The sequence below is a fragment of the Amaranthus tricolor genome, chromosome 7, assembly GCF_026212465.1.
Source record: "Amaranthus tricolor cultivar Red isolate AtriRed21 chromosome 7, ASM2621246v1, whole genome shotgun sequence".
Taxonomy (NCBI): Eukaryota; Viridiplantae; Streptophyta; class Magnoliopsida; order Caryophyllales; family Amaranthaceae; genus Amaranthus; species Amaranthus tricolor.
This window is the reverse complement of record NC_080053.1, coordinates 977087-1049175: the sequence shown is the minus strand read 5'-3', so window position 1 is coordinate 1049175 and position 72089 is coordinate 977087.

Genomic DNA, 72089 nt, shown 5'->3' with positions numbered 1-72089 from the left:
TCATTTGGATGGGTCTAGCTTTTGTAGGAATATTTTTTTCAGAGAAATCTTTTTCATATGGCAATGTGACAATATGCCTTTTTCTATCCCAAAAGGCATTTGGAATATCAGCACAAACTTTTGATTTAAAAATATTTTCTAAATTAAAAATTTTTTGTTGCAATTTTGATTGTTGTAATTGTTCTTCAATCCTTTGAAAAGAAATTTCTTCTTTTAAAGAAGAAATTTGAAATTCTTTTTGTTTTATTAAATTTATACTTTGTATTACTGAAGAATTTTGTAATAAATTAATATCTTTTTGTAACATGGGACTTAAAAAAGGAAATGATAATTGTTTCCCTAAAATTTTTGTATGAACACCTTTGTCATCAACCCAAAAAGGATAAATTTGTGTTAAAAAGGGAGTGCCTAATATTATTTCTTCCTTAATATCATTAATAATAATGAAAGTATTAGTAAAACTATAATTTTCATTTATGATCTTTCCTTTTGAAATTTTATATTTAATATCCATGGGTGAACTATTTGCACTATATAACCGAGTTTTTGTTTTTTCATAAAATTTAGTTGGGACTAATCCTTCCCTTAAGCAATTTTGATCCGCTCCACTATCAATTAAAGCAATATAGGTTTTTTGAAAATCTCCAATTTGAAAAGTAACTGGTGCATACCATTTTTGAAAATTAATTTTATTAATAACAGTGATAAAATCATCATCATCCCCATTAACTTTCTCTTTTCCCAAAGAAAGATTTTCTTTATAGATGGGGTTTTCTAAAATAGATAATTTTGTTTCAAGTTCGAAATCTTTGATTTCTAAATGCTTTAAACTATTTTTGATAGAAATGATGTCTTCTTTGATTTTATTTATTTCAAGTTGAAGATCTTTGACCGAAAGAGTTTGATTCTTAATAGGAATTAATTTAGAAGTCATTTCTTTGGAAGAGTATTTTTCTAATAATTTTGAAATATTGAAAGGTTCAATTTGAGGAATTGGAATACTTTCTTTGTTTTTAGAGGTAGAGGTTTCACCCAAAACCATAGTTTTGAGTTTCAAAAGGGTTTCTCTTTTGATCTCTTTATCTTGGATTTTGTCAACGAGATCAAAAAGAAATTCCACATTTTTCTCTTTATCTGTTAAAACATTAATGCATTTGATAGGAGAGGAAGAAATCGAAGATTCAGAATCAGAAGTTTGATCATTAATTTGTAAAATTTCGTCATCTTCCTTTTCTGAAGAAGAAGAAGAAGTAGACTCAGGGGTTTGTAATAATATTTTGGATATTTTATCTCCTAGCTCAGAGTCGTTAATAAATAATTCTTGAATCTTTTTCTTTGTGGTACAAGCATTTGCTTTATGTCCAGGTTTTCCACACGAATAACAAAAGATTTTGAAAGCTTTGTTTGATTTTCGGAAATTTCCGAAATTTTTCTTTCCTCGTTTCTTTCGATAATAAGAAGGATAAGAATTTTTATTTTTATCTTTTGAAAATTTAGAAAATTGTTTTTTAATTTTCTTTTTTGTAGAGGGAGCTCTAATAGCTTCCATACCAAATGCTTCACAGAAACATCCAATTTCTTTCCTAGATTGTTTCTTTTCAGAGGTATATTTGGCTTGGAGTTTGAGTTCTTCACATAAAGAAAGACCTTCCTTTTTAATGAAAGCGAAAAGTCCTCCATAAGTAGTATTATTAAGAGCTTGTTCTTTATCTGTATCATGTTCAGCTATTTTTCTAAAAATTCTTTGAGCAAATAATTTTGGTAGTCCTGATATAAATTTTTCTTTCCAAAAACTTTGATTGCAATCTTGTCTTTGTAAAACATAACTAAAGAAGGTATCTTTATACCATCTATAGTCACTTAATGTTGGGCAACGTAAATTTTGTAAAATCGTTTCTCCAGAAGAAAGAGTTTGAGTAGGGTTACCGACAAAATGAAAGGCAATAACTATGATTAAGAAATCACAGCAGTCAGATTTTTGAAATACATTTCCTTGATCATCCATGATGTCAGTAACGTGATTCAAAATTTCTAATCTGTCTTGTAAAGTGAGAAGATTATCCCACCAGTTTTTTAATTGCCCAGTAAAACCTGATATAATAAAACCAAAAATTATTTGTTCATCCAAAGGTTTTGCCTTGTAAGCTACAATAGCCATTCCCATATTTTGAAGAGTATTAAGAATTTCATAATCAGATTTTCCATCTATGTTCCATTCATGGATCATATCTGGGGAAAAGGATTTGGAGGTAAATGTAGACCTTTCTTCATATTGAAGATCAACAGGAGTAGGCCTAGGATAATAGTTTTTTGTAGGGATATTCTTCCAAGATGATCGTATTTTATTAATTTGATGAGGATCATTATCAGATTCTTGAAATTGCTTTGCAACTTTTGAAATGATTAAAGACTCAGAATTTTCTTCATCAGAAGATATCTCTGAACTTTGATATTTACTCAAAACCTTAATATGACTTGGACTATCTGCTAATTTTTGTAAAGATTTTTGAATTTTATCTAACACTGCAGAATTAGAGTTAGAAGAAGTAAAACCATTTTTTGGAAACATTTGAGTCATAGGTATAGTTAATCCTGGTGGTTTGAAATGCGGTGCAGAAACCTTATTAGATCCTAATGATGCAATCGTATTAGGGGCTATGGATCTAGAGGTTTCTTTTTGTAAATTATCAACCTTATTTGAAAGTTGATCTACTTGTGTAGCAACGGTATGAAGGATTTGATTTGTAAAATTATTTTGATGATAAATTTTAATGATGTCTTCTACATTTGGAGTTTTATCTGTTTGATCTACTCTTCCTTCTTTAAAAGGACTAGCCTTTATTTCACGGTCATAATAGGGAAAAGTAATATTTTGTAATGGTGGATGAACTGAACTAATTGTTTGTCCATCCTTCAAAACCCAATTTTTTTGAAGTTTGGTTTGTACAAATATGTGATTTTGAGAATATGGATTAGCAATACCTTGTTTTTCACAAAACAATAAAAACCATGTAAAAAACGGGATATTAATTTGAATAGTATTCATATCTTTATACCATACATCTCTTATTGAGTCTTTAAAGGAGCGAGAAAAAGATCTAAACCAATCTCGATGCTCAGCATTGTGAGAGGAATTAAATTCATCTCTTAGATAGTTTTTATCTATTTCAAAATCTTTAGTAATTGTATTGATAGAGTCAAAATTTTGCATATCAGACATTGTGGGAGATGCAGGTCTAGATGAAGAGATTTGAGAAGTTTGAGAAGCATTTGCTTCATATTCAGGAATAGGAGATTTATATCTGACTTTGATTGGTTCAGAAATGACTGAAGTTGTTTTTTGAGGAAAAGAAAAAGATCTTCGTGGATAGTTGGAAGAAGAAGTACAAGGAGAACTAGATAATTCTCTCATAGACCCAAACCTTATAAGAACTTTATTTTCGTCTTCCTCAATGCATTCTATTTCTTGTCTTATGTTTCTAGGAGGCATTGGATTTGAGAATTGAAATGTCTCAGGAATAGAAATTTGATCCCATCTCAAGGTTTTTGCTGTAGAAACTATTGATTTAGTATTCTCAGCATGAACCTCTATAAAAATAGTTTCTTCTTTTGAAGAAGCCTCATGTATGAATTTTGGATTAACTGTGGAATTCATTAATCTAAAATAAACACGGAAAACAATTGCAAAATTTCTAGCAAACTCTTTAAATTTATTATTTAAAATTTGAATATCTAAAATTAATGAAGATAAGATTAATGGGTCTTGAAGATCTACTGTAAAGTTTGGAAAACAATTGAAATATATTGGGCCATTACAGATATTAGTTTGAATCATAGCCAAAACAGAATCTTTATAATTATTAAGTCGATCGTCTCTGAGAGCTAGGAAAATTGGACAATCAACTCCTTTATGAACTAATGGTTTTATTCCTATTTGAACAAGGCCAAAATGAATGAATCTAAATCTGTGTTTGAGATAAGCTTTAATGCTGGATTCTGAAAGTAAATGCATAGTTTCAGATTCTTTTTGAATGCTTCTAGTCTCTTCATGAGTTTTGATGCTAAATGCAGTCTTAAAATCAGTAATGCCTATATGATAAATTTTTGTAAGATTTTCTTTTGGAATTTCCCAATTTGAAAAGTTCTTTTCTATATGAACTTCACTACTTTGAATTATATTATTAGGTGATCCTAAACTAATAGCTTTCCTTAACCAGTTTGCCATTAATAAATTAAATGTTGCATAAACTAAATATGACTGAATTGAATGGGAACAGTGGGACCACCTAACCGAGAACACCAAGACTAAAAATGGCTTACCAACAACTTAATTAGGCTGACCAAGCACTTTACCAACACTCAATACAAATGCAATTTAATAAATGCACAATTAATCAATTTAATAACTTACTGGCTCTGATACCAATAGGGAGTACAGGATCGATAGAGAAAATAATTTAATAATTTTGTGGATATAAATCTTATTATATAATTGATAATAATAATAAGATAAGTAAAGAAAGTTAGATTTATTTGAGATAAGACTTAAACAAAAGAAAATTACAGGATGCTCTCATCTTAGAGCTAGACACTTTATTTATACACAAAGGAAGAGATAAGGTGCAATCTGCTCTTCCAATAAGAAATTAAAGAGAAATAGTACAAACATAATTATTAAAGTTACACTATAATACTGTAGAAGATGCTTTGAATTACTATTGAAGATGCTTTACTGTTGAAGATGCTTTGAATCACTGTTGGAGATGCTTTACTGTTGAAGATGCTTTGAATTACTGTTGGAGATGCTTTTGATTTCGTCATTGCTTACGTTTGTGCTTCCGGATGAATTAATTTGAGTTGTTGAACATTTGAATGATACTTTTGATTTCGTCATTGCTTACGTTTGTGCTTCCGGATGAATTAATTTGAGTTGTTGAACATTTGAATTGAACTTTTGTGAACTCAATATTAAAAGTCGTATGGATCTTGAGCAAATGGGCCACCAAATGTTGGATCATAAGACTCATTTGAAAACTCCGATAAAATCTCATCAGAGGATTCTTCTGATAATATTTTCTTTGCATATTGTGGATCTTCAAGAATCTTTTTGAGAATAGCTTTCTGGACTTTAGATAATGATTCTGAATTTGGACTTTCTACTTTGGGATTTTTATTGTGTTGAGGAGAGTTTGAATTTGATGTTGCTTTTGAGGGTGAAGGTTTGTTGGTGGTTGATGGAGATTGGTATTCCATTTTTATACCGGTTTGAAAAAAGGAGATAACATTTTTTGTTGAACAAATTTCTAAGGTAAATTTGTCCCACCATTTAATTTTGAATTCTCTTATTAATGAATATGGATATGGACGTGGAAGGTGTTGTTTGAGACAGTAACTCCAACATAGAATCCATGGAATTTTAAATTCTGCATGAAACATGACTGGAGTTTCATAAGCTTGATAATTTGAATTGGCAACAAAAGTTGTGAAACCCTCACTGCATTCTTTTGGATAAATTTGAGGAGTTGGTCCAAATAAATACCACCAATGATAAAACCACATAGGATATTTCTTTGGACAATATTTGTCAAATATAAAAAACCATGAATGATCAAATGGTCTGAATAAAAATGCTCTATACCAGGCCATTTTGTAATCATAGTATGAGTAATTTTGAGGGAAAAATCTTTTTGAAAAAATTCGTTCTGCATAAGGGTCTCCCCATTCTACAGACGAAATAATTTTCTTAAAAATACATTTTGAATAAATTATTTTTTCTGAAGAATCCTTGATATGTTGGATTTCAACAGAGTTTGAATCTACTAAAATAAATTCATAAAACCTTTGAGTTTTAAAACGATTTTCTGGTATCCATTCGCAACCTTTTGGAAAAGTTTTTTGATTGATTGAATTAATAATTTGTGGGCTTTGAGGAATTGTAAAATTAGTGAGATATACATTTTCTATTTCGGTTTTTGTAATGTATGCAGATTTGGTAAAGCTTTGTGTTGGTATTTTTGTAGTTGGTTCTTTTTGTTTTGAATTTGAAATAATATTTTGTGAAGTAGGCTCTTGAACAATTTGTGAATATGGAAGTGGGGGAAAATCATTTAGTTGAGTAAATTTGTTTGAAATGGATAGGGTAGTTTGAAGATTTTTGGAGGATGAAAATTTATTTTGTTCTGTTTTGTTTGGTTTTGGATCTGGTTCCATTTCGTAATCATCTGAACTCTGGAACCCTTTGAGTTTTTCTTGCTGATTCTTCTTCCTTGGCATTATGATGTCCCTGTAGAAATTCTCTGGTTAAGAAATCAGGGAGAGAGTTACTTTCGCCTCTTATATGCTCTATTTGAAAATCAAATACTGATAAAATTGCTTGCCATCTTGCAAAAATTTGTTTAGAAACAATGTTTTTGACATCCTTTTCTAGAACCTCTTTTGCAGATTTGCAGTCGATCCTTATCAAAAATTTTTTGTTGTAAAGATCATCTTGAAATTTTGAAACGCATAGTACTATAGATAAAATTTCCTTTTTAATGGTAGAATAATTTTTTTGAGGTCCGAGCCAGAGACCTGAATGAAATCTAACTAATTGTTCTTTTGTATCTATTCTTTGTTTTAATATGCCACCATATCCTATTTCTGATGCATCTGTTTCTACTATCATGAATGCAGATGGATCTGGAATGCCTAGACATGGAAGTGATTTGATTTTTTGTTTTAATTCAATAATAGTCTTAGTATGAATTTCTGACCAGGGAGGCGGATTTTTTTGAAGTCTTTGAAAGAGGGGCATGCAAATTTGTCTGAGCTTTGGGAAAAAATCTGATATATAATTTAGACATCCCAAAAATCTTTGTAGCTGGGTTTTGTCTTTAATTTCGTTAGGGAATTTTTCTGCAAATTCTAAAGACCTTGTAATTGGCTTGATTGTTCCTTTATAAATGTCATGTCCCAAAAATCTAATTTTTGTTTGAAATAATTTCATTTTAGTGGCAGAAACTACTAAACCATTTTTTTCAACAGTGTTTAGAAATATATGTAAATGTTTGAAATGTTGATCAATATCATGAGAAAAAATTAAAACATCATCTATATAAACAATTATGAATGAAGAAAATTGATTGAAAATATCATTCATTATATGTTGAAATTCAGAAGGAGCATTTTTAAGTCCAAAAGGCATTACATTCCACTCATAATGTCCAAATGGTACCGTGAATGCAGTTTTATACCTATCTTCTTTAGCAATTTGTATTTGCCAGAAACCAGATTTCATATCAAATTTTGAAAATATTTTGGCTTTATATAAGCGATTAATTAAATCTCTTTTATTTGGGATTGGATATCTTATCCATTGAAGAACTTTGTTTAAAGGTTTGTAATTAATAACTAATCTAGGAACTCCTCTTTCTTTTTCTGCTGCATTCATAACATAAAATGCTGCACAGCTCCAAGGAGATTTGGATGGAGTTATTAATTTTTTATCTAAAAGAGTTTGAATTTCTTTCTTGCAGAATTCAAGATGCTCAGAATTCATTTGGATGGGTCTAGCTTTTGTAGGAATATTTTTTTCAGAGAAATCTTTTTCATATGGCAATGTGACAATATGCCTTTTTCTATCCCAAAAGGCATTTGGAATATCAGCACAAACTTTTGATTTAAAAATATTTTCTAAATTAAAAATTTTTTGTTGCAATTTTGATTGTTGTAATTGTTCTTCAATCCTTTGAAAAGAAATTTCTTCTTTTAAAGAAGAAATTTGAAATTCTTTTTGTTTTATTAAATTTATACTTTGTATTACTGAAGAATTTTGTAATAAATTAATATCTTTTTGTAACATGGGACCTAAAAAAGGAAATGATAATTGTTTCCCTAAAATTTTTGTATGAACACCTTTGTCATCAACCCAAAAAGGATAAATTTGTGTTAAAAAGGGAGTGCCTAATATTATTTCTTCCTTAATATCATTAATAATAATGAAAGTATTAGTAAAACTATAATTTTCATTTATGATCTTTCCTTTTGAAATTTTATATTTAATATCCATGGGTGAACTATTTGCACTATATAACCGAGTTTTTGTTTTTTCATAAAATTTAGTTGGGACTAATCCTTCCCTTAAGCAATTTTGATCCGCTCCACTATCAATTAAAGCAATATAGGTTTTTTGAAAATCTCCAATTTGAAAAGTAACTGGTGCATACCATTTTTGAAAATTAATTTTATTAATAACAGTGATAAAATCATCATCATCCCCATTAACTTTCTCTTTTCCCAAAGAAAGATTTTCTTTATAGATGGGGTTTTCTAAAATAGATAATTTTGTTTCAAGTTCGAAATCTTTGATTTCTAAATGCTTTAAACTATTTTTGATAGAAATGATGTCTTCTTTGATTTTATTTATTTCAAGTTGAAGATCTTTGACCGAAAGAGTTTGATTCTTAATAGGAATTAATTTAGAAGTCATTTCTTTGGAAGAGTATTTTTCTAATAATTTTGAAATATTGAAAGGTTCAATTTGAGGAATTGGAATACTTTCTTTGTTTTTAGAGGTAGAGGTTTCACCCAAAACCATAGTTTTGAGTTTCAAAAGGGTTTCTCTTTTGATCTCTTTATCTTGGATTTTGTCAACGAGATCAAAAAGAAATTCCACATTTTTCTCTTTATCTGTTAAAACATTAATGCATTTGATAGGAGAGGAAGAAATCGAAGATTCAGAATCAGAAGTTTGATCATTAATTTGTAAAATTTCGTCATCTTCCTTTTCTGAAGAAGAAGAAGAAGTAGACTCAGGGGTTTGTAATAATATTTTGGATATTTTATCTCCTAGCTCAGAGTCGTTAATAAATAATTCTTGAATCTTTTTCTTTGTGGTACAAGCATTTGCTTTATGTCCAGGTTTTCCACACGAATAACAAAAGATTTTGAAAGCTTTGTTTGATTTTCGGAAATTTCCGAAATTTTTCTTTCCTCGTTTCTTTCGATAATAAGAAGGATAAGAATTTTTATTTTTATCTTTTGAAAATTTAGAAAATTGTTTTTTAATTTTCTTTTTTGTAGAGGGAGCTCTAATAGCTTCCATACCAAATGCTTCACAGAAACATCCAATTTCTTTCCTAGATTGTTTCTTTTCAGAGGTATATTTGGCTTGGAGTTTGAGTTCTTCACATAAAGAAAGACCTTCCTTTTTAATGAAAGCGAAAAGTCCTCCATAAGTAGTATTATTAAGAGCTTGTTCTTTATCTGTATCATGTTCAGCTATTTTTCTAAAAATTCTTTGAGCAAATAATTTTGGTAGTCCTGATATAAATTTTTCTTTCCAAAAACTTTGATTGCAATCTTGTCTTTGTAAAACATAACTAAAGAAGGTATCTTTATACCATCTATAGTCACTTAATGTTGGGCAACGTAAATTTTGTAAAATCGTTTCTCCAGAAGAAAGAGTTTGAGTAGGGTTACCGACAAAATGAAAGGCAATAACTATGATTAAGAAATCACAGCAGTCAGATTTTTGAAATACATTTCCTTGATCATCCATGATGTCAGTAACGTGATTCAAAATTTCTAATCTGTCTTGTAAAGTGAGAAGATTATCCCACCAGTTTTTTAATAGCCCAGTAAAACCTGATATAATAAAACCAAAAATTATTTGTTCATCCAAAGGTTTTGCCTTGTAAGCTACAATAGCCATTCCCATATTTTGAAGAGTATTAAGAATTTCATAATCAGATTTTCCATCTATGTTCCATTCATGGATCATATCTGGGGAAAAGGATTTGGAGGTAAATGTAGACCTTTCTTCATATTGAAGATCAACAGGAGTAGGCCTAGGATAATAGTTTTTTGTAGGGATATTCTTCCAAGATGATCGTATTTTATTAATTTGATGAGGATCATTATCAGATTCTTGAAATTGCTTTGCAACTTTTGAAATGATTAAAGACTCAGAATTTTCTTCATTAGAAGATATCTCTGAACTTTGATATTTACTCAAAACCTTAATATGACTTGGACTATCTGCTAATTTTTGTAAAGATTTTTGAATTTTATCTAACACTGCAGAATTAGAGTTAGAAGAAGTAAAACCATTTTTTGGAAACATTTGAGTCATAGGTATAGTTAATCCTGGTGGTTTGAAATGCGGTGCAGAAACCTTATTAGATCCTAATGATGCAATCGTATTAGGGGCTATGGATCTAGAGGTTTCTTTTTGTAAATTATCAACCTTATTTGAAAGTTGATCTACTTGTGTAGCAACGGTATGAAGGATTTGATTTGTAAAATTATTTTGATGATAAATTTTAATGATGTCTTCTACATTTGGAGTTTTATCTGTTTGATCTACTCTTCCTTCTTTAAAAGGACTAGCCTTTATTTCACAATCATAATAGGGAAAAGTAATATTTTGTAATGGTGGATGAACTGAACTAATTGTTTGTCCATCCTTCAAAACCCAATTTTTTTGAAGTTTGGTTTGTACAAATATGTGATTTTGAGAATATGGATTAGCAATACCTTGTTTTTCACAAAACAATAAAAACCATGTAAAAAACGGGATATTAATTTGAATAGTATTCATATCTTTATACCATACATCTCTTATTGAGTCTTTAAAGGAGCGAGAAAAAGATCTAAACCAATCTCGATGCTCAGCATTGTGAGAGGAATTAAATTCATCTCTTAGATAGTTTTTATCTATTTCAAAATCTTTAGTAATTGTATTGATAGAGTCAAAATTTTGCATATCAGACATTGTGGGAGATGCAGGTCTAGATGAAGAGATTTGAGAAGTTTGAGAAGCATTTGCTTCATATTCAGGAATAGGAGATTTATATCTGACTTTGATTGGTTCAGAAATGACTGAAGTTGTTTTTTGAGGAAAAGAAAAAGATCTTCGTGGATAGTTGGAAGAAGAAGTACAAGGAGAACTAGATAATTCTCTCATAGACCCAAACCTTATAAGAACTTTATTTTCGTCTTCCTCAATGCATTCTATTTCTTGTCTTATGTTTCTAGGAGGCATTGGATTTGAGAATTGAAATGTCTCAGGAATAGAAATTTGATCCCATCTCAAGGTTTTTGCTGTAGAAACTATTGATTTAGTATTCTCAGCATGAACCTCTATAAAAATAGTTTCTTCTTTTGAAGAAGCCTCATGTATGAATTTTGGATTAACTGTGGAATTCATTAATCTAAAATAAACACGGAAAACAATTGCAAAATTTCTAGCAAACTCTTTAAATTTATTATTTAAAATTTGAATATCTAAAATTAATGAAGATAAGATTAATGGGTCTTGAAGATCTACTGTAAAGTTTGGAAAACAATTGAAATATATTGGGCCATTACAGATATTAGTTTGAATCATAGCCAAAACAGAATCTTTATAATTATTAAGTCGATCGTCTCTGAGAGCTAGGAAAATTGGACAATCAACTCCTTTATGAACTAATGGTTTTATTCCTATTTGAACAAGGCCAAAATGAATGAATCTAAATCTGTGTTTGAGATAAGCTTTAATGCTGGATTCTGAAAGTAAATGCATAGTTTCAGATTCTTTTTGAATGCTTCTAGTCTCTTCATGAGTTTTGATGCTAAATGCAGTCTTAAAATCAGTAATGCCTATATGATAAATTTTTGTAAGATTTTCTTTTGGAATTTCCCAATTTGAAAAGTTCTTTTCTATATGAACTTCACTACTTTGAATTATATTATTAGGTGATCCTAAACTAATAGCTTTCCTTAACCAGTTTGCCATTAATAAATTAAATGTTGCATAAACTAAATATGACTGAATTGAATGGGAACAGTGGGACCACCTAACCGAGAACACCAAGACTTAAAATGGCTTACCAACAACTTAATTAGGCTGACCAAGCACTTTACCAACACTCAATACAAATGCAATTTAATAAATGCACAATTAATCAATTTAATAACTTACTGGCTCTGATACCAATAGGGAGTACAGGATCGATAGAGAAAATAATTTAATAATTTTGTGGATATAAATCTTATTATATAATTGATAATAATAAGATAAGTAAAGAAAGTTAGATTTATTTGAGATAAGACTTAAACAAAAGAAAATTACAGGATGCTCTCATCTTAGAGCTAGACACTTTATTTTTACACAAAGGAAGAGATAAGGTGCAATCTGCTCTTCCAATAAGAAATTAAAGAGAAATAGTACAAACATAATTATTAAAGTTACACTATAATACTGTAGAAGATGCTTTGAATTACTATTGAAGATGCTTTACTGTTGAAGATGCTTTGAATCACTGTTGGAGATGCTTTACTGTTGAAGATGCTTTGAATTACTGTTGGAGATGCTTTTGATTTCGTCATTGCTTACGTTTGTGCTTCCGGATGAATTAATTTGAGTTGTTGAACATTTGAATGATACTTTTGATTTCGTCATTGCTTACGTTTGTGCTTCCGGATGAATTAATTTGAGTTGTTGAACATTTGAATTGAACTTTTGTGAACTCAATATTAAAAGTCGTATGGATCTTGAGCAAATGGGCCACCAAATGTTGGATCATAAGACTCATTTGAAAACTCCGATAAAATCTCATCAGAGGATTCTTCTGATAATATTTTCTTTGCATATTGTGGATCTTCAAGAATCTTTTTGAGAATAGCTTTCTGGACTTTAGATAATGATTCTGAATTTGGACTTTCTACTTTGGGATTTTTATTGTGTTGAGGAGAGTTTGAATTTGATGTTGCTTTTGAGGGTGAAGGTTTGTTGGTGGTTGATGGAGATTGGTATTCCATTTTTATACCGGTTTGAAAAAAGGAGATAACATTTTTTGTTGAACAAATTTCTAAGGTAAATTTGTCCCACCATTTAATTTTGAATTCTCTTATTAATGAATATGGATATGGACGTGGAAGGTGTTGTTTGAGACAGTAACTCCAACATAGAATCCATGGAATTTTAAATTCTGCATGAAACATGACTGGAGTTTCATAAGCTTGATAATTTGAATTGGCAACAAAAGTTGTGAAACCCTCACTGCATTCTTTTGGATAAATTTGAGGAGTTGGTCCAAATAAATACCACCAATGATAAAACCACATAGGATATTTCTTTGGACAATATTTGTCAAATATAAAAAACCATGAATGATCAAATGGTCTGAATAAAAATGCTCTATACCAGGCCATTTTGTAATCATAGTATGAGTAATTTTGAGGGAAAAATCTTTTTGAAAAAATTCGTTCTGCATAAGGGTCTCCCCATTCTACAGACGAAATAATTTTCTTAAAAATACATTTTGAATAAATTATTTTTTCTGAAGAATCCTTGATATGTTGGATTTCAACAGAGTTTGAATCTACTAAAATAAATTCATAAAACCTTTGAGTTTTAAAACGATTTTCTGGTATCCATTCGCAACCTTTTGGAAAAGTTTTTTGATTGATTGAATTAATAATTTGTGGGCTTTGAGGAATTGTAAAATTAGTGAGATATACATTTTCTATTTCGGTTTTTGTAATGTATGCAGATTTGGTAAAGCTTTGTGTTGGTATTTTTGTAGTTGGTTCTTTTTGTTTTGAATTTGAAATAATATTTTGTGAAGTAGGCTCTTGAAAAATTTGTGAATATGGAAGTGGGGGAAAATCATTTAGTTGAGTAAATTTGTTTGAAATGGATAGGGTAGTTTGAAGATTTTTGGAGGATGAAAATTTATTTTGTTCTGTTTTGTTTGGTTTTGGATCTGGTTCCATTTCGTAATCATCTGAACTCTGGAACCCTTTGAGTTTTTCTTGCTGATTCTTCTTCCTTGGCATTATGATGTCCCTGTAGAAATTCTCTGGTTAAGAAATCAGGGAGAGAGTTACTTTCGCCTCTTATATGCTCTATTTGAAAATCAAATACTGATAAAATTGCTTGCCATCTTGCAAAAATTTGTTTAGAAACAATGTTTTTGACATCCTTTTCTAGAACCTCTTTTGCAGATTTGCAGTCGATCCTTATCAAAAATTTTTTGTTGTAAAGATCATCTTGAAATTTTGAAACGCATAGTACTATAGATAAAATTTCCTTTTTAATGGTAGAATAATTTTTTTGAGGTCCGAGCCAGAGACCTGAATGAAATCTAACTAATTGTTCTTTTGTATCTATTCTTTGTTTTAATATGCCACCATATCCTATTTCTGATGCATCTGTTTCTACTATCATGAATGCAGATGGATCTGGAATGCCTAGACATGGAAGTGATTTGATTTTTTGTTTTAATTCAATAATAGTCTTAGTATGAATTTCTGACCAGGGAGGCGGATTTTTTTGAAGTCTTTGAAAGAGGGGCATGCAAATTTGTCTGAGCTTTGGGAAAAAATCTGATATATAATTTAGACATCCCAAAAATCTTTGTAACTGGGTTTTGTCTTTAATTTCGTTAGGGAATTTTTCTGCAAATTCTAAAGACCTTGTAATTGGCTTGATTGTTCCTTTATAAATGTCATGTCCCAAAAATCTAATTTTTGTTTGAAATAATTTCATTTTAGTGGCAGAAACTACTAAACCATTTTTTTCAACAGTGTTTAGAAATATATGTAAATGTTTGAAATGTTGATCAATATCATGAGAAAAAATTAAAACATCATCTATATAAACAATTATGAATGAAGAAAATTGATTGAAAATATCATTCATTATATGTTGAAATTCAGAAGGAGCATTTTTAAGTCCAAAAGGCATTACATTCCACTCATAATGTCCAAATGGTACCGTGAATGCAGTTTTATACCTATCTTCTTTAGCAATTTGTATTTGCCAGAAACCAGATTTCATATCAAATTTTGAAAATATTTTGGCTTTATATAAGCGATTAATTAAATCTCTTTTATTTGGGATTGGATATCTTATCCATTGAAGAACTTTGTTTAAAGGTTTGTAATTAATAACTAATCTAGGAACTCCTCTTTCTTTTTCTGCTGCATTCATAACATAAAATGCTGCACAGCTCCAAGGAGATTTGGATGGAGTTATTAATTTTTTATCTAAAAGAGTTTGAATTTCTTTCTTGCAGAATTCAAGATGCTCAGAATTCATTTGGATGGGTCTAGCTTTTGTAGGAATATTTTTTTCAGAGAAATCTTTTTCATATGGCAATGTGACAATATGCCTTTTTCTATCCCAAAAGGCATTTGGAATATCAGCACAAACTTTTGATTTAAAAATATTTTCTAAATTAAAAATTTTTTGTTGCAATTTTGATTGTTGTAATTGTTCTTCAATCCTTTGAAAAGAAATTTCTTCTTTTAAAGAAGAAATTTGAAATTCTTTTTGTTTTATTAAATTTATACTTTGTATTACTGAAGAATTTTGTAATAAATTAATATCTTTTTGTAACATGGGACCTAAAAAAGGAAATGATAATTGTTTCCCTAAAATTTTTGTATGAACACCTTTGTCATCAACCCAAAAAGGATAAATTTGTGTTAAAAAGGGAGTGCCTAATATTATTTCTTCCTTAATATCATTAATAATAATGAAAGTATTAGTAAAACTATAATTTTCATTTATGATCTTTCCTTTTGAAATTTTATATTTAATATCCATGGGTGAACTATTTGCACTATATAACCGAGTTTTTGTTTTTTCATAAAATTTAGTTGGGACTAATCCTTCCCTTAAGCAATTTTGATCCGCTCCACTATCAATTAAAGCAATATAGGTTTTTTGAAAATCTCCAATTTGAAAAGTAACTGGTGCATACCATTTTTGAAAATTAATTTTATTAATAACAGTGATAAAATCATCATCATCCCCATTAACTTTCTCTTTTCCCAAAGAAAGATTTTCTTTATAGATGGGGTTTTCTAAAATAGATAATTTTGTTTCAAGTTCGAAATCTTTGATTTCTAAATGCTTTAAACTATTTTTGATAGAAATGATGTCTTCTTTGATTTTATTTATTTCAAGTTGAAGATCTTTGACCGAAAGAGTTTGATTCTTAATAGGAATTAATTTAGAAGTCATTTCTTTGGAAGAGTATTTTTCTAATAATTTTGAAATATTGAAAGGTTCAATTTGAGGAATTGGAATACTTTCTTTGTTTTTAGAGGTAGAGGTTTCACCCAAAACCATAGTTTTGAGTTTCAAAAGGGTTTCTCTTTTGATCTCTTTATCTTGGATTTTGTCAACGAGATCAAAAAGAAATTCCACATTTTTCTCTTTATCTGTTAAAACATTAATGCATTTGATAGGAGAGGAAGAAATCGAAGATTCAGAATCAGAAGTTTGATCATTAATTTGTAAAATTTCGTCATCTTCCTTTTCTGAAGAAGAAGAAGAAGTAGACTCAGGGGTTTGTAATAATATTTTGGATATTTTATCTCCTAGCTCAGAGTCGTTAATAAATAATTCTTGAATCTTTTTCTTTGTGGTACAAGCATTTGCTTTATGTCCAGGTTTTCCACACGAATAACAAAAGATTTTGAAAGCTTTGTTTGATTTTCGGAAATTTCCGAAATTTTTCTTTCCTCGTTTCTTTCGATAATAAGAAGGATAAGAATTTTTATTTTTATCTTTTGAAAATTTAGAAAATTGTTTTTTAATTTTCTTTTTTGTAGAGGGAGCTCTAATAGCTTCCATACCAAATGCTTCACAGAAACATCCAATTTCTTTCCTAGATTGTTTCTTTTCAGAGGTATATTTGGCTTGGAGTTTGAGTTCTTCACATAAAGAAAGACCTTCCTTTTTAATGAAAGCGAAAAGTCCTCCATAAGTAGTATTATTAAGAGCTTGTTCTTTATCTGTATCATGTTCAGCTATTTTTCTAAAAATTCTTTGAGCAAATAATTTTGGTAGTCCTGATATAAATTTTTCTTTCCAAAAACTTTGATTGCAATCTTGTCTTTGTAAAACATAACTAAAGAAGGTATCTTTATACCATCTATAGTCACTTAATGTTGGGCAACGTAAATTTTGTAAAATCGTTTCTCCAGAAGAAAGAGTTTGAGTAGGGTTACCGACAAAATGAAAGGCAATAACTATGATTAAGAAATCACAGCAGTCAGATTTTTGAAATACATTTCCTTGATCATCCATGATGTCAGTAACGTGATTCAAAATTTCTAATCTGTCTTGTAAAGTGAGAAGATTATCCCACCAGTTTTTTAATTGCCCAGTAAAACCTGATATAATAAAACCAAAAATTATTTGTTCATCCAAAGGTTTTGCCTTGTAAGCTACAATAGCCATTCCCATATTTTGAAGAGTATTAAGAATTTCATAATCAGATTTTCCATCTATGTTCCATTCATGGATCATATCTGGGGAAAAGGATTTGGAGGTAAATGTAGACCTTTCTTCATATTGAAGATCAACAGGAGTAGGCCTAGGATAATAGTTTTTTGTAGGGATATTCTTCCAAGATGATCGTATTTTATTAATTTGATGAGGATCATTATCAGATTCTTGAAATTGCTTTGCAACTTTTGAAATGATTAAAGACTCAGAATTTTCTTCATCAGAAGATATCTCTGAACTTTGATATTTACTCAAAACCTTAATATGACTTGGACTATCTGCTAATTTTTGTAAAGATTTTTGAATTTTATCTAACACTGCAGAATTAGAGTTAGAAGAAGTAAAACCATTTTTTGGAAACATTTGAGTCATAGGTATAGTTAATCCTGGTGGTTTGAAATGCGGTGCAGAAACCTTATTAGATCCTAATGATGCAATCGTATTAGGGGCTATGGATCTAGAGGTTTCTTTTTGTAAATTATCAACCTTATTTGAAAGTTGATCTACTTGTGTAGCAACGGTATGAAGGATTTGATTTGTAAAATTATTTTGATGATAAATTTTAATGATGTCTTCTACATTTGGAGTTTTATCTGTTTGATCTACTCTTCCTTCTTTAAAAGGACTAGCCTTTATTTCACGGTCATAATAGGGAAAAGTAATATTTTGTAATGGTGGATGAACTGAACTAATTGTTTGTCCATCCTTCAAAACCCAATTTTTTTGAAGTTTGGTTTGTACAAATATGTGATTTTGAGAATATGGATTAGCAATACCTTGTTTTTCACAAAACAATAAAAACCATGTAAAAAACGGGATATTAATTTGAATAGTATTCATATCTTTATACCATACATCTCTTATTGAGTCTTTAAAGGAGCGAGAAAAAGATCTAAACCAATCTCGATGCTCAGCATTGTGAGAGGAATTAAATTCATCTCTTAGATAGTTTTTATCTATTTCAAAATCTTTAGTAATTGTATTGATAGAGTCAAAATTTTGCATATCAGACATTGTGGGAGATGCAGGTCTAGATGAAGAGATTTGAGAAGTTTGAGAAGCATTTGCTTCATATTCAGGAATAGGAGATTTATATCTGACTTTGATTGGTTCAGAAATGACTGAAGTTGTTTTTTGAGGAAAAGAAAAAGATCTTCGTGGATAGTTGGAAGAAGAAGTACAAGGAGAACTAGATAATTCTCTCATAGACCCAAACCTTATAAGAACTTTATTTTCGTCTTCCTCAATGCATTCTATTTCTTGTCTTATGTTTCTAGGAGGCATTGGATTTGAGAATTGAAATGTCTCAGGAATAGAAATTTGATCCCATCTCAAGGTTTTTGCTGTAGAAACTATTGATTTAGTATTCTCAGCATGAACCTCTATAAAAATAGTTTCTTCTTTTGAAGAAGCCTCATGTATGAATTTTGGATTAACTGTGGAATTCATTAATCTAAAATAAACACGGAAAACAATTGCAAAATTTCTAGCAAACTCTTTAAATTTATTATTTAAAATTTGAATATCTAAAATTAATGAAGATAAGATTAATGGGTCTTGAAGATCTACTGTAAAGTTTGGAAAACAATTGAAATATATTGGGCCATTACAGATATTAGTTTGAATCATAGCCAAAACAGAATCTTTATAATTATTAAGTCGATCGTCTCTGAGAGCTAGGAAAATTGGACAATCAACTCCTTTATGAACTAATGGTTTTATTCCTATTTGAACAAGGCCAAAATGAATGAATCTAAATCTGTGTTTGAGATAAGCTTTAATGCTGGATTCTGAAAGTAAATGCATAGTTTCAGATTCTTTTTGAATGCTTCTAGTCTCTTCATGAGTTTTGATGCTAAATGCAGTCTTAAAATCAGTAATGCCTATATGATAAATTTTTGTAAGATTTTCTTTTGGAATTTCCCAATTTGAAAAGTTCTTTTCTATATGAACTTCACTACTTTGAATTATATTATTAGGTGATCCTAAACTAATAGCTTTCCTTAACCAGTTTGCCATTAATAAATTAAATGTTGCATAAACTAAATATGACTGAATTGAATGGGAACAGTGGGACCACCTAACCGAGAACACCAAGACTTAAAATGGCTTACCAACAACTTAATTAGGCTGACCAAGCACTTTACCAACACTCAATACAAATGCAATTTAATAAATGCACAATTAATCAATTTAATAACTTACTGGCTCTGATACCAATAGGGAGTACAGGATCGATAGAGAAAATAATTTAATAATTTTGTGGATATAAATCTTATTATATAATTGATAATAATAAGATAAGTAAAGAAAGTTAGATTTATTTGAGATAAGACTTAAACAAAAGAAAATTACAGGATGCTCTCATCTTAGAGCTAGACACTTTATTTATACACAAAGGAAGAGATAAGGTGCAATCTGCTCTTCCAATAAGAAATTAAAGAGAAATAGTACAAACATAATTATTAAAGTTACACTATAATACTGTAGAAGATGCTTTGAATTACTATTGAAGATGCTTTACTGTTGAAGATGCTTTGAATCACTGTTGGAGATGCTTTACTGTTGAAGATGCTTTGAATTACTGTTGGAGATGCTTTTGATTTCGTCATTGCTTACGTTTGTGCTTCCGGATGAATTAATTTGAGTTGTTGAACATTTGAATGATACTTTTGATTTCGTCATTGCTTACGTTTGTGCTTCCGGATGAATTAATTTGAGTTGTTGAACATTTGAATTGAACTTTTGTGAACTCAATATTAAAAGTCGTATGGATCTTGAGCAAATGGGCCACCAAATGTTGGATCATAAGACTCATTTGAAAACTCCGATAAAATCTCATCAGAGGATTCTTCTGATAATATTTTCTTTGCATATTGTGGATCTTCAAGAATCTTTTTGAGAATAGCTTTCTGGACTTTAGATAATGATTCTGAATTTGGACTTTCTACTTTGGGATTTTTATTGTGTTGAGGAGAGTTTGAATTTGATGTTGCTTTTGAGGGTGAAGGTTTGTTGGTGGTTGATGGAGATTGGTATTCCATTTTTATACCGGTTTGAAAAAAGGAGATAACATTTTTTGTTGAACAAATTTCTAAGGTAAATTTGTCCCACCATTTAATTTTGAATTCTCTTATTAATGAATATGGATATGGACGTGGAAGGTGTTGTTTGAGACAGTAACTCCAACATAGAATCCATGGAATTTTAAATTCTGCATGAAACATGACTGGAGTTTCATAAGCTTGATAATTTGAATTGGCAACAAAAGTTGTGAAACCCTCACTGCATTCTTTTGGATAAATTTGAGGAGTTGGTCCAAATAAATACCACCAATGATAAAACCACATAGGATATTTCTTTGGACAATATTTGTCAAATATAAAAAACCATGAATGATCAAATGGTCTGAATAAAAATGCTCTATACCAGGCCATTTTGTAATCATAGTATGAGTAATTTTGAGGGAAAAATCTTTTTGAAAAAATTCGTTCTGCATAAGGGTCTCCCCATTCTACAGACGAAATAATTTTCTTAAAAATATATTTTGAATAAATTATTTTTTCTGAAGAATCCTTGATATGTTGGATTTCAACAGAGTTTGAATCTACTAAAATAAATTCATAAAACCTTTGAGTTTTAAAACGATTTTCTGGTATCCATTCGCAACCTTTTGGAAAAGTTTTTTGATTGATTGAATTAATAATTTGTGGGCTTTGAGGAATTGTAAAATTAGTGAGATATACATTTTCTATTTCGGTTTTTGTAATGTATGCAGATTTGGTAAAGCTTTGTGTTGGTATTTTTGTAGTTGGTTCTTTTTGTTTTGAATTTGAAATAATATTTTGTGAAGTAGGCTCTTGAACAATTTGTGAATATGGAAGTGGGGGAAAATCATTTAGTTGAGTAAATTTGTTTGAAATGGATAGGGTAGTTTGAAGATTTTTGGAGGATGAAAATTTATTTTGTTCTGTTTTGTTTGGTTTTGGATCTGGTTCCATTTCGTAATCATCTGAACTCTGGAACCCTTTGAGTTTTTCTTGCTGATTCTTCTTCCTTGGCATTATGATGTCCCTGTAGAAATTCTCTGGTTAAGAAATCAGGGAGAGAGTTACTTTCGCCTCTTATATGCTCTATTTGAAAATCAAATACTGATAAAATTGCTTGCCATCTTGCAAAAATTTGTTTAGAAACAATGTTTTTGACATCCTTTTCTAGAACCTCTTTTGCAGATTTGCAGTCGATCCTTATCAAAAATTTTTTGTTGTAAAGATCATCTTGAAATTTTGAAACGCATAGTACTATAGATAAAATTTCCTTTTTAATGGTAGAATAATTTTTTTGAGGTCCGAGCCAGAGACCTGAATGAAATCTAACTAATTGTTCTTTTGTATCTATTCTTTGTTTTAATATGCCACCATATCCTATTTCTGATGCATCTGTTTCTACTATCATGAATGCAGATGGATCTGGAATGCCTAGACATGGAAGTGATTTGATTTTTTGTTTTAATTCAATAATAGTCTTAGTATGAATTTCTGACCAGGGAGGCGGATTTTTTTGAAGTCTTTGAAAGAGGGGCATGCAAATTTGTCTGAGCTTTGGGAAAAAATCTGATATATAATTTAGACATCCCAAAAATCTTTGTAACTGGGTTTTGTCTTTAATTTCGTTAGGGAATTTTTCTGCAAATTCTAAAGACCTTGTAATTGGCTTGATTGTTCCTTTATAAATGTCATGTCCCAAAAATCTAATTTTTGTTTGAAATAATTTCATTTTAGTGGCAGAAACTACTAAACCATTTTTTTCAACAGTGTTTAGAAATATATGTAAATGTTTGAAATGTTGATCAATATCATGAGAAAAAATTAAAACATCATCTATATAAACAATTATGAATGAAGAAAATTGATTGAAAATATCATTCATTATATGTTGAAATTCAGAAGGAGCATTTTTAAGTCCAAAAGGCATTACATTCCACTCATAATGTCCAAATGGTACCGTGAATGCAGTTTTATACCTATCTTCTTTAGCAATTTGTATTTGCCAGAAACCAGATTTCATATCAAATTTTGAAAATATTTTGGCTTTATATAAGCGATTAATTAAATCTCTTTTATTTGGGATTGGATATCTTATCCATTGAAGAACTTTGTTTAAAGGTTTGTAATTAATAACTAATCTAGGAACTCCTCTTTCTTTTTCTGCTGCATTCATAACATAAAATGCTGCACAGCTCCAAGGAGATTTGGATGGAGTTATTAATTTTTTATCTAAAAGAGTTTGAATTTCTTTCTTGCAGAATTCAAGATGCTCAGAATTCATTTGGATGGGTCTAGCTTTTGTAGGAATATTTTTTTCAGAGAAATCTTTTTCATATGGCAATGTGACAATATGCCTTTTTCTATCCCAAAAGGCATTTGGAATATCAGCACAAACTTTTGATTTAAAAATATTTTCTAAATTAAAAATTTTTTGTTGCAATTTTGATTGTTGTAATTGTTCTTCAATCCTTTGAAAAGAAATTTCTTCTTTTAAAGAAGAAATTTGAAATTCTTTTTGTTTTATTAAATTTATACTTTGTATTACTGAAGAATTTTGTAATAAATTAATATCTTTTTGTAACATGGGACCTAAAAAAGGAAATGATAATTGTTTCCCTAAAATTTTTGTATGAACACCTTTGTCATCAACCCAAAAAGGATAAATTTGTGTTAAAAAGGGAGTGCCTAATATTATTTCTTCCTTAATATCATTAATAATAATGAAAGTATTAGTAAAACTATAATTTTCATTTATGATCTTTCCTTTTGAAATTTTATATTTAATATCCATGGGTGAACTATTTGCACTATATAACCGAGTTTTTGTTTTTTCATAAAATTTAGTTGGGACTAATCCTTCCCTTAAGCAATTTTGATCCGCTCCACTATCAATTAAAGCAATATAGGTTTTTTGAAAATCTCCAATTTGAAAAGTAACTGGTGCATACCATTTTTGAAAATTAATTTTATTAATAACAGTGATAAAATCATCATCATCCCCATTAACTTTCTCTTTTCCCAAAGAAAGATTTTCTTTATAGATGGGGTTTTCTAAAATAGATAATTTTGTTTCAAGTTCGAAATCTTTGATTTCTAAATGCTTTAAACTATTTTTGATAGAAATGATGTCTTCTTTGATTTTATTTATTTCAAGTTGAAGATCTTTGACCGAAAGAGTTTGATTCTTAATAGGAATTAATTTAGAAGTCATTTCTTTGGAAGAGTATTTTTCTAATAATTTTGAAATATTGAAAGGTTCAATTTGAGGAATTGGAATACTTTCTTTGTTTTTAGAGGTAGAGGTTTCACCCAAAACCATAGTTTTGAGTTTCAAAAGGGTTTCTCTTTTGATCTCTTTATCTTGGATTTTGTCAACGAGATCAAAAAGAAATTCCACATTTTTCTCTTTATCTGTTAAAACATTAATGCATTTGATAGGAGAGGAAGAAATCGAAGATTCAGAATCAGAAGTTTGATCATTAATTTGTAAAATTTCGTCATCTTCCTTTTCTGAAGAAGAAGAAGAAGTAGACTCAGGGGTTTGTAATAATATTTTGGATATTTTATCTCCTAGCTCAGAGTCGTTAATAAATAATTCTTGAATCTTTTTCTTTGTGGTACAAGCATTTGCTTTATGTCCAGGTTTTCCACACGAATAACAAAAGATTTTGAAAGCTTTGTTTGATTTTCGGAAATTTCCGAAATTTTTCTTTCCTCGTTTCTTTCGATAATAAGAAGGATAAGAATTTTTATTTTTATCTTTTGAAAATTTAGAAAATTGTTTTTTAATTTTCTTTTTTGTAGAGGGAGCTCTAATAGCTTCCATACCAAATGCTTCACAGAAACATCCAATTTCTTTCCTAGATTGTTTCTTTTCAGAGGTATATTTGGCTTGGAGTTTGAGTTCTTCACATAAAGAAAGACCTTCCTTTTTAATGAAAGCGAAAAGTCCTCCATAAGTAGTATTATTAAGAGCTTGTTCTTTATCTGTATCATGTTCAGCTATTTTTCTAAAAATTCTTTGAGCAAATAATTTTGGTAGTCCTGATATAAATTTTTCTTTCCAAAAACTTTGATTGCAATCTTGTCTTTGTAAAACATAACTAAAGAAGGTATCTTTATACCATCTATAGTCACTTAATGTTGGGCAACGTAAATTTTGTAAAATCGTTTCTCCAGAAGAAAGAGTTTGAGTAGGGTTACCGACAAAATGAAAGGCAATAACTATGATTAAGAAATCACAGCAGTCAGATTTTTGAAATACATTTCCTTGATCATCCATGATGTCAGTAACGTGATTCAAAATTTCTAATCTGTCTTGTAAAGTGAGAAGATTATCCCACCAGTTTTTTAATTGCCCAGTAAAACCTGATATAATAAAACCAAAAATTATTTGTTCATCCAAAGGTTTTGCCTTGTAAGCTACAATAGCCATTCCCATATTTTGAAGAGTATTAAGAATTTCATAATCAGATTTTCCATCTATGTTCCATTCATGGATCATATCTGGGGAAAAGGATTTGGAGGTAAATGTAGACCTTTCTTCATATTGAAGATCAACAGGAGTAGGCCTAGGATAATAGTTTTTTGTAGGGATATTCTTCCAAGATGATCGTATTTTATTAATTTGATGAGGATCATTATCAGATTCTTGAAATTGCTTTGCAACTTTTGAAATGATTAAAGACTCAGAATTTTCTTCATCAGAAGATATCTCTGAACTTTGATATTTACTCAAAACCTTAATATGACTTGGACTATCTGCTAATTTTTGTAAAGATTTTTGAATTTTATCTAACACTGCAGAATTAGAGTTAGAAGAAGTAAAACCATTTTTTGGAAACATTTGAGTCATAGGTATAGTTAATCCTGGTGGTTTGAAATGCGGTGCAGAAACCTTATTAGATCCTAATGATGCAATCGTATTAGGGGCTATGGATCTAGAGGTTTCTTTTTGTAAATTATCAACCTTATTTGAAAGTTGATCTACTTGTGTAGCAACGGTATGAAGGATTTGATTTGTAAAATTATTTTGATGATAAATTTTAATGATGTCTTCTACATTTGGAGTTTTATCTGTTTGATCTACTCTTCCTTCTTTAAAAGGACTAGCCTTTATTTCACGGTCATAATAGGGAAAAGTAATATTTTGTAATGGTGGATGAACTGAACTAATTGTTTGTCCATCCTTCAAAACCCAATTTTTTTGAAGTTTGGTTTGTACAAATATGTGATTTTGAGAATATGGATTAGCAATACCTTGTTTTTCACAAAACAATAAAAACCATGTAAAAAACGGGATATTAATTTGAATAGTATTCATATCTTTATACCATACATCTCTTATTGAGTCTTTAAAGGAGCGAGAAAAAGATCTAAACCAATCTCGATGCTCAGCATTGTGAGAGGAATTAAATTCATCTCTTAGATAGTTTTTATCTATTTCAAAATCTTTAGTAATTGTATTGATAGAGTCAAAATTTTGCATATCAGACATTGTGGGAGATGCAGGTCTAGATGAAGAGATTTGAGAAGTTTGAGAAGCATTTGCTTCATATTCAGGAATAGGAGATTTATATCTGACTTTGATTGGTTCAGAAATGACTGAAGTTGTTTTTTGAGGAAAAGAAAAAGATCTTCGTGGATAGTTGGAAGAAGAAGTACAAGGAGAACTAGATAATTCTCTCATAGACCCAAACCTTATAAGAACTTTATTTTCGTCTTCCTCAATGCATTCTATTTCTTGTCTTATGTTTCTAGGAGGCATTGGATTTGAGAATTGAAATGTCTCAGGAATAGAAATTTGATCCCATCTCAAGGTTTTTGCTGTAGAAACTATTGATTTAGTATTCTCAGCATGAACCTCTATAAAAATAGTTTCTTCTTTTGAAGAAGCCTCATGTATGAATTTTGGATTAACTGTGGAATTCATTAATCTAAAATAAACACGGAAAACAATTGCAAAATTTCTAGCAAACTCTTTAAATTTATTATTTAAAATTTGAATATCTAAAATTAATGAAGATAAGATTAATGGGTCTTGAAGATCTACTGTAAAGTTTGGAAAACAATTGAAATATATTGGGCCATTACAGATATTAGTTTGAATCATAGCCAAAACAGAATCTTTATAATTATTAAGTCGATCGTCTCTGAGAGCTAGGAAAATTGGACAATCAACTCCTTTATGAACTAATGGTTTTATTCCTATTTGAACAAGGCCAAAATGAATGAATCTAAATCTGTGTTTGAGATAAGCTTTAATGCTGGATTCTGAAAGTAAATGCATAGTTTCAGATTCTTTTTGAATGCTTCTAGTCTCTTCATGAGTTTTGATGCTAAATGCAGTCTTAAAATCAGTAATGCCTATATGATAAATTTTTGTAAGATTTTCTTTTGGAATTTCCCAATTTGAAAAGTTCTTTTCTATATGAACTTCACTACTTTGAATTATATTATTAGGTGATCCTAAACTAATAGCTTTCCTTAACCAGTTTGCCATTAATAAATTAAATGTTGCATAAACTAAATATGACTGAATTGAATGGGAACAGTGGGACCACCTAACCGAGAACACCAAGACTTAAAATGGCTTACCAACAACTTAATTAGGCTGACCAAGCACTTTACCAACACTCAATACAAATGCAATTTAATAAATGCACAATTAATCAATTTAATAACTTACTGGCTCTGATACCAATAGGGAGTACAGGATCGATAGAGAAAATAATTTAATAATTTTGTGGATATAAATCTTATTATATAATTGATAATAATAAGATAAGTAAAGAAAGTTAGATTTATTTGAGATAAGACTTAAACAAAAGAAAATTACAGGATGCTCTCATCTTAGAGCTAGACACTTTATTTATACACAAAGGAAGAGATAAGGTGCAATCTGCTCTTCCAATAAGAAATTAAAGAGAAATAGTACAAACATAATTATTAAAGTTACACTATAATACTGTAGAAGATGCTTTGAATTACTATTGAAGATGCTTTACTGTTGAAGATGCTTTGAATCACTGTTGGAGATGCTTTACTGTTGAAGATGCTTTGAATTACTGTTGGAGATGCTTTTGATTTCGTCATTGCTTACGTTTGTGCTTCCGGATGAATTAATTTGAGTTGTTGAACATTTGAATGATACTTTTGATTTCGTCATTGCTTACGTTTGTGCTTCCGGATGAATTAATTTGAGTTGTTGAACATTTGAATTGAACTTTTGTGAACTCAATATTAAAAGTCGTATGGATCTTGAGCAAATGGGCCACCAAATGTTGGATCATAAGACTCATTTGAAAACTCCGATAAAATCTCATCAGAGGATTCTTCTGATAATATTTTCTTTGCATATTGTGGATCTTCAAGAATCTTTTTGAGAATAGCTTTCTGGACTTTAGATAATGATTCTGAATTTGGACTTTCTACTTTGGGATTTTTATTGTGTTGAGGAGAGTTTGAATTTGATGTTGCTTTTGAGGGTGAAGGTTTGTTGGTGGTTGATGGAGATTGGTATTCCATTTTTATACCGGTTTGAAAAAAGGAGATAACATTTTTTGTTGAACAAATTTCTAAGGTAAATTTGTCCCACCATTTAATTTTGAATTCTCTTATTAATGAATATGGATATGGACGTGGAAGGTGTTGTTTGAGACAGTAACTCCAACATAGAATCCATGGAATTTTAAATTCTGCATGAAACATGACTGGAGTTTCATAAGCTTGATAATTTGAATTGGCAACAAAAGTTGTGAAACCCTCACTGCATTCTTTTGGATAAATTTGAGGAGTTGGTCCAAATAAATACCACCAATGATAAAACCACATAGGATATTTCTTTGGACAATATTTGTCAAATATAAAAAACCATGAATGATCAAATGGTCTGAATAAAAATGCTCTATACCAGGCCATTTTGTAATCATAGTATGAGTAATTTTGAGGGAAAAATCTTTTTGAAAAAATTCGTTCTGCATAAGGGTCTCCCCATTCTACAGACGAAATAATTTTCTTAAAAATACATTTTGAATAAATTATTTTTTCTGAAGAATCCTTGATATGTTGGATTTCAACAGAGTTTGAATCTACTAAAATAAATTCATAAAACCTTTGAGTTTTAAAACGATTTTCTGGTATCCATTCGCAACCTTTTGGAAAAGTTTTTTGATTGATTGAATTAATAATTTGTGGGCTTTGAGGAATTGTAAAATTAGTGAGATATACATTTTCTATTTCGGTTTTTGTAATGTATGCAGATTTGGTAAAGCTTTGTGTTGGTATTTTTGTAGTTGGTTCTTTTTGTTTTGAATTTGAAATAATATTTTGTGAAGTAGGCTCTTGAACAATTTGTGAATATGGAAGTGGGGGAAAATCATTTAGTTGAGTAAATTTGTTTGAAATGGATAGGGTAGTTTGAAGATTTTTGGAGGATGAAAATTTATTTTGTTCTGTTTTGTTTGGTTTTGGATCTGGTTCCATTTCGTAATCATCTGAACTCTGGAACCCTTTGAGTTTTTCTTGCTGATTCTTCTTCCTTGGCATTATGATGTCCCTGTAGAAATTCTCTGGTTAAGAAATCAGGGAGAGAGTTACTTTCGCCTCTTATATGCTCTATTTGAAAATCAAATACTGATAAAATTGCTTGCCATCTTGCAAAAATTTGTTTAGAAACAATGTTTTTGACATCCTTTTCTAGAACCTCTTTTGCAGATTTGCAGTCGATCCTTATCAAAAATTTTTTGTTGTAAAGATCATCTTGAAATTTTGAAACGCATAGTACTATAGATAAAATTTCCTTTTTAATGGTAGAATAATTTTTTTGAGGTCCGAGCCAGAGACCTGAATGAAATCTAACTAATTGTTCTTTTGTATCTATTCTTTGTTTTAATATGCCACCATATCCTATTTCTGATGCATCTGTTTCTACTATCATGAATGCAGATGGATCTGGAATGCCTAGACATGGAAGTGATTTGATTTTTTGTTTTAATTCAATAATAGTCTTAGTATGAATTTCTGACCAGGGAGGCGGATTTTTTTGAAGTCTTTGAAAGAGGGGCATGCAAATTTGTCTGAGCTTTGGGAAAAAATCTGATATATAATTTAGACATCCCAAAAATCTTTGTAACTGGGTTTTGTCTTTAATTTCGTTAGGGAATTTTTCTGCAAATTCTAAAGACCTTGTAATTGGCTTGATTGTTCCTTTATAAATGTCATGTCCCAAAAATCTAATTTTTGTTTGAAATAATTTCATTTTAGTGGCAGAAACTACTAAACCATTTTTTTCAACAGTGTTTAGAAATATATGTAAATGTTTGAAATGTTGATCAATATCATGAGAAAAAATTAAAACATCATCTATATAAACAATTATGAATGAAGAAAATTGATTGAAAATATCATTCATTATATGTTGAAATTCAGAAGGAGCATTTTTAAGTCCAAAAGGCATTACATTCCACTCATAATGTCCAAATGGTACCGTGAATGCAGTTTTATACCTATCTTCTTTAGCAATTTGTATTTGCCAGAAACCAGATTTCATATCAAATTTTGAAAATATTTTGGCTTTATATAAGCGATTAATTAAATCTCTTTTATTTGGGATTGGATATCTTATCCATTGAAGAACTTTGTTTAAAGGTTTGTAATTAATAACTAATCTAGGAACTCCTCTTTCTTTTTCTGCTGCATTCATAACATAAAATGCTGCACAGCTCCAAGGAGATTTGGATGGAGTTATTAATTTTTTATCTAAAAGAGTTTGAATTTCTTTCTTGCAGAATTCAAGATGCTCAGAATTCATTTGGATGGGTCTAGCTTTTGTAGGAATATTTTTTTCAGAGAAATCTTTTTCATATGGCAATGTGACAATATGCCTTTTTCTATCCCAAAAGGCATTTGGAATATCAGCACAAACTTTTGATTTAAAAATATTTTCTAAATTAAAAATTTTTTGTTGCAATTTTGATTGTTGTAATTGTTCTTCAATCCTTTGAAAAGAAATTTCTTCTTTTAAAGAAGAAATTTGAAATTCTTTTTGTTTTATTAAATTTATACTTTGTATTACTGAAGAATTTTGTAATAAATTAATATCTTTTTGTAACATGGGACCTAAAAAAGGAAATGATAATTGTTTCCCTAAAATTTTTGTATGAACACCTTTGTCATCAACCCAAAAAGGATAAATTTGTGTTAAAAAGGGAGTGCCTAATATTATTTCTTCCTTAATATCATTAATAATAATGAAAGTATTAGTAAAACTATAATTTTCATTTATGATCTTTCCTTTTGAAATTTTATATTTAATATCCATGGGTGAACTATTTGCACTATATAACCGAGTTTTTGTTTTTTCATAAAATTTAGTTGGGACTAATCCTTCCCTTAAGCAATTTTGATCCGCTCCACTATCAATTAAAGCAATATAGGTTTTTTGAAAATCTCCAATTTGAAAAGTAACTGGTGCATACCATTTTTGAAAATTAATTTTATTAATAACAGTGATAAAATCATCATCATCCCCATTAACTTTCTCTTTTCCCAAAGAAAGATTTTCTTTATAGATGGGGTTTTCTAAAATAGATAATTTTGTTTCAAGTTCGAAATCTTTGATTTCTAAATGCTTTAAACTATTTTTGATAGAAATGATGTCTTCTTTGATTTTATTTATTTCAAGTTGAAGATCTTTGACCGAAAGAGTTTGATTCTTAATAGGAATTAATTTAGAAGTCATTTCTTTGGAAGAGTATTTTTCTAATAATTTTGAAATATTGAAAGGTTCAATTTGAGGAATTGGAATACTTTCTTTGTTTTTAGAGGTAGAGGTTTCACCCAAAACCATAGTTTTGAGTTTCAAAAGGGTTTCTCTTTTGATCTCTTTATCTTGGATTTTGTCAACGAGATCAAAAAGAAATTCCACATTTTTCTCTTTATCTGTTAAAACATTAATGCATTTGATAGGAGAGGAAGAAATCGAAGATTCAGAATCAGAAGTTTGATCATTAATTTGTAAAATTTCGTCATCTTCCTTTTCTGAAGAAGAAGAAGAAGTAGACTCAGGGGTTTGTAATAATATTTTGGATATTTTATCTCCTAGCTCAGAGTCGTTAATAAATAATTCTTGAATCTTTTTCTTTGTGGTACAAGCATTTGCTTTATGTCCAGGTTTTCCACACGAATAACAAAAGATTTTGAAAGCTTTGTTTGATTTTCGGAAATTTCCGAAATTTTTCTTTCCTCGTTTCTTTCGATAATAAGAAGGATAAGAATTTTTATTTTTATCTTTTGAAAATTTAGAAAATTGTTTTTTAATTTTCTTTTTTGTAGAGGGAGCTCTAATAGCTTCCATACCAAATGCTTCACAGAAACATCCAATTTCTTTCCTAGATTGTTTCTTTTCAGAGGTATATTTGGCTTGGAGTTTGAGTTCTTCACATAAAGAAAGACCTTCCTTTTTAATGAAAGCGAAAAGTCCTCCATAAGTAGTATTATTAAGAGCTTGTTCTTTATCTGTATCATGTTCAGCTATTTTTCTAAAAATTCTTTGAGCAAATAATTTTGGTAGTCCTGATATAAATTTTTCTTTCCAAAAACTTTGATTGCAATCTTGTCTTTGTAAAACATAACTAAAGAAGGTATCTTTATACCATCTATAGTCACTTAATGTTGGGCAACGTAAATTTTGTAAAATCGTTTCTCCAGAAGAAAGAGTTTGAGTAGGGTTACCGACAAAATGAAAGGCAATAACTATGATTAAGAAATCACAGCAGTCAGATTTTTGAAATACATTTCCTTGATCATCCATGATGTCAGTAACGTGATTCAAAATTTCTAATCTGTCTTGTAAAGTGAGAAGATTATCCCACCAGTTTTTTAATTGCCCAGTAAAACCTGATATAATAAAACCAAAAATTATTTGTTCATCCAAAGGTTTTGCCTTGTAAGCTACAATAGCCATTCCCATATTTTGAAGAGTATTAAGAATTTCATAATCAGATTTTCCATCTATGTTCCATTCATGGATCATATCTGGGGAAAAGGATTTGGAGGTAAATGTAGACCTTTCTTCATATTGAAGATCAACAGGAGTAGGCCTAGGATAATAGTTTTTTGTAGGGATATTCTTCCAAGATGATCGTATTTTATTAATTTGATGAGGATCATTATCAGATTCTTGAAAATCCATATTCATTCTTCACCGTTCATTCTTCAATGATCATTGATCCTTGTTCATTCTTCATCGTTCATTCTTCAATGCTCATTGATCCTTGTTCATTCTTCATCGTTCATTGTTCATTAATCATTGATCCTTGTTCATTCTTCATCGTTCATTCATTATTGATCATTGATCCTTGTTCATTCTTCATCGTTCATTCTTCAATGATCAATTATCCTTGTTCATTCTAAATCGTTCATTCTTTAATGATCATTGATCCTTGTTCATTCTTCATCGTTCCATCTTCAATGATCATTGATCCTTGTTCATTCTAAATCGTTCATTCTTCAATGCTCATTGATCCTGGTTCATTCTTCATCGTTCATTGTTCATTGATCATTCATCCTTGTTCATTCTTCATCGTTCATTCTTCAATGATCATTGATCCTTGTTCATTCATCATCGTTCATTCTTTAATGATCATTGATCCATATTCATTCTTCACCGTTCATTCTTCAATGATCATTGATCCTTGTTCATTCTTCATCGTTCATTCATTATTCATCATTGATCCTTGTACATTCTTCATCGTTCATTGTACAATGCTCATTGATCCTCGTTCATTCTTCATCGTTCATTGTTCATTGATCATTGATCCTTGTTCATTCTTCATCATTCATTCTTCAATACTCATTGATCCTTGTTCATTCTTCATCGTTCATTGTTCATTAATCATTGATCCTTGTTCATTCTTCATCGTTCCATCTTGAATGATCATTGATCCTTGTTCATTCTAAATCGTTCATTCTTCAATGCTCATTGATCCTGGTTCATTCTTCATCGTTCATTGTTCATTGATCATTGATCCTTGTTCATTCTTCATCGTTCATTCTTCAATGATCATTGATCCTTGTTCATTCTTCATCGTTCATTCTTTAATGATCATTGATCCATATTCATTCTTCATCGTTCATTCTTCAAAGATCATTGATCCTTGTTCATTCTTCATCGTTCCATCTTCAATGATCATTGATTCTTGTTCATTCTAAATCGTTCATTCTTCAATGTTCATTGATCCTGGTTCGTTCTTCATCGTTCATTGTTCATTGATCATTGATCCTTGTTCATTCTTCATCGTTCATTCTTCATTGATCATTGATCCTTGTTCATTCTTCATCGTTCATTCTTCAATGCTCATTGATCCTTGTTCATTCTTCATCGTTCATTGTTCATTAATCATTGATCCTTGTTCATTCTTCATCGTTCATTCATTATTGTTCATTGATCCTGGTTCATTTTTCATCGTTCATTCTTCAATGATCAATTATCCTTGTTCATTCTAAATCGTTCATTCTTTAATGATCATTGATCCTTATTCATTCTTCATCGTTCCATCTTCAATGATCATTGATCCTTGTTCATTCTAAATCGTTCATTCTTCAATGCTCATTGATCCTGGTTCATTCTTCATCGTTCATTGTTCATTGATGATTCATCCTTGTTCATTCTTCATCGTTCATTCTTCAATGATCATTGATCCATGTTCATTCATCATCGTTCATTCTTTAATGATCATTGATCCATATTCATTCTTCATCGTTCATTCTTCAATGATCATTGATCCTTGTTCATTCTTCAACGTTCATTCATTATTCATCATTGATCCTTGTACATTCTTCATCGTTCATTCTACAATGCTCATTGATCCTCGTTCATTCTTCATCGTTCATTGTTTATTGATCATTGATCCTTGTTCATTCTTCATCATTCATTCTTCAATGCTCATTGATCCTTGTTCATTCTTCATCGTTCATTGTTCATTAATCATTGATCCTTGTTCATTCTTCATCGTTCCATCTTCAATGATCATTGATCCTTGTTCATTCTAAATCGTTCATTCTTCAATGCTCATTGATCCTGGTTCATTCTTCATCGTTCATTGTTCATTGATCATTCATCCTTGTTCATTCTTTAATGATCATTGATCCATATTCATTCTTCATCGTTCATTCTTCAATGATCATTGATCCTTGTTCATTCTTCATTTTTCCATCTTCAATGATCATTGATCCTTGTTGATTCTAAATCGTTCATTCTTCATTGCTCATTGATCCTGGTTCATTCTTCATCGTTCATTGTTCATTGATCATTGATCCTTGTTCATTCTTCATCGTTCATTCTTCAATGATCATTGATCCTTGTTCATTCTTCATCGTTCATTCGTTAATGATCATTGATCCATATTCATTCTTCATCGTTCATTCTTCAATGATCATTGATCCTTGTTCATTCTTCATCGTTCATTCATTATTTATCATTGATCCTTGTACATTCTTCATCGTTCATTCTACAATGCTCATTGATCCTCGTTCATTCTTCATCCTTCATTGTTCATTGATCATTGATCCTTGTTCATTCTTCATTCATTCTTCAATGCTCATTGATCCTTGTTCATTCTTCATCGTTCATTGTTCATTAATCATTGATCCTTGTTCATTCTAAATCGTTCATTCTTCATTGCTCATTGATCCTGGTTCATTCTTCATCGTTCATTGTTCATTGATCATTGATCCTTGTTCATTCTTCATCGTTCATTCTTCAATGATCATTGATCCTTGTTCATTCTTCATCGTTCATTCTTTAATGATCATTGAACCATATTCATTCTTCATCGTTCATTCTTCAATGATCATTGATCCTTGTTCATTCTAAATCGTTCATTCTTCAATGCTCATTGATCCTGGTTCATTCTTCATCTGAGATAATTTAATAACTTACTCCCTATTGGTATCAGAGCCAGTAAGTTATTAAATTGATTAATTGTGCATTTATTAAATTGCATTTGTATTGAGTGTTGGTAAAGTGCTTGGTCAGCCTAATTAAGTTGTTGGTAAGCCATTTTAAGTCTTGGTGTTCTCGGTTAGGTGGTCCCACTGTTCCCATTCAATTCAGTCATATTTAGTTTATGCAACATTTAATTTATTAATGGCAAACTGGTTAAGGAAAGCTATTAGTTTAGGATCACCTAATAATATAATTCAAAGTAGTGAAGTTCATATAGAAAAGAACTTTTCAAATTGGGAAATTCCAAAAGAAAATCTTACAAAAATTTATCATATAGGCATTACTGATTTTAAGACTGCATTTAGCATCAAAACTCATGAAGAGACTAGAAGCATTCAAAAAGAATCTGAAACTATGCATTTACTTTCAGAATCCAGCATTAAAGCTTATCTCAAACACAGATTTAGATTCATTCATTTTGGCCTTGTTCAAATAGGAATAAAACCATTAGTTCATAAAGGAGTTGATTGTCCAATTTTCCTAGCTCTCAGAGACGATCGACTTAATAATTATAAAGATTCTGTTTTGGCTATGATTCAAACTAATATCTGTAATGGCCCAATATATTTCAATTGTTTTCCAAACTTTACAGTAGATCTTCAAGACCCATTAATCTTATCTTCATTAATTTTAGATATTCAAATTTTAAATAATAAATTTAAAGAGTTTGCTAGAAATTTTGCAATTGTTTTCCGTGTTTATTTTAGATTAATGAATTCCACAGTTAATCCAAAATTCATACATGAGGCTTCTTCAAAAGAAGAAACTATTTTTATAGAGGTTCATGCTGAGAATACTAAATCAATAGTTTCTACAGCAAAAACCTTGAGATGGGATCAAATTTCTATTCCTGAGACATTTCAATTCTCAAATCCAATGCCTCCTAGAAACATAAGACAAGAAATAGAATGCATTGAGGAAGACGAAAATAAAGTTCTTATAAGGTTTGGGTCTATGAGAGAATTATCTAGTTCTCCTTGTACTTCTTCTTCCAACTATCCACGAAGATCTTTTTCTTTTCCTCAAAAAACAACTTCAGTCATTTCTGAACCAATCAAAGTCAGATATAAATCTCCTATTCCTGAATATGAAGCAAATGCTTCTCAAACTTCTCAAATCTCTTCATCTAGACCTGCATCTCCCACAATGTCTGATATGCAAAATTTTGACTCTATCAATACAATTACTAAAGATTTTGAAATAGATAAAAACTATCTAAGAGATGAATTTAATTCCTCTCACAATGCTGAGCATCGAGATTGGTTTAGATCTTTTTCTCGCTCCTTTAAAGACTCAATAAGAGATGTATGGTATAAAGATATGAATACTATTCAAATTAATATCCCGTTTTTTACATGGTTTTTATTGTTTTGTGAAAAACAAGGTATTGCTAATCCATATTCTCAAAATCACATATTTGTACAAACCAAACTTCAAAAAAATTGGGTTTTGAAGGATGGACAAACAATTAGTTCAGTTCATCCACCATTACAAAATATTACTTTTCCCTATTATGACCGTGAAATAAAGGCTAGTCCTTTTAAAGAAGGAAGAGTAGATCAAACAGATAAAACTCCAAATGTAGAAGACATCATTAAAATTTATCATCAAAATAATTTTACAAATCAAATCCTTCATACCGTTGCTACACAAGTAGATCAACTTTCAAATAAGGTTGATAATTTACAAAAAGAAACCTCTAGATCCATAGCCCCTAATACGATTGCATCATTAGGATCTAATAAGGTTTCTGCACCGCATTTCAAACCACCAGGATTAACTATACCTATGACTCAAATGTTTCCAAAAAATGGTTTTACTTCTTCTAACTCTAATTCTGCAGTGTTAGATAAAATTCAAAAATCTTTACAAAAATTAGCAGATAGTCCAAGTCATATTAAGGTTTTGAGTAAATATCAAAGTTCAGAGATATCTTCTGATGAAGAAAATTCTGAGTCTTTAATCATTTCAAAAGTTGCAAAGCAATTTCAAGAATCTGATAATGATCCTCATCAAATTAATAAAATACGATCATCTTGGAAGAATATCCCTACAAAAAACTATTATCCTAGGCCTACTCCTGTTGATCTTCAATATGAAGAAAGGTCTACATTTACCTCCAAATCCTTTTCCCCAGATATGATCCATGAATGGAACATAGATGGAAAATCTGATTATGAAATTCTTAATACTCTTCAAAATATGGGAATGGCTATTGTAGCTTACAAGGCAAAACCTTTGGATGAACAAATAATTTTTGGTTTTATTATATCAGGTTTTACTGGGCAATTAAAAAACTGGTGGGATAATCTTCTCACTTTACAAGACAGATTAGAAATTTTGAATCACGTTACTGACATCATGGATGATCAAGGAAATGTATTTCAAAAATCTGACTGCTGTGATTTCTTAATCATAGTTATTGCCTTTCATTTTGTCGGTAACCCTACTCAAACTCTTTCTTCTGGAGAAACGATTTTACAAAATTTACGTTGCCCAACATTAAGTGACTATAGATGGTATAAAGATACCTTCTTTAGTTATGTTTTACAAAGACAAGATTGCAATCAAAGTTTTTGGAAAGAAAAATTTATATCAGGACTACCAAAATTATTTGCTCAAAGAATTTTTAGAAAAATAGCTGAACATGATACAGATAAAGAACAAGCTCTTAATAATACTACTTATGGAGGACTTTTCGCTTTCATTAAAAAGGAAGGTCTTTCTTTATGTGAAGAACTCAAACTCCAAGCCAAATATACCTCTGAAAAGAAACAATCTAGGAAAGAAATTGGATGTTTCTGTGAAGCATTTGGTATGGAAGCTATTAGAGCTCCCTCTACAAAAAAGAAAATTAAAAAACAATTTTCTAAATTTTCAAAAGATAAAAATAAAAATTCTTATCCTTCTTATTATCGAAAGAAACGAGGAAAGAAAAATTTCGGAAATTTCCGAAAATCAAACAAAGCTTTCAAAATCTTTTGTTATTCGTGTGGAAAACCTGGACATAAAGCAAATGCTTGTACCACAAAGAAAAAGATTCAAGAATTATTTATTAACGACTCTGAGCTAGGAGATAAAATATCCAAAATATTATTACAAACCCCTGAGTCTACTTCTTCTTCTTCTTCAGAAAAGGAAGATGACGAAATTTTACAAATTAATGATCAAACTTCTGATTCTGAATCTTCGATTTCTTCCTCTCCTATCAAATGCATTAATGTTTTAACAGATAAAGAGAAAAATGTGGAATTTCTTTTTGATCTCGTTGACAAAATCCAAGATAAAGAGATCAAAAGAGAAACCCTTTTGAAACTCAAAACTATGGTTTTGGGTGAAACCTCTACCTCTAAAAACAAAGAAAGTATTCCAATTCCTCAAATTGAACCTTTCAATATTTCAAAATTATTAGAAAAATACTCTTCCAAAGAAATGACTTCTAAATTAATTCCTATTAAGAATCAAACTCTTTCGGTCAAAGATCTTCAACTTGAAATAAATAAAATCAAAGAAGACATCATTTCTATCAAAAATAGTTTAAAGCATTTAGAAATCAAAGATTTCGAACTTGAAACAAAATTATCTATTTTAGAAAACCCCATCTATAAAGAAAATCTTTCTTTGGGAAAAGAGAAAGTTAATGGGGATGATGATGATTTTATCACTGTTATTAATAAAATTAATTTTCAAAAATGGTATGCACCAGTTACTTTTCAAATTGGAGATTTTCAAAAAACCTATATTGCTTTAATTGATAGTGGAGCGGATCAAAATTGCTTAAGGGAAGGATTAGTCCCAACTAAATTTTATGAAAAAACAAAAACTCGGTTATATAGTGCAAATAGTTCACCCATGGATATTAAATATAAAATTTCAAAAGGAAAGATCATAAATGAAAATTATAGTTTTACTAATACTTTCATTATTATTAATGATATTAAGGAAGAAATAATATTAGGCACTCCCTTTTTAACACAAATTTATCCTTTTTGGGTTGATGACAAAGGTGTTCATACAAAAATTTTAGGGAAACAATTATCATTTCCTTTTTTAAGTCCCATGTTACAAAAAGATATTAATTTATTACAAAATTCTTCAGTAATACAAAGTATAAATTTAATAAAACAAAAAGAATTTCAAATTTCTTCTTTAAAAGAAGAAATTTCTTTTCAAAGGATTGAAGAACAATTACAACAATCAAAATTGCAACAAAAAATTTTTAATTTAGAAAATATTTTTAAATCAAAAGTTTGTGCTGATATTCCAAATGCCTTTTGGGATAGAAAAAGGCATATTGTCACATTGCCATATGAAAAAGATTTCTCTGAAAAAAATATTCCTACAAAAGCTAGACCCATCCAAATGAATTCTGAGCATCTTGAATTCTGCAAGAAAGAAATTCAAACTCTTTTAGATAAAAAATTAATAACTCCATCCAAATCTCCTTGGAGCTGTGCAGCATTTTATGTTATGAATGCAGCAGAAAAAGAAAGAGGAGTTCCTAGATTAGTTATTAATTACAAACCTTTAAACAAAGTTCTTCAATGGATAAGATATCCAATCCCAAATAAAAGAGATTTAATTAATCGCTTATATAAAGCCAAAATATTTTCAAAATTTGATATGAAATCTGGTTTCTGGCAAATACAAATTGCTAAAGAAGATAGGTATAAAACTGCATTCACGGTACCATTTGGACATTATGAGTGGAATGTAATGCCTTTTGGACTTAAAAATGCTCCTTCTGAATTTCAACATATAATGAATGATATTTTCAATCAATTTTCTTCATTCATAATTGTTTATATAGATGATGTTTTAATTTTTTCTCATGATATTGATCAACATTTCAAACATTTACATATATTTCTAAACACTGTTGAAAAAAATGGTTTAGTAGTTTCTGCCACTAAAATGAAATTATTTCAAACAAAAATTAGATTTTTGGGACATGACATTTATAAAGGAACAATCAAGCCAATTACAAGGTCTTTAGAATTTGCAGAAAAATTCCCTAACGAAATTAAAGACAAAACCCAGTTACAAAGATTTTTGGGATGTCTAAATTATATATCAGATTTTTTCCCAAAGCTCAGACAAATTTGCATGCCCCTCTTTCAAAGACTTCAAAAAAATCCGCCTCCCTGGTCAGAAATTCATACTAAGACTATTATTGAATTAAAACAAAAAATCAAATCACTTCCATGTCTAGGCATTCCAGATCCATCTGCATTCATGATAGTAGAAACAGATGCATCAGAAATAGGATATGGTGGCATATTAAAACAAAGAATAGATACAAAAGAACAATTAGTTAGATTTCATTCAGGTCTCTGGCTCGGACCTCAAAAAAATTATTCTACCATTAAAAAGGAAATTTTATCTATAGTACTATGCGTTTCAAAATTTCAAGATGATCTTTACAACAAAAAATTTTTGATAAGGATCGACTGCAAATCTGCAAAAGAGGTTCTAGAAAAGGATGTCAAAAACATTGTTTCTAAACAAATTTTTGCAAGATGGCAAGCAATTTTATCAGTATTTGATTTTCAAATAGAGCATATAAGAGGCGAAAGTAACTCTCTCCCTGATTTCTTAACCAGAGAATTTCTACAGGGACATCATAATGCCAAGGAAGAAGAATCAGCAAGAAAAACTCAAAGGGTTCCAGAGTTCAGATGATTACGAAATGGAACCAGATCCAAAACCAAACAAAACAGAACAAAATAAATTTTCATCCTCCAAAAATCTTCAAACTACCCTATCCATTTCAAACAAATTTACTCAACTAAATGATTTTCCCCCACTTCCATATTCACAAATTGTTCAAGAGCCTACTTCACAAAATATTATTTCAAATTCAAAACAAAAAGAACCAACTACAAAAATACCAACACAAAGCTTTACCAAATCTGCATACATTACAAAAACCGAAATAGAAAATGTATATCTCACTAATTTTACAATTCCTCAAAGCCCACAAATTATTAATTCAATCAATCAAAAAACTTTTCCAAAAGGTTGCGAATGGATACCAGAAAATCGTTTTAAAACTCAAAGGTTTTATGAATTTATTTTAGTAGATTCAAACTCTGTTGAAATCCAACATATCAAGGATTCTTCAGAAAAAATAATTTATTCAAAATGTATTTTTAAGAAAATTATTTCGTCTGTAGAATGGGGAGACCCTTATGCAGAACGAATTTTTTCAAAAAGATTTTTCCCTCAAAATTACTCATACTATGATTACAAAATGGCCTGGTATAGAGCATTTTTATTCAGACCATTTGATCATTCATGGTTTTTTATATTTGACAAATATTGTCCAAAGAAATATCCTATGTGGTTTTATCATTGGTGGTATTTATTTGGACCAACTCCTCAAATTTATCCAAAAGAATGCAGTGAGGGTTTCACAACTTTTGTTGCCAATTCAAATTATCAAGCTTATGAAACTCCAGTCATGTTTCATGCAGAATTTAAAATTCCATGGATTCTATGTTGGAGTTACTGTCTCAAACAACACCTTCCACGTCCATATCCATATTCATTAATAAGAGAATTCAAAATTAAATGGTGGGACAAATTTACCTTAGAAATTTGTTCAACAAAAAATGTTATCTCCTTTTTTCAAACCGGTATAAAAATGGAATACCAATCTCCATCAACCACCAACAAACCTTCACCCTCAAAAGCAACATCAAATTCAAACTCTCCTCAACACAATAAAAATCCCAAAGTAGAAAGTCCAAATTCAGAATCATTATCTAAAGTCCAGAAAGCTATTCTCAAAAAGATTCTTGAAGATCCACAATATGCAAAGAAAATATTATCAGAAGAATCCTCTGATGAGATTTTATCGGAGTTTTCAAATGAGTCTTATGATCCAACATTTGGTGGCCCATTTGCTCAAGATCCATACGACTTTTAATATTGAGTTCACAAAAGTTCAATTCAAATGTTCAACAACTCAAATTAATTCATCCGGAAGCACAAACGTAAGCAATGACGAAATCAAAAGTATCATTCAAATGTTCAACAACTCAAATTAATTCATCCGGAAGCACAAACGTAAGCAATGACGAAATCAAAAGCATCTCCAACAGTAATTCAAAGCATCTTCAACAGTAAAGCATCTCCAACAGTGATTCAAAGCATCTTCAACAGTAAAGCATCTTCAATAGTAATTCAAAGCATCTTCTACAGTATTATAGTGTAACTTTAATAATTATGTTTGTACTATTTCTCTTTAATTTCTTATTGGAAGAGCAGATTGCACCTTATCTCTTCCTTTGTGTATAAATAAAGTGTCTAGCTCTAAGATGAGAGCATCCTGTAATTTTCTTTTGTTTAAGTCTTATCTCAAATAAATCTAACTTTCTTTACTTATCTTATTATTATCAATTATATAATAAGATTTATATCCACAAAATTATTAAATTATTTTAATAGGGAGTACAGGATCGATAGAGAAAATAATTTAATAATTTTGTGGATATAAATCTTATTATATAATTGATAATAATAAGATAAGTAAAGAAAGTTAGATTTATTTGAGATAAGACTTAAACAAAAGAAAATTACAGGATGCTCTCATCTTAGAGCTAGACACTTTATTTATACACAAAGGAAGAGATAAGGTGCAATCTGCTCTTCCAATAAGAAATTAAAGAGAAATAGTACAAACATAATTATTAAAGTTACACTATAATACTGTAGAAGATGCTTTGAATTACTATTGAAGATGCTTTACTGTTGAAGATGCTTTGAATCACTGTTGGAGATGCTTTACTGTTGAAGATGCTTTGAATTACTGTTGGAGATGCTTTTGATTTCGTCATTGCTTACGTTTGTGCTTCCGGATGAATTAATTTGAGTTGTTGAACATTTGAATGATACTTTTGATTTCGTCATTGCTTACGTTTGTGCTTCCGGATGAATTAATTTGAGTTGTTGAACATTTGAATTGAACTTTTGTGAACTCAATATTAAAAGTCGTATGGATCTTGAGCAAATGGGCCACCAAATGTTGGATCATAAGACTCATTTGAAAACTCCGATAAAATCTCATCAGAGGATTCTTCTGATAATATTTTCTTTGCATATTGTGGATCTTCAAGAATCTTTTTGAGAATAGCTTTCTGGACTTTAGATAATGATTCTGAATTTGGACTTTCTACTTTGGGATTTTTATTGTGTTGAGGAGAGTTTGAATTTGATGTTGCTTTTGAGGGTGAAGGTTTGTTGGTGGTTGATGGAGATTGGTATTCCATTTTTATACCGGTTTGAAAAAAGGAGATAACATTTTTTGTTGAACAAATTTCTAAGGTAAATTTGTCCCACCATTTAATTTTGAATTCTCTTATTAATGAATATGGATATGGACGTGGAAGGTGTTGTTTGAGACAGTAACTCCAACATAGAATCCATGGAATTTTAAATTCTGCATGAAACATGACTGGAGTTTCATAAGCTTGATAATTTGAATTGGCAACAAAAGTTGTGAAACCCTCACTGCATTCTTTTGGATAAATTTGAGGAGTTGGTCCAAATAAATACCACCAATGATAAAACCACATAGGATATTTCTTTGGACAATATTTGTCAAATATAAAAAACCATGAATGATCAAATGGTCTGAATAAAAATGCTCTATACCAGGCCATTTTGTAATCATAGTATGAGTAATTTTGAGGGAAAAATCTTTTTGAAAAAATTCGTTCTGCATAAGGGTCTCCCCATTCTACAGACGAAATAATTTTCTTAAAAATACATTTTGAATAAATTATTTTTTCTGAAGAATCCTTGATATGTTGGATTTCAACAGAGTTTGAATCTACTAAAATAAATTCATAAAACCTTTGAGTTTTAAAACGATTTTCTGGTATCCATTCGCAACCTTTTGGAAAAGTTTTTTGATTGATTGAATTAATAATTTGTGGGCTTTGAGGAATTGTAAAATTAGTGAGATATACATTTTCTATTTCGGTTTTTGTAATGTATGCAGATTTGGTAAAGCTTTGTGTTGGTATTTTTGTAGTTGGTTCTTTTTGTTTTGAATTTGAAATAATATTTTGTGAAGTAGGCTCTTGAACAATTTGTGAATATGGAAGTGGGGGAAAATCATTTAGTTGAGTAAATTTGTTTGAAATGGATAGGGTAGTTTGAAGATTTTTGGAGGATGAAAATTTATTTTGTTCTGTTTTGTTTGGTTTTGGATCTGGTTCCATTTCGTAATCATCTGAACTCTGGAACCCTTTGAGTTTTTCTTGCTGATTCTTCTTCCTTGGCATTATGATGTCCCTGTAGAAATTCTCTGGTTAAGAAATCAGGGAGAGAGTTACTTTCGCCTCTTATATGCTCTATTTGAAAATCAAATACTGATAAAATTGCTTGCCATCTTGCAAAAATTTGTTTAGAAACAATGTTTTTGACATCCTTTTCTAGAACCTCTTTTGCAGATTTGCAGTCGATCCTTATCAAAAATTTTTTGTTGTAAAGATCATCTTGAAATTTTGAAACGCATAGTACTATAGATAAAATTTCCTTTTTAATGGTAGAATAATTTTTTTGAGGTCCGAGCCAGAGACCTGAATGAAATCTAACTAATTGTTCTTTTGTATCTATTCTTTGTTTTAATATGCCACCATATCCTATTTCTGATGCATCTGTTTCTACTATCATGAATGCAGATGGATCTGGAATGCCTAGACATGGAAGTGATTTGATTTTTTGTTTTAATTCAATAATAGTCTTAGTATGAATTTCTGACCAGGGAGGCGGATTTTTTTGAAGTCTTTGAAAGAGGGGCATGCAAATTTGTCTGAGCTTTGGGAAAAAATCTGATATATAATTTAGACATCCCAAAAATCTTTGTAACTGGGTTTTGTCTTTAATTTCGTTAGGGAATTTTTCTGCAAATTCTAAAGACCTTGTAATTGGCTTGATTGTTCCTTTATAAATGTCATGTCCCAAAAATCTAATTTTTGTTTGAAATAATTTCATTTTAGTGGCAGAAACTACTAAACCATTTTTTTCAACAGTGTTTAGAAATATATGTAAATGTTTGAAATGTTGATCAATATCATGAGAAAAAATTAAAACATCATCTATATAAACAATTATGAATGAAGAAAATTGATTGAAAATATCATTCATTATATGTTGAAATTCAGAAGGAGCATTTTTAAGTCCAAAAGGCATTACATTCCACTCATAATGTCCAAATGGTACCGTGAATGCAGTTTTATACCTATCTTCTTTAGCAATTTGTATTTGCCAGAAACCAGATTTCATATCAAATTTTGAAAATATTTTGGCTTTATATAAGCGATTAATTAAATCTCTTTTATTTGGGATTGGATATCTTATCCATTGAAGAACTTTGTTTAAAGGTTTGTAATTAATAACTAATCTAGGAACTCCTCTTTCTTTTTCTGCTGCATTCATAACATAAAATGCTGCACAGCTCCAAGGAGATTTGGATGGAGTTATTAATTTTTTATCTAAAAGAGTTTGAATTTCTTTCTTGCAGAATTCAAGATGCTCAGAATTCATTTGGATGGGTCTAGCTTTTGTAGGAATATTTTTTTCAGAGAAATCTTTTTCATATGGCAATGTGACAATATGCCTTTTTCTATCCCAAAAGGCATTTGGAATATCAGCACAAACTTTTGATTTAAAAATATTTTCTAAATTAAAAATTTTTTGTTGCAATTTTGATTGTTGTAATTGTTCTTCAATCCTTTGAAAAGAAATTTCTTCTTTTAAAGAAGAAATTTGAAATTCTTTTTGTTTTATTAAATTTATACTTTGTATTACTGAAGAATTTTGTAATAAATTAATATCTTTTTGTAACATGGGACTTAAAAAAGGAAATGATAATTGTTTCCCTAAAATTTTTGTATGAACACCTTTGTCATCAACCCAAAAAGGATAAATTTGTGTTAAAAAGGGAGTGCCTAATATTATTTCTTCCTTAATATCATTAATAATAATGAAAGTATTAGTAAAACTATAATTTTCATTTATGATCTTTCCTTTTGAAATTTTATATTTAATATCCATGGGTGAACTATTTGCACTATATAACCGAGTTTTTGTTTTTTCATAAAATTTAGTTGGGACTAATCCTTCCCTTAAGCAATTTTGATCCGCTCCACTATCAATTAAAGCAATATAGGTTTTTTGAAAATCTCCAATTTGAAAAGTAACTGGTGCATACCATTTTTGAAAATTAATTTTATTAATAACAGTGATAAAATCATCATCATCCCCATTAACTTTCTCTTTTCCCAAAGAAAGATTTTCTTTATAGATGGGGTTTTCTAAAATAGATAATTTTGTTTCAAGTTCGAAATCTTTGATTTCTAAATGCTTTAAACTATTTTTGATAGAAATGATGTCTTCTTTGATTTTATTTATTTCAAGTTGAAGATCTTTGACCGAAAGAGTTTGATTCTTAATAGGAATTAATTTAGAAGTCATTTCTTTGGAAGAGTATTTTTCTAATAATTTTGAAATATTGAAAGGTTCAATTTGAGGAATTGGAATACTTTCTTTGTTTTTAGAGGTAGAGGTTTCACCCAAAACCATAGTTTTGAGTTTCAAAAGGGTTTCTCTTTTGATCTCTTTATCTTGGATTTTGTCAACGAGATCAAAAAGAAATTCCACATTTTTCTCTTTATCTGTTAAAACATTAATGCATTTGATAGGAGAGGAAGAAATCGAAGATTCAGAATCAGAAGTTTGATCATTAATTTGTAAAATTTCGTCATCTTCCTTTTCTGAAGAAGAAGAAGAAGTAGACTCAGGGGTTTGTAATAATATTTTGGATATTTTATCTCCTAGCTCAGAGTCGTTAATAAATAATTCTTGAATCTTTTTCTTTGTGGTACAAGCATTTGCTTTATGTCCAGGTTTTCCACACGAATAACAAAAGATTTTGAAAGCTTTGTTTGATTTTCGGAAATTTCCGAAATTTTTCTTTCCTCGTTTCTTTCGATAATAAGAAGGATAAGAATTTTTATTTTTATCTTTTGAAAATTTAGAAAATTGTTTTTTAATTTTCTTTTTTGTAGAGGGAGCTCTAATAGCTTCCATACCAAATGCTTCACAGAAACATCCAATTTCTTTCCTAGATTGTTTCTTTTCAGAGGTATATTTGGCTTGGAGTTTGAGTTCTTCACATAAAGAAAGACCTTCCTTTTTAATGAAAGCGAAAAGTCCTCCATAAGTAGTATTATTAAGAGCTTGTTCTTTATCTGTATCATGTTCAGCTATTTTTCTAAAAATTCTTTGAGCAAATAATTTTGGTAGTCCTGATATAAATTTTTCTTTCCAAAAACTTTGATTGCAATCTTGTCTTTGTAAAACATAACTAAAGAAGGTATCTTTATACCATCTATAGTCACTTAATGTTGGGCAACGTAAATTTTGTAAAATCGTTTCTCCAGAAGAAAGAGTTTGAGTAGGGTTACCGACAAAATGAAAGGCAATAACTATGATTAAGAAATCACAGCAGTCAGATTTTTGAAATACATTTCCTTGATCATCCATGATGTCAGTAACGTGATTCAAAATTTCTAATCTGTCTTGTAAAGTGAGAAGATTATCCCACCAGTTTTTTAATTGCCCAGTAAAACCTAATATAATAAAACCAAAAATTATTTGTTCATCCAAAGGTTTTGCCTTGTAAGCTACAATAGCCATTCCCATATTTTGAAGAGTATTAAGAATTTCATAATCAGATTTTCCATCTATGTTCCATTCATGGATCATATCTGGGGAAAAGGATTTGGAGGTAAATGTAGACCTTTCTTCATATTGAAGATCAACAGGAGTAGGCCTAGGATAATAGTTTTTTGTAGGGATATTCTTCCAAGATGATCGTATTTTATTAATTTGATGAGGATCATTATCAGATTCTTGAAATTGCTTTGCAACTTTTGAAATGATTAAAGACTCAGAATTTTCTTCATCAGAAGATATCTCTGAACTTTGATATTTACTCAAAACCTTAATATGACTTGGACTATCTGCTAATTTTTGTAAAGATTTTTGAATTTTATCTAACACTGCAGAATTAGAGTTAGAAGAAGTAAAACCATTTTTTGGAAACATTTGAGTCATAGGTATAGTTAATCCTGGTGGTTTGAAATGCGGTGCAGAAACCTTATTAGATCCTAATGATGCAATCGTATTAGGGGCTATGGATCTAGAGGTTTCTTTTTGTAAATTATCAACCTTATTTGAAAGTTGATCTACTTGTGTAGCAACGGTATGAAGGATTTGATTTGTAAAATTATTTTGATGATAAATTTTAATGATGTCTTCTACATTTGGAGTTTTATCTGTTTGATCTACTCTTCCTTCTTTAAAAGGACTAGCCTTTATTTCACGGTCATAATAGGGAAAAGTAATATTTTGTAATGGTGGATGAACTGAACTAATTGTTTGTCCATCCTTCAAAACCCAATTTTTTTGAAGTTTGGTTTGTACAAATATGTGATTTTGAGAATATGGATTAGCAATACCTTGTTTTTCACAAAACAATAAAAACCATGTAAAAAACGGGATATTAATTTGAATAGTATTCATATCTTTATACCATACATCTCTTATTGAGTCTTTAAAGGAGCGAGAAAAAGATCTAAACCAATCTCGATGCTCAGCATTGTGAGAGGAATTAAATTCATCTCTTAGATAGTTTTTATCTATTTCAAAATCTTTAGTAATTGTATTGATAGAGTCAAAATTTTGCATATCAGACATTGTGGGAGATGCAGGTCTAGATGAAGAGATTTGAGAAGTTTGAGAAGCATTTGCTTCATATTCAGGAATAGGAGATTTATATCTGACTTTGATTGGTTCAGAAATGACTGAAGTTGTTTTTTGAGGAAAAGAAAAAGATCTTCGTGGATAGTTGGAAGAAGAAGTACAAGGAGAACTAGATAATTCTCTCATAGACCCAAACCTTATAAGAACTTTATTTTCGTCTTCCTCAATGCATTCTATTTCTTGTCTTATGTTTCTAGGAGGCATTGGATTTGAGAATTGAAATGTCTCAGGAATAGAAATTTGTTCCCATTCAATTCAGTCATATTTAGTTTATGCAACATTTAATTTATTAATGGCAAACTGGTTAAGGAAAGCTATTAGTTTAGGATCACCTAATAATATAATTCAAAGTAGTGAAGTTCATATAGAAAAGAACTTTTCAAATTGGGAAATTCCAAAAGAAAATCTTACAAAAATTTATCATATAGGCATTACTGATTTTAAGACTGCATTTAGCATCAAAACTCATGAAGAGACTAGAAGCATTCAAAAAGAATCTGAAACTATGCATTTACTTTCAGAATCCAGCATTAAAGCTTATCTCAAACACAGATTTAGATTCATTCATTTTGGCCTTGTTCAAATAGGAATAAAACCATTAGTTCATAAAGGAGTTGATTGTCCAATTAAATTATCTCAAAATTATCTGGTTTTTTACAAAATTTAATTCCTCTCACAATGCTGAGCATCGAGATTGGTTTAGATCTTTTTCTCGCTCCTTTAAAGACTCAATAAGAGATGTATGGTATAAAGATATGAATACTATTCAAATTAATATCCCGTTTTTTACATGGTTTTTATTGTTTTGTGAAAAACAAGGTATTGCTAATCCATATTCTCAAAATCACATATTTGTACAAACCAAACTTCAAAAAAATTGGGTTTTGAAGGATGGACAAACAATTAGTTCAGTTCATCCACCATTACAAAATATTACTTTTCCCTATTATGACCGTGAAATAAAGGCTAGTCCTTTTAAAGAAGGAAGAGTAGATCAAACAGATAAAACTCCAAATGTAGAAGACATCATTAAAATTTATCATCAAAATAATTTTACAAATCAAATCCTTCATACCGTTGCTACACAAGTAGATCAACTTTCAAATAAGGTTGATAATTTACAAAAAGAAACCTCTAGATCCATAGCCCCTAATACGATTGCATCATTAGGATCTAATAAGGTTTCTGCACCGCATTTCAAACCACCAGGATTAACTATACCTATGACTCAAATGTTTCCAAAAAATGGTTTTACTTCTTCTAACTCTAATTCTGCAGTGTTAGATAAAATTCAAAAATCTTTACAAAAATTAGCAGATAGTCCAAGTCATATTAAGGTTTTGAGTAAATATCAAAGTTCAGAGATATCTTCTGATGAAGAAAATTCTGAGTCTTTAATCATTTCAAAAGTTGCAAAGCAATTTCAAGAATCTGATAATGATCCTCATCAAATTAATAAAATACGATCATCTTGGAAGAATATCCCTACAAAAAACTATTATCCTAGGCCTACTCCTGTTGATCTTCAATATGAAGAAAGGTCTACATTTACCTCCAAATCCTTTTCCCCAGATATGATCCATGAATGGAACATAGATGGAAAATCTGATTATGAAATTCTTAATACTCTTCAAAATATGGGAATGGCTATTGTAGCTTACAAGGCAAAACCTTTGGATGAACAAATAATTTTTGGTTTTATTATATCAGGTTTTACTGGGCAATTAAAAAACTGGTGGGATAATCTTCTCACTTTACAAGACAGATTAGAAATTTTGAATCACGTTACTGACATCATGGATGATCAAGGAAATGTATTTCAAAAATCTGACTGCTGTGATTTCTTAATCATAGTTATTGCCTTTCATTTTGTCGGTAACCCTACTCAAACTCTTTCTTCTGGAGAAACGATTTTACAAAATTTACGTTGCCCAACATTAAGTGACTATAGATGGTATAAAGATACCTTCTTTAGTTATGTTTTACAAAGACAAGATTGCAATCAAAGTTTTTGGAAAGAAAAATTTATATCAGGACTACCAAAATTATTTGCTCAAAGAATTTTTAGAAAAATAGCTGAACATGATACAGATAAAGAACAAGCTCTTAATAATACTACTTATGGAGGACTTTTCGCTTTCATTAAAAAGGAAGGTCTTTCTTTATGTGAAGAACTCAAACTCCAAGCCAAATATACCTCTGAAAAGAAACAATCTAGGAAAGAAATTGGATGTTTCTGTGAAGCATTTGGTATGGAAGCTATTAGAGCTCCCTCTACAAAAAAGAAAATTAAAAAACAATTTTCTAAATTTTCAAAAGATAAAAATAAAAATTCTTATCCTTCTTATTATCGAAAGAAACGAGGAAAGAAAAATTTCGGAAATTTCCGAAAATCAAACAAAGCTTTCAAAATCTTTTGTTATTCGTGTGGAAAACCTGGACATAAAGCAAATGCTTGTACCACAAAGAAAAAGATTCAAGAATTATTTATTAACGACTCTGAGCTAGGAGATAAAATATCCAAAATATTATTACAAACCCCTGAGTCTACTTCTTCTTCTTCTTCAGAAAAGGAAGATGACGAAATTTTACAAATTAATGATCAAACTTCTGATTCTGAATCTTCGATTTCTTCCTCTCCTATCAAATGCATTAATGTTTTAACAGATAAAGAGAAAAATGTGGAATTTCTTTTTGATCTCGTTGACAAAATCCAAGATAAAGAGATCAAAAGAGAAACCCTTTTGAAACTCAAAACTATGGTTTTGGGTGAAACCTCTACCTCTAAAAACAAAGAAAGTATTCCAATTCCTCAAATTGAACCTTTCAATATTTCAAAATTATTAGAAAAATACTCTTCCAAAGAAATGACTTCTAAATTAATTCCTATTAAGAATCAAACTCTTTCGGTCAAAGATCTTCAACTTGAAATAAATAAAATCAAAGAAGACATCATTTCTATCAAAAATAGTTTAAAGCATTTAGAAATCAAAGATTTCGAACTTGAAACAAAATTATCTATTTTAGAAAACCCCATCTATAAAGAAAATCTTTCTTTGGGAAAAGAGAAAGTTAATGGGGATGATGATGATTTTATCACTGTTATTAATAAAATTAATTTTCAAAAATGGTATGCACCAGTTACTTTTCAAATTGGAGATTTTCAAAAAACCTATATTGCTTTAATTGATAGTGGAGCGGATCAAAATTGCTTAAGGGAAGGATTAGTCCCAACTAAATTTTATGAAAAAACAAAAACTCGGTTATATAGTGCAAATAGTTCACCCATGGATATTAAATATAAAATTTCAAAAGGAAAGATCATAAATGAAAATTATAGTTTTACTAATACTTTCATTATTATTAATGATATTAAGGAAGAAATAATATTAGGCACTCCCTTTTTAACACAAATTTATCCTTTTTGGGTTGATGACAAAGGTGTTCATACAAAAATTTTAGGGAAACAATTATCATTTCCTTTTTTAAGTCCCATGTTACAAAAAGATATTAATTTATTACAAAATTCTTCAGTAATACAAAGTATAAATTTAATAAAACAAAAAGAATTTCAAATTTCTTCTTTAAAAGAAGAAATTTCTTTTCAAAGGATTGAAGAACAATTACAACAATCAAAATTGCAACAAAAAATTTTTAATTTAGAAAATATTTTTAAATCAAAAGTTTGTGCTGATATTCCAAATGCCTTTTGGGATAGAAAAAGGCATATTGTCACATTGCCATATGAAAAAGATTTCTCTGAAAAAAATATTCCTACAAAAGCTAGACCCATCCAAATGAATTCTGAGCATCTTGAATTCTGCAAGAAAGAAATTCAAACTCTTTTAGATAAAAAATTAATAACTCCATCCAAATCTCCTTGGAGCTGTGCAGCATTTTATGTTATGAATGCAGCAGAAAAAGAAAGAGGAGTTCCTAGATTAGTTATTAATTACAAACCTTTAAACAAAGTTCTTCAATGGATAAGATATCCAATCCCAAATAAAAGAGATTTAATTAATCGCTTATATAAAGCCAAAATATTTTCAAAATTTGATATGAAATCTGGTTTCTGGCAAATACAAATTGCTAAAGAAGATAGGTATAAAACTGCATTCACGGTACCATTTGGACATTATGAGTGGAATGTAATGCCTTTTGGACTTAAAAATGCTCCTTCTGAATTTCAACATATAATGAATGATATTTTCAATCAATTTTCTTCATTCATAATTGTTTATATAGATGATGTTTTAATTTTTTCTCATGATATTGATCAACATTTCAAACATTTACATATATTTCTAAACACTGTTGAAAAAAATGGTTTAGTAGTTTCTGCCACTAAAATGAAATTATTTCAAACAAAAATTAGATTTTTGGGACATGACATTTATAAAGGAACAATCAAGCCAATTACAAGGTCTTTAGAATTTGCAGAAAAATTCCCTAACGAAATTAAAGACAAAACCCAGTTACAAAGATTTTTGGGATGTCTAAATTATATATCAGATTTTTTCCCAAAGCTCAGACAAATTTGCATGCCCCTCTTTCAAAGACTTCAAAAAAATCCGCCTCCCTGGTCAGAAATTCATACTAAGACTATTATTGAATTAAAACAAAAAATCAAATCACTTCCATGTCTAGGCATTCCAGATCCATCTGCATTCATGATAGTAGAAACAGATGCATCAGAAATAGGATATGGTGGCATATTAAAACAAAGAATAGATACAAAAGAACAATTAGTTAGATTTCATTCAGGTCTCTGGCTCGGACCTCAAAAAAATTATTCTACCATTAAAAAGGAAATTTTATCTATAGTACTATGCGTTTCAAAATTTCAAGATGATCTTTACAACAAAAAATTTTTGATAAGGATCGACTGCAAATCTGCAAAAGAGGTTCTAGAAAAGGATGTCAAAAACATTGTTTCTAAACAAATTTTTGCAAGATGGCAAGCAATTTTATCAGTATTTGATTTTCAAATAGAGCATATAAGAGGCGAAAGTAACTCTCTCCCTGATTTCTTAACCAGAGAATTTCTACAGGGACATCATAATGCCAAGGAAGAAGAATCAGCAAGAAAAACTCAAAGGGTTCCAGAGTTCAGATGATTACGAAATGGAACCAGATCCAAAACCAAACAAAACAGAACAAAATAAATTTTCATCCTCCAAAAATCTTCAAACTACCCTATCCATTTCAAACAAATTTACTCAACTAAATGATTTTCCCCCACTTCCATATTCACAAATTGTTCAAGAGCCTACTTCACAAAATATTATTTCAAATTCAAAACAAAAAGAACCAACTACAAAAATACCAACACAAAGCTTTACCAAATCTGCATACATTACAAAAACCGAAATAGAAAATGTATATCTCACTAATTTTACAATTCCTCAAAGCCCACAAATTATTAATTCAATCAATCAAAAAACTTTTCCAAAAGGTTGCGAATGGATACCAGAAAATCGTTTTAAAACTCAAAGGTTTTATGAATTTATTTTAGTAGATTCAAACTCTGTTGAAATCCAACATATCAAGGATTCTTCAGAAAAAATAATTTATTCAAAATGTATTTTTAAGAAAATTATTTCGTCTGTAGAATGGGGAGACCCTTATGCAGAACGAATTTTTTCAAAAAGATTTTTCCCTCAAAATTACTCATACTATGATTACAAAATGGCCTGGTATAGAGCATTTTTATTCAGACCATTTGATCATTCATGGTTTTTTATATTTGACAAATATTGTCCAAAGAAATATCCTATGTGGTTTTATCATTGGTGGTATTTATTTGGACCAACTCCTCAAATTTATCCAAAAGAATGCAGTGAGGGTTTCACAACTTTTGTTGCCAATTCAAATTATCAAGCTTATGAAACTCCAGTCATGTTTCATGCAGAATTTAAAATTCCATGGATTCTATGTTGGAGTTACTGTCTCAAACAACACCTTCCACGTCCATATCCATATTCATTAATAAGAGAATTCAAAATTAAATGGTGGGACAAATTTACCTTAGAAATTTGTTCAACAAAAAATGTTATCTCCTTTTTTCAAACCGGTATAAAAATGGAATACCAATCTCCATCAACCACCAACAAACCTTCACCCTCAAAAGCAACATCAAATTCAAACTCTCCTCAACACAATAAAAATCCCAAAGTAGAAAGTCCAAATTCAGAATCATTATCTAAAGTCCAGAAAGCTATTCTCAAAAAGATTCTTGAAGATCCACAATATGCAAAGAAAATATTATCAGAAGAATCCTCTGATGAGATTTTATCGGAGTTTTCAAATGAGTCTTATGATCCAACATTTGGTGGCCCATTTGCTCAAGATCCATACGACTTTTAATATTGAGTTCACAAAAGTTCAATTCAAATGTTCAACAACTCAAATTAATTCATCCGGAAGCACAAACGTAAGCAATGACGAAATCAAAAGTATCATTCAAATGTTCAACAACTCAAATTAATTCATCCGGAAGCACAAACGTAAGCAATGACGAAATCAAAAGCATCTCCAACAGTAATTCAAAGCATCTTCAACAGTAAAGCATCTCCAACAGTGATTCAAAGCATCTTCAACAGTAAAGCATCTTCAATAGTAATTCAAAGCATCTTCTACAGTATTATAGTGTAACTTTAATAATTATGTTTGTACTATTTCTCTTTAATTTCTTATTGGAAGAGCAGATTGCACCTTATCTCTTCCTTTGTGTATAAATAAAGTGTCTAGCTCTAAGATGAGAGCATCCTGTAATTTTCTTTTGTTTAAGTCTTATCTCAAATAAATCTAACTTTCTTTACTTATCTTATTATTATCAATTATATAATAAGATTTATATCCACAAAATTATTAAATTATTTTCTCTATCGATCCTGTACTCCCTATTAAAATAAACACGGAAAACAATTGCAAAATTTCTAGCAAACTCTTTAAATTTATTATTTAAAATTTGAATATCTAAAATTAATGAAGATAAGATTAATGGGTCTTGAAGATCTACTGTAAAGTTTGGAAAACAATTGAAATATATTGGGCCATTACAGATATTAGTTTGAATCATAGCCAAAACAGAATCTTTATAATTATTAAGTCGATCGTCTCTGAGAGCTAGGAAAATTGGACAATCAACTCCTTTATGAACTAATGGTTTTATTCCTATTTGAACAAGGCCAAAATGAATGAATCTAAATCTGTGTTTGAGATAAGCTTTAATGCTGGATTCTGAAAGTAAATGCATAGTTTCAGATTCTTTTTGAATGCTTCTAGTCTCTTCATGAGTTTTGATGCTAAATGCAGTCTTAAAATCAGTAATGCCTATATGATAAATTTTTGTAAGATTTTCTTTTGGAATTTCCCAATTTGAAAAGTTCTTTTCTATATGAACTTCACTACTTTGAATTATATTATTAGGTGATCCTAAACTAATAGCTTTCCTTAACCAGTTTGCCATTAATAAATTAAATGTTGCATAAACTAAATATGACTGAATTGAATGGGAACAGTGGGACCACCTAACCGAGAACACCAAGACTTAAAATGGCTTACCAACAACTTAATTAGGCTGACCAAGCACTTTACCAACACTCAATACAAATGCAATTTAATAAATGCACAATTAATCAATTTAATAACTTACTGGCTCTGATACCAATAGGGAGTACAGGATCGATAGAGAAAATAATTTAATAATTTTGTGGATATAAATCTTATTATATAATTGATAATAATAAGATAAGTAAAGAAAGTTAGATTTATTTGAGATAAGACTTAAACAAAAGAAAATTACAGGATGCTCTCATCTTAGAGCTAGACACTTTATTTATACACAAAGGAAGAGATAAGGTGCAATCTGCTCTTCCAATAAGAAATTAAAGAGAAATAGTACAAACATAATTATTAAAGTTACACTATAATACTGTAGAAGATGCTTTGAATTACTATTGAAGATGCTTTACTGTTGAAGATGCTTTGAATCACTGTTGGAGATGCTTTACTGTTGAAGATGCTTTGAATTACTGTTGGAGATGCTTTTGATTTCGTCATTGCTTACGTTTGTGCTTCCGGATGAATTAATTTGAGTTGTTGAACATTTGAATGATACTTTTGATTTCGTCATTGCTTACGTTTGTGCTTCCGGATGAATTAATTTGAGTTGTTGAACATTTGAATTGAACTTTTGTGAACTCAATATTAAAAGTCGTATGGATCTTGAGCAAATGGGCCACCAAATGTTGGATCATAAGACTCATTTGAAAACTCCGATAAAATCTCATCAGAGGATTCTTCTGATAATATTTTCTTTGCATATTGTGGATCTTCAAGAATCTTTTTGAGAATAGCTTTCTGGACTTTAGATAATGATTCTGAATTTGGACTTTCTACTTTGGGATTTTTATTGTGTTGAGGAGAGTTTGAATTTGATGTTGCTTTTGAGGGTGAAGGTTTGTTGGTGGTTGATGGAGATTGGTATTCCATTTTTATACCGGTTTGAAAAAAGGAGATAACATTTTTTGTTGAACAAATTTCTAAGGTAAATTTGTCCCACCATTTAATTTTGAATTCTCTTATTAATGAATATGGATATGGACGTGGAAGGTGTTGTTTGAGACAGTAACTCCAACATAGAATCCATGGAATTTTAAATTCTGCATGAAACATGACTGGAGTTTCATAAGCTTGATAATTTGAATTGGCAACAAAAGTTGTGAAACCCTCACTGCATTCTTTTGGATAAATTTGAGGAGTTGGTCCAAATAAATACCACCAATGATAAAACCACATAGGATATTTCTTTGGACAATATTTGTCAAATATAAAAAACCATGAATGATCAAATGGTCTGAATAAAAATGCTCTATACCAGGCCATTTTGTAATCATAGTATGAGTAATTTTGAGGGAAAAATCTTTTTGAAAAAATTCGTTCTGCATAAGGGTCTCCCCATTCTACAGACGAAATAATTTTCTTAAAAATACATTTTGAATAAATTATTTTTTCTGAAGAATCCTTGATATGTTGGATTTCAACAGAGTTTGAATCTACTAAAATAAATTCATAAAACCTTTGAGTTTTAAAACGATTTTCTGGTATCCATTCGCAACCTTTTGGAAAAGTTTTTTGATTGATTGAATTAATAATTTGTGGGCTTTGAGGAATTGTAAAATTAGTGAGATATACATTTTCTATTTCGGTTTTTGTAATGTATGCAGATTTGGTAAAGCTTTGTGTTGGTATTTTTGTAGTTGGTTCTTTTTGTTTTGAATTTGAAATAATATTTTGTGAAGTAGGCTCTTGAACAATTTGTGAATATGGAAGTGGGGGAAAATCATTTAGTTGAGTAAATTTGTTTGAAATGGATAGGGTAGTTTGAAGATTTTTGGAGGATGAAAATTTATTTTGTTCTGTTTTGTTTGGTTTTGGATCTGGTTCCATTTCGTAATCATCTGAACTCTGGAACCCTTTGAGTTTTTCTTGCTGATTCTTCTTCCTTGGCATTATGATGTCCCTGTAGAAATTCTCTGGTTAAGAAATCAGGGAGAGAGTTACTTTCGCCTCTTATATGCTCTATTTGAAAATCAAATACTGATAAAATTGCTTGCCATCTTGCAAAAATTTGTTTAGAAACAATGTTTTTGACATCCTTTTCTAGAACCTCTTTTGCAGATTTGCAGTCGATCCTTATCAAAAATTTTTTGTTGTAAAGATCATCTTGAAATTTTGAAACGCATAGTACTATAGATAAAATTTCCTTTTTAATGGTAGAATAATTTTTTTGAGGTCCGAGCCAGAGACCTGAATGAAATCTAACTAATTGTTCTTTTGTATCTATTCTTTGTTTTAATATGCCACCATATCCTATTTCTGATGCATCTGTTTCTACTATCATGAATGCAGATGGATCTGGAATGCCTAGACATGGAAGTGATTTGATTTTTTGTTTTAATTCAATAATAGTCTTAGTATGAATTTCTGACCAGGGAGGCGGATTTTTTTGAAGTCTTTGAAAGAGGGGCATGCAAATTTGTCTGAGCTTTGGGAAAAAATCTGATATATAATTTAGACATCCCAAAAATCTTTGTAACTGGGTTTTGTCTTTAATTTCGTTAGGGAATTTTTCTGCAAATTCTAAAGACCTTGTAATTGGCTTGATTGTTCCTTTATAAATGTCATGTCCCAAAAATCTAATTTTTGTTTGAAATAATTTCATTTTAGTGGCAGAAACTACTAAACCATTTTTTTCAACAGTGTTTAGAAATATATGTAAATGTTTGAAATGTTGATCAATATCATGAGAAAAAATTAAAACATCATCTATATAAACAATTATGAATGAAGAAAATTGATTGAAAATATCATTCATTATATGTTGAAATTCAGAAGGAGCATTTTTAAGTCCAAAAGGCATTACATTCCACTCATAATGTCCAAATGGTACCGTGAATGCAGTTTTATACCTATCTTCTTTAGCAATTTGTATTTGCCAGAAACCAGATTTCATATCAAATTTTGAAAATATTTTGGCTTTATATAAGCGATTAATTAAATCTCTTTTATTTGGGATTGGATATCTTATCCATTGAAGAACTTTGTTTAAAGGTTTGTAATTAATAACTAATCTAGGAACTCCTCTTTCTTTTTCTGCTGCATTCATAACATAAAATGCTGCACAGCTCCAAGGAGATTTGGATGGAGTTATTAATTTTTTATCTAAAAGAGTTTGAATTTCTTTCTTGCAGAATTCAAGATGCTCAGAATTCATTTGGATGGGTCTAGCTTTTGTAGGAATATTTTTTTCAGAGAAATCTTTTTCATATGGCAATGTGACAATATGCCTTTTTCTATCCCAAAAGGCATTTGGAATATCAGCACAAACTTTTGATTTAAAAATATTTTCTAAATTAAAAATTTTTTGTTGCAATTTTGATTGTTGTAATTGTTCTTCAATCCTTTGAAAAGAAATTTCTTCTTTTAAAGAAGAAATTTGAAATTCTTTTTGTTTTATTAAATTTATACTTTGTATTACTGAAGAATTTTGTAATAAATTAATATCTTTTTGTAACATGGGACTTAAAAAAGGAAATGATAATTGTTTCCCTAAAATTTTTGTATGAACACCTTTGTCATCAACCCAAAAAGGATAAATTTGTGTTAAAAAGGGAGTGCCTAATATTATTTCTTCCTTAATATCATTAATAATAATGAAAGTATTAGTAAAACTATAATTTTCATTTATGATCTTTCCTTTTGAAATTTTATATTTAATATCCATGGGTGAACTATTTGCACTATATAACCGAGTTTTTGTTTTTTCATAAAATTTAGTTGGGACTAATCCTTCCCTTAAGCAATTTTGATCCGCTCCACTATCAATTAAAGCAATATAGGTTTTTTGAAAATCTCCAATTTGAAAAGTAACTGGTGCATACCATTTTTGAAAATTAATTTTATTAATAACAGTGATAAAATCATCATCATCCCCATTAACTTTCTCTTTTCCCAAAGAAAGATTTTCTTTATAGATGGGGTTTTCTAAAATAGATAATTTTGTTTCAAGTTCGAAATCTTTGATTTCTAAATGCTTTAAACTATTTTTGATAGAAATGATGTCTTCTTTGATTTTATTTATTTCAAGTTGAAGATCTTTGACCGAAAGAGTTTGATTCTTAATAGGAATTAATTTAGAAGTCATTTCTTTGGAAGAGTATTTTTCTAATAATTTTGAAATATTGAAAGGTTCAATTTGAGGAATTGGAATACTTTCTTTGTTTTTAGAGGTAGAGGTTTCACCCAAAACCATAGTTTTGAGTTTCAAAAGGGTTTCTCTTTTGATCTCTTTATCTTGGATTTTGTCAACGAGATCAAAAAGAAATTCCACATTTTTCTCTTTATCTGTTAAAACATTAATGCATTTGATAGGAGAGGAAGAAATCGAAGATTCAGAATCAGAAGTTTGATCATTAATTTGTAAAATTTCGTCATCTTCCTTTTCTGAAGAAGAAGAAGAAGTAGACTCAGGGGTTTGTAATAATATTTTGGATATTTTATCTCCTAGCTCAGAGTCGTTAATAAATAATTCTTGAATCTTTTTCTTTGTGGTACAAGCATTTGCTTTATGTCCAGGTTTTCCACACGAATAACAAAAGATTTTGAAAGCTTTGTTTGATTTTCGGAAATTTCCGAAATTTTTCTTTCCTCGTTTCTTTCGATAATAAGAAGGATAAGAATTTTTATTTTTATCTTTTGAAAATTTAGAAAATTGTTTTTTAATTTTCTTTTTTGTAGAGGGAGCTCTAATAGCTTCCATACCAAATGCTTCACAGAAACATCCAATTTCTTTCCTAGATTGTTTCTTTTCAGAGGTATATTTGGCTTGGAGTTTGAGTTCTTCACATAAAGAAAGACCTTCCTTTTTAATGAAAGCGAAAAGTCCTCCATAAGTAGTATTATTAAGAGCTTGTTCTTTATCTGTATCATGTTCAGCTATTTTTCTAAAAATTCTTTGAGCAAATAATTTTGGTAGTCCTGATATAAATTTTTCTTTCCAAAAACTTTGATTGCAATCTTGTCTTTGTAAAACATAACTAAAGAAGGTATCTTTATACCATCTATAGTCACTTAATGTTGGGCAACGTAAATTTTGTAAAATCGTTTCTCCAGAAGAAAGAGTTTGAGTAGGGTTACCGACAAAATGAAAGGCAATAACTATGATTAAGAAATCACAGCAGTCAGATTTTTGAAATACATTTCCTTGATCATCCATGATGTCAGTAACGTGATTCAAAATTTCTAATCTGTCTTGTAAAGTGAGAAGATTATCCCACCAGTTTTTTAATTGCCCAGTAAAACCTGATATAATAAAACCAAAAATTATTTGTTCATCCAAAGGTTTTGCCTTGTAAGCTACAATAGCCATTCCCATATTTTGAAGAGTATTAAGAATTTCATAATCAGATTTTCCATCTATGTTCCATTCATGGATCATATCTGGGGAAAAGGATTTGGAGGTAAATGTAGACCTTTCTTCATATTGAAGATCAACAGGAGTAGGCCTAGGATAATAGTTTTTTGTAGGGATATTCTTCCAAGATGATCGTATTTTATTAATTTGATGAGGATCATTATCAGATTCTTGAAATTGCTTTGCAACTTTTGAAATGATTAAAGACTCAGAATTTTCTTCATCAGAAGATATCTCTGAACTTTGATATTTACTCAAAACCTTAATATGACTTGGACTATCTGCTAATTTTTGTAAAGATTTTTGAATTTTATCTAACACTGCAGAATTAGAGTTAGAAGAAGTAAAACCATTTTTTGGAAACATTTGAGTCATAGGTATAGTTAATCCTGGTGGTTTGAAATGCGGTGCAGAAACCTTATTAGATCCTAATGATGCAATCGTATTAGGGGCTATGGATCTAGAGGTTTCTTTTTGTAAATTATCAACCTTATTTGAAAGTTGATCTACTTGTGTAGCAACGGTATGAAGGATTTGATTTGTAAAATTATTTTGATGATAAATTTTAATGATGTCTTCTACATTTGGAGTTTTATCTGTTTGATCTACTCTTCCTTCTTTAAAAGGACTAGCCTTTATTTCACGGTCATAATAGGGAAAAGTAATATTTTGTAATGGTGGATGAACTGAACTAATTGTTTGTCCATCCTTCAAAACCCAATTTTTTTGAAGTTTGGTTTGTACAAATATGTGATTTTGAGAATATGGATTAGCAATACCTTGTTTTTCACAAAACAATAAAAACCATGTAAAAAACGGGATATTAATTTGAATAGTATTCATATCTTTATACCATACATCTCTTATTGAGTCTTTAAAGGAGCGAGAAAAAGATCTAAACCAATCTCGATGCTCAGCATTGTGAGAGGAATTAAATTCATCTCTTAGATAGTTTTTATCTATTTCAAAATCTTTAGTAATTGTATTGATAGAGTCAAAATTTTGCATATCAGACATTGTGGGAGATGCAGGTCTAGATGAAGAGATTTGAGAAGTTTGAGAAGCATTTGCTTCATATTCAGGAATAGGAGATTTATATCTGACTTTGATTGGTTCAGAAATGACTGAAGTTGTTTTTTGAGGAAAAGAAAAAGATCTTCGTGGATAGTTGGAAGAAGAAGTACAAGGAGAACTAGATAATTCTCTCATAGACCCAAACCTTATAAGAACTTTATTTTCGTCTTCCTCAATGCATTCTATTTCTTGTCTTATGTTTCTAGGAGGCATTGGATTTGAGAATTGAAATGTCTCAGGAATAGAAATTTGATCCCATCTCAAGGTTTTTGCTGTAGAAACTATTGATTTAGTATTCTCAGCATGAACCTCTATAAAAATAGTTTCTTCTTTTGAAGAAGCCTCATGTATGAATTTTGGATTAACTGTGGAATTCATTAATCTAAAATAAACACGGAAAACAATTGCAAAATTTCTAGCAAACTCTTTAAATTTATTATTTAAAATTTGAATATCTAAAATTAATGAAGATAAGATTAATGGGTCTTGAAGATCTACTGTAAAGTTTGGAAAACAATTGAAATATATTGGGCCATTACAGATATTAGTTTGAATCATAGCCAAAACAGAATCTTTATAATTATTAAGTCGATCGTCTCTGAGAGCTAGGAAAATTGGACAATCAACTCCTTTATGAACTAATGGTTTTATTCCTATTTGAACAAGGCCAAAATGAATGAATCTAAATCTGTGTTTGAGATAAGCTTTAATGCTGGATTCTGAAAGTAAATGCATAGTTTCAGATTCTTTTTGAATGCTTCTAGTCTCTTCATGAGTTTTGATGCTAAATGCAGTCTTAAAATCAGTAATGCCTATATGATAAATTTTTGTAAGATTTTCTTTTGGAATTTCCCAATTTGAAAAGTTCTTTTCTATATGAACTTCACTACTTTGAATTATATTATTAGGTGATCCTAAACTAATAGCTTTCCTTAACCAGTTTGCCATTAATAAATTAAATGTTGCATAAACTAAATATGACTGAATTGAATGGGAACAGTGGGACCACCTAACCGAGAACACCAAGACTTAAAATGGCTTACCAACAACTTAATTAGGCTGACCAAGCACTTTACCAACACTCAATACAAATGCAATTTAATAAATGCACAATTATTGATGATATCCACAAAATTATCTCAATTATATATCAGGACTACCAAAATTATTTGCTCAAAGAAGACATCATTTCTATCAAAAATAGTTTAAAGCATTTAGAAATCAAAGATTTCGAACTTGAAACAAAATTATCTATTTTAGAAAACCCCATCTATAAAGAAAATCTTTCTTTGGGAAAAGAGAAAGTTAATGGGGATGATGATGATTTTATCACTGTTATTAATAAAATTAATTTTCAAAAATGGTATGCACCAGTTACTTTTCAAATTGGAGATTTTCAAAAAACCTATATTGCTTTAATTGATAGTGGAGCGGATCAAAATTGCTTAAGGGAAGGATTAGTCCCAACTAAATTTTATGAAAAAACAAAAACTCGGTTATATAGTGCAAATAGTTCACCCATGGATATTAAATATAAAATTTCAAAAGGAAAGATCATAAATGAAAATTATAGTTTTACTAATACTTTCATTATTATTAATGATATTAAGGAAGAAATAATATTAGGCACTCCCTTTTTAACACAAATTTATCCTTTTTGGGTTGATGACAAAGGTGTTCATACAAAAATTTTAGGGAAACAATTATCATTTCCTTTTTTAAGTCCCATGTTACAAAAAGATATTAATTTATTACAAAATTCTTCAGTAATACAAAGTATAAATTTAATAAAACAAAAAGAATTTCAAATTTCTTCTTTAAAAGAAGAAATTTCTTTTCAAAGGATTGAAGAACAATTACAACAATCAAAATTGCAACAAAAAATTTTTAATTTAGAAAATATTTTTAAATCAAAAGTTTGTGCTGATATTCCAAATGCCTTTTGGGATAGAAAAAGGCATATTGTCACATTGCCATATGAAAAAGATTTCTCTGAAAAAAATATTCCTACAAAAGCTAGACCCATCCAAATGAATTCTGAGCATCTTGAATTCTGCAAGAAAGAAATTCAAACTCTTTTAGATAAAAAATTAATAACTCCATCCAAATCTCCTTGGAGCTGTGCAGCATTTTATGTTATGAATGCAGCAGAAAAAGAAAGAGGAGTTCCTAGATTAGTTATTAATTACAAACCTTTAAACAAAGTTCTTCAATGGATAAGATATCCAATCCCAAATAAAAGAGATTTAATTAATCGCTTATATAAAGCCAAAATATTTTCAAAATTTGATATGAAATCTGGTTTCTGGCAAATACAAATTGCTAAAGAAGATAGGTATAAAACTGCATTCACGGTACCATTTGGACATTATGAGTGGAATGTAATGCCTTTTGGACTTAAAAATGCTCCTTCTGAATTTCAACATATAATGAATGATATTTTCAATCAATTTTCTTCATTCATAATTGTTTATATAGATGATGTTTTAATTTTTTCTCATGATATTGATCAACATTTCAAACATTTACATATATTTCTAAACACTGTTGAAAAAAATGGTTTAGTAGTTTCTGCCACTAAAATGAAATTATTTCAAACAAAAATTAGATTTTTGGGACATGACATTTATAAAGGAACAATCAAGCCAATTACAAGGTCTTTAGAATTTGCAGAAAAATTCCCTAACGAAATTAAAGACAAAACCCAGTTACAAAGATTTTTGGGATGTCTAAATTATATATCAGATTTTTTCCCAAAGCTCAGACAAATTTGCATGCCCCTCTTTCAAAGACTTCAAAAAAATCCGCCTCCCTGGTCAGAAATTCATACTAAGACTATTATTGAATTAAAACAAAAAATCAAATCACTTCCATGTCTAGGCATTCCGGATCCATCTGCATTCATGATAGTAGAAACAGATGCATCAGAAATAGGATATGGTGGCATATTAAAACAAAGAATAGATACAAAAGAACAATTAGTTAGATTTCATTCAGGTCTCTGGCTCGGACCTCAAAAAAATTATTCTACCATTAAAAAGGAAATTTTATCTATAGTACTATGCGTTTCAAAATTTCAAGATGATCTTTACAACAAAAAATTTTTGATAAGGATCGACTGCAAATCTGCAAAAGAGGTTCTAGAAAAGGATGTCAAAAACATTGTTTCTAAACAAATTTTTGCAAGATGGCAAGCAATTTTATCAGTATTTGATTTTCAAATAGAGCATATAAGAGGCGAAAGTAACTCTCTCCCTGATTTCTTAACCAGAGAATTTCTACAGGGACATCATAATGCCAAGGAAGAAGAATCAGCAAGAAAAACTCAAAGGGTTCCAGAGTTCAGATGATTACGAAATGGAACCAGATCCAAAACCAAACAAAACAGAACAAAATAAATTTTCATCCTCCAAAAATCTTCAAACTACCCTATCCATTTCAAACAAATTTACTCAACTAAATGATTTTCCCCCACTTCCATATTCACAAATTGTTCAAGAGCCTACTTCACAAAATATTATTTCAAATTCAAAACAAAAAGAACCAACTACAAAAATACCAACACAAAGCTTTACCAAATCTGCATACATTACAAAAACCGAAATAGAAAATGTATATCTCACTAATTTTACAATTCCTCAAAGCCCACAAATTATTAATTCAATCAATCAAAAAACTTTTCCAAAAGGTTGCGAATGGATACCAGAAAATCGTTTTAAAACTCAAAGGTTTTATGAATTTATTTTAGTAGATTCAAACTCTGTTGAAATCCAACATATCAAGGATTCTTCAGAAAAAATAATTTATTCAAAATGTATTTTTAAGAAAATTATTTCGTCTGTAGAATGGGGAGACCCTTATGCAGAACGAATTTTTTCAAAAAGATTTTTCCCTCAAAATTACTCATACTATGATTACAAAATGGCCTGGTATAGAGCATTTTTATTCAGACCATTTGATCATTCATGGTTTTTTATATTTGACAAATATTGTCCAAAGAAATATCCTATGTGGTTTTATCATTGGTGGTATTTATTTGGACCAACTCCTCAAATTTATCCAAAAGAATGCAGTGAGGGTTTCACAACTTTTGTTGCCAATTCAAATTATCAAGCTTATGAAACTCCAGTCATGTTTCATGCAGAATTTAAAATTCCATGGATTCTATGTTGGAGTTACTGTCTCAAACAACACCTTCCACGTCCATATCCATATTCATTAATAAGAGAATTCAAAATTAAATGGTGGGACAAATTTACCTTAGAAATTTGTTCAACAAAAAATGTTATCTCCTTTTTTCAAACCGGTATAAAAATGGAATACCAATCTCCATCAACCACCAACAAACCTTCACCCTCAAAAGCAACATCAAATTCAAACTCTCCTCAACACAATAAAAATCCCAAAGTAGAAAGTCCAAATTCAGAATCATTATCTAAAGTCCAGAAAGCTATTCTCAAAAAGATTCTTGAAGATCCACAATATGCAAAGAAAATATTATCAGAAGAATCCTCTGATGAGATTTTATCGGAGTTTTCAAATGAGTCTTATGATCCAACATTTGGTGGCCCATTTGCTCAAGATCCATACGACTTTTAATATTGAGTTCACAAAAGTTCAATTCAAATGTTCAACAACTCAAATTAATTCATCCGGAAGCACAAACGTAAGCAATGACGAAATCAAAAGTATCATTCAAATGTTCAACAACTCAAATTAATTCATCCGGAAGCACAAACGTAAGCAATGACGAAATCAAAAGCATCTCCAACAGTAATTCAAAGCATCTTCAACAGTAAAGCATCTCCAACAGTGATTCAAAGCATCTTCAACAGTAAAGCATCTTCAATAGTAATTCAAAGCATCTTCTACAGTATTATAGTGTAACTTTAATAATTATGTTTGTACTATTTCTCTTTAATTTCTTATTGGAAGAGCAGATTGCACCTTATCTCTTCCTTTGTGTATAAATAAAGTGTCTAGCTCTAAGATGAGAGCATCCTGTAATTTTCTTTTGTTTAAGTCTTATCTCAAATAAATCTAACTTTCTTTACTTATCTTATTATTATCAATTATATAATAAGATTTATATCCACAAAATTATTAAATTATTTTCTCTATCGATCCTGTACTCCCTATTGGTATCAGAGCCAGTAAGTTATTAAATTGATTAATTGTGCATTTATTAAATTGCATTTGTATTGAGTGTTGGTAAAGTGCTTGGTCAGCCTAATTAAGTTGTTGGTAAGCCATTTTAAGTCTTGGTGTTCTCGGTTAGGTGGTCCCACTGTTCCCATTCAATTCAGTCATATTTAGTTTATGCAACATTTAATTTATTAATGGCAAACTGGTTAAGGAAAGCTATTAGTTTAGGATCACCTAATAATATAATTCAAAGTAGTGAAGTTCATATAGAAAAGAACTTTTCAAATTGGGAAATTCCAAAAGAAAATCTTACAAAAATTTATCATATAGGCATTACTGATTTTAAGACTGCATTTAGCATCAAAACTCATGAAGAGACTAGAAGCATTCAAAAAGAATCTGAAACTATGCATTTACTTTCAGAATCCAGCATTAAAGCTTATCTCAAACACAGATTTAGATTCATTCATTTTGGCCTTGTTCAAATAGGAATAAAACCATTAGTTCATAAAGGAGTTGATTGTCCAATTTTCCTAGCTCTCAGAGACGATCGACTTAATAATTATAAAGATTCTGTTTTGGCTATGATTCAAACTAATATCTGTAATGGCCCAATATATTTCAATTGTTTTCCAAACTTTACAGTAGATCTTCAAGACCCATTAATCTTATCTTCATTAATTTTAGATATTCAAATTTTAAATAATAAATTTAAAGAGTTTGCTAGAAATTTTGCAATTGTTTTCCGTGTTTATTTTAGATTAATGAATTCCACAGTTAATCCAAAATTCATACATGAGGCTTCTTCAAAAGAAGAAACTATTTTTATAGAGGTTCATGCTGAGAATACTAAATCAATAGTTTCTACAGCAAAAACCTTGAGATGGGATCAAATTTCTATTCCTGAGACATTTCAATTCTCAAATCCAATGCCTCCTAGAAACATAAGACAAGAAATAGAATGCATTGAGGAAGACGAAAATAAAGTTCTTATAAGGTTTGGGTCTATGAGAGAATTATCTAGTTCTCCTTGTACTTCTTCTTCCAACTATCCACGAAGATCTTTTTCTTTTCCTCAAAAAACAACTTCAGTCATTTCTGAACCAATCAAAGTCAGATATAAATCTCCTATTCCTGAATATGAAGCAAATGCTTCTCAAACTTCTCAAATCTCTTCATCTAGACCTGCATCTCCCACAATGTCTGATATGCAAAATTTTGACTCTATCAATACAATTACTAAAGATTTTGAAATAGATAAAAACTATCTAAGAGATGAATTTAATTCCTCTCACAATGCTGAGCATCGAGATTTTGACTCTATCATTGATCCTTGTACATTCTTCATCGTTCATTCTACAATGCTCATTGATCCTCGTTCATTCTTCATCGTTCATTGTTCATTGATCATTGATCCTTGTTCATTCTTCATCATTCATTCTTCAATGCTCATTGATCCTTGTTCATTCTTCATCGTTCATTGTTCATTAATCATTGATCAATGTCATTCTTCATCGTTCCATCTTCAATGATCATTGATCCTTGTTCATTCTAAATCGTTCATTCTTCAATGCTCATTGATCCTGGTTCATTCTTCATCGTTCATTGTTCATTCTTCATCGTTCATTCTTCAATGATCATTGATCCTTGTTCATTCTTCATCGTTCATTCTTTAATGATCATTGATCCATATTTATTTCTCATCGTTCATTCTTCAATGATCATTGATCCTTGTTCATTCTTCATCGTTCCATCTTGAATGATCATTGATCCTTGTTCATTCTAAATCGTTCATTCTTCAATGCTCATTGATCCTGGTTCATTCTTCATCGTTCATTGTTCATTGATCATTCATCCTTGTTCATTCTTCATCGTTCATTCTTCAATGATCATTGATCCTTGTTCATTCATCATCGTTCATTCTTTAATGATCATTGATCCATATTCATTCTTCACCGTTCATTCTTCAATGATCATTGATCCTTGTTCATTCTTCATCGTTCATTCATTATTCATCATTGATCCTTGTACATTCTTCATCGTTCATTCTACAATGCTCATTGATCCTCGTTCATTCTTCATCGTTCATTGTTCATTGATCATTGATCCTTGATCATTCTTCTTCATTCATTCTTCAATGCTCATTGATCCTTGTTCATTCTTCATCGTTCATTGTTCATTAATCATTGATCAATGTTCATTCTTCATCGTTCCATCTTCAATGATCATTGATCCTTGTTCATTCTAAATCGTTCATTCTTCAATGCTCATTGATCCTGGTTCATTCTTCATCGTTCATTGTTCATTCTTCATCGTTCATTCTTCAATGATCATTGATCCTTGTTCATTCTTCATCGTTCATTCTTTAATGATCATTGATCCATATTCATTTCTCATCGTCCATTCTTCAATGATCATTGATCCTTGTTCATTCTTCATCGTTCCATCTTGAATGATCATTGATCCTTGTTCATTCTAAATCGTTCATTCTTCAATGCTCATTGATCCTGGTTCATTCTTCATCGTTCATTGTTCATTGATCATTGATCCTTGTTCATTCTTCATCGTTCATTCTTCAATGATCATTGATCCTTGTTCATTCTTCATCGTTCATTCTTTAATGATCATTGAACCATATTCATTCTTCATCGTTCATTATTCAATGATCATTGATCCTTGTTCATTCTTCATCGTTCATTCATTATTCAACATTGATCCTTGTACATTCTTCATTGTTCATTCTACAATGCTCATTGATCCTGTTTCATTCTTCATCGTTCATTGTTCATTGATCATTGATCCTTGTTCATTCTTCATCGTTCATTCTTCAATGCTCATTGATCCTTGTTCATTCTTCATCGTTCATTGTTCATTAATCATTGATCCTTGTTCATTCTTCATCGTTCATTCATTATTGATCATTGATCCTTGTTCATTCTTCATCGTTCATTCTTCAATGATCAATTATCCTTGTTCATTCTAAATCGTTCATTCTTTAATGATCATTGATCCTTGTTCATTCTTCATCGTTCCATCTTCAATGATCATTGATCCTTGTTCATTCTAAATCGTTCATTCTTCAATGCTCATTGATCCTGGTTCATTCTTCATCGTTCATTGTTCATTGATCATTCATCCTTGTTCATTCTTCATCGTTCATTCTTCAATGATCATTGATCCTTGTTCATTCATCATCGTTCATTTTTTAATGATCATTGATCCATATTCATTCTTCACCGTTCATTCTTCAATGATCATTGATCCTTGTTCATTCTTCATCGTTCTTTCTTCAATGCTCATTGATCCTTGTTCATTCTTCATCGTTCATTGTTCATTAATCATTGATCCTTGTTCATTCTTCATCGTTCATTCATTATTGATCATTGATCCTTGTTCATTCTTCATCGTTCATTCTTCAATGATCAATTATCCTTGTTCATTCTAAATCGTTCATTCTTTAATGATCATTGATCCTTGTTCATTCTTCATCGTTCCATCTTTAATGATCATTGATCCTTGTTCATTCTAAATCGTTCATTCTTCAATGCTCATTGATCCTGGTTCATTCTTCATCGTTCATTGTTCATTGATCATTCATCCTTGTTCATTCTTCATCGTTCATTCTTCAATGATCATTGATCCTTGTTCATTCATCATCGTTCATTCTTTAATGATCATTGATCCATATTCATTCTTCACCGTTCATTCTTCAATGATCATTGATCCTTG